Source organism: Bubalus bubalis, chromosome 12, assembly GCF_019923935.1.
Source record: "Bubalus bubalis isolate 160015118507 breed Murrah chromosome 12, NDDB_SH_1, whole genome shotgun sequence".
NCBI lineage: Eukaryota > Metazoa > Chordata > Mammalia > Artiodactyla > Bovidae > Bubalus > Bubalus bubalis.
Genome location: NC_059168.1, coordinates 24,196,370 through 24,266,618, shown reverse-complemented (window position 1 = coordinate 24,266,618; position 70,249 = coordinate 24,196,370). Strand labels below are relative to the sequence as shown.

The following is a 70,249-nucleotide window of genomic DNA, read 5'->3' as shown; positions in this document are numbered from 1 at the left end:
ATGGCGTCTGCAGAGCTCAGCTCTCAGTGCATCCGAATGTCCTGCACACCAGTAACCATACTCTACAGCTGGGGGCAAAGTGAGCAGGCAGTCGGTCTGCTCCCCTCAAGTCCAGATCACTAGACCTCAGATCACTTGCTGAGCAGGAAGAGGGGGCCCAGCCAGGGCAGGTGAAAGGACAGTGTGGCTGAGGTACCCAGAGGCTGGGGCCTGGGGATCTAGTGATCATCGTTTACATTCTTCCTTGATGTGGGGCCCACTCCTGTTGCTTGTGTCCTTACACACCGGAGGCCAGTGATTGAGAATAGGCGTGTGGGTTAGAAACAGTATAAACGTGTGTGTGTATGTGAAGCTTAGGGGTTAATATAGACACTCAAGTGTGAGGCTTATCGGCCTATATAGATGAGTATGGGTTAAGTTTTCATGTCTGTAGGGATGCGGGTCTAGCAGTGATGAACCTCTACCTGGCTCCCAAGGTTACTTACCCTCCCAGAAAAAGTCTTCAGGATCATTGGCAAGACATGGGTCTGGAGCAGAATTTATGGATTTGTTAGCTGATCCTAAAAAAGAGACAAGCGAGAGCTGGACCAGAGTCAGGGGCTATGGGAAGCCTCACTGTCCTTCTAATTGCGTCCAGCTCCCTGCTCACTGCAGCTCATGTTTCCACTGGGGTGCAGGGTGACAAGTCACTTGCCAGGTGACTGTTGGGGGAGCTGTTAGGTCCTGAGGGACTGGACTTTTCATTAAAAAAAAAGTTGACCCTACCTATTTTGGTTCTTTGGTTCTTTATCAGCAAGGAGGATCTGGGGGAGAAAAAAATAGGGCAAAAAAGCAAGAAGCAGGAATACTGGAGTAGTAGCTAGAGAGAGAGTATATGTGTGTGTGTGTGTGTGTGTGAGAGAGAGAGAGAGAGAGAGAGAGAGTTCACAGTTAGCCCTCAATGACCTCCAGCTTCCCTCTCCTGCACCCGTATAGTGGGGTCCTCTCCGTGTCAGGCCTGAGCCTGTTGCCCTCCGACAAGGGATCAGGATCAGGCTGGCCCTCATCAGGCCCTGCCCCACTCTCAGAAGCCTGTGCAGGTCTTCTCCCATCCTCTGGGCTGGGTTTGAGGCCGAGCTCCAGGAATGCCACTCCTCCTTGTGTCCTAGGCCGACAGCTTCAATTTGGCAACTTTGTTCTCTCTGGCCTCTCCGCATCACATCTAACTTTCGATGGGTGCTGGAATCTGTTGACAAGACTTTCCTGAGGCTGCCCGCCTGCTTGGGTTTCAGAGCCCCGCTCTGGAGTTGCTCATTGCTGTGGCCCACCCGTTGGTCAGGACTCCCTCTTCCCAAATGCTAGGAGGTCCTCCGCTCATCTCCCCCGTGGCCAACTGCTGCAGAGCTGCCACCTGTTGTGTGTCCCCACACCCTTCCACACTGCGTTCTGCCTGTCACCCTGGACGGCTGCCCGGCAGCTGCAGCTGAGGCCATCCTGCCAGCACCTTCCCCAGCCCACTGGGTGGTCTCGTCTGGTCCTGGCCCTCCCAGCCTGCCTCACCTGCCATGTACAGAGCCACATCTGACTGAATACAGGACTGGGGGAGGCTGGATGGACCCTGCCACACTGACCCACAGAGAGATGGTCAGCTTTCCTTAGGACCTCTTGGTGTGAGTCAGGTCTGGAACCCAGAGTAAAAGACAATAATAATAATAGTACATGAAGTGATTAACTCGATGACTCACCAACATTACTGTCGGTATGTATACCTCACAACTGCCCTAGAAGGTAAGTACTATTTTAGCCCCTTTTCACAGATGAAGAAACCAATGCTAAGTGATGTAAATGAATCCTTATAGAGGTCCCACAGGGCATCATTTATGGAGCTAGGATTCGGAACCAGGGTGCTTGACTTCAGCGCTCAAGTTCATATCCACTAGACCACAGTGACTCCTTGGTGACCCAGGAACTCCATCCAAAGGTCCCAGCTACATCTTCTATTGTCTCCAGTGACCTCTTCCTGGTCTGGGACCTCTCCCTAGTCTCCCATGACCTCTATCCAATGGGTAGAGGTTAAGGCCATAGTCTCAGTCAAGCCTTTGAGTACTTCCTGCTCTTTTTGAGAACCTTGAAATATCCTTATTCATGGCCACTTTCAGGAGTGAGCCACCAGAGTCACACACCCCTGCTCCCCACGTGTCCTCAGGTCCTTCATTCCCTGTGTCTCCTCCCTTGGGCTTCCTAAAGTTTCCAGGGAGAGTTACATGGTGGTAACGTTGTTCAACAAAGCTGGAGAGTGGAATATATGTGTACAGTTCATTGATGACTCTACCTTCTCAGAAGGGTCAGAGACTCTATGAAAACAAGAAGGAAAGGGAAGCAGGCCCTGGGGGTGGGAGTGGCAGGAATACATGAGGAAAAAGACAGAGGGACTTTCAGGACCTTCATGTTGGCCTTAGTCCTGTGCAGTAGCAGCTGTGGGTGAGGGAAAAGAAAGATGACTACTGGATTGAAAATGGATTCAGTTTCCAGCTGAATAGTTATATACTGTGGGTTTTTGCAGAGGATGGAGCTGGTGAAGGGTGGGAGTGGAGAGGGCTGGGTACAGGTAAGAACTGGGTAAGTTCACATTTCACACTGAGATAACACTTTGTGATTTCTGCCTCCCATTTAGTCTTGGAAACACGAGATCTAGAGAAAGTTATCAGGGCAGTTCTTTCCTTTTCCTACTAGCCCTCAATCATTGCTGAGTTTGGGATGAATGGCTTAGACATGAGAGGGGTATAGTTCCTAGGAATTCTAAGAAAATCCAGTAAGTAGTCTCCTTAGTCATGCTCTGCCTAGTTTGACGTCACATCATAAGTTCTCAAAAAAATATGTGCAACCCTATCCATGGGCCTCTTCTCTGCAAGGCTACTGCGGCCTGCCTGGGATGGTCTGAGCGCTGCCACTTACTCCTCCCTCCTCCCAGGTCCATTTCTGTTTGGAAGTACAGGATGGTTGTGAGTTTCTGCCATGTCATCCTGCTTTCCGGGTATACCAGGAAGAAAAGAGAAAAAGAGGGTATTTTTAGCTTTTAGGTTGTTAGAGCCCAAGAAAGCAGAAGGGAGAAGGAGAATAGATTGGAACAAAGAGAAGGCTTTCCCTCCTTGTCCAGCAGTGGAGATGAAGGTGGCAAAGTGATATGGAATCAGGACCTTTCCTTCAAGGGGCAACGATTGTCGGTAATTGCTTGCCGTATCTCTGGGAGGTTTTGGACCCTAGTGGGAAGATACTGATGCTTTTGGCCTCTTCCATCAGCCTCAGCTTCCCTTAGGAACTTGAGATCCCACAATCCCACTGGGCTCTACAAGTGATGATGGGAGCAGGCAATAGGGTTGTAGCTGCAAAATGGATCAGGCTTTCTGGGGTTCTAAGGGTAGTCTTGGTGTTCTACCTCAGCCATAACTTCCCAAAGCATCATTTACAGATTGGTCCAAATCATTCCACAGGGAAGTCTGCCTTTTGGTCTAGATGAGGAAGGGGCTGCTTCAAAGACCAAGGTGAGAAGGGGACTCTGCGGCGAGGAGAGCACTGTGAGGGCTGGTGGAGCCCAGGCGTGACCTCAGAGTTACACACGTGTGCCCCACATGCTGGGCCATGTGGGCTCTGCTTGTGCTCTGGAGCCTGCAGGGTCCTCCATGCTTGGAATAGTCCGGGTCTGCTGACTTGGCGAAATGGGGTGGGGGCTGGGCCACATCTGGAGGGGAGAGGGAAGGAGCCCCCAGTGACTGGGCTGTGGAGGGGCTTGCCCACTCCCCCAGCACCCCCAGCCCCCTTTCTTCAACCACAAGGGCAGTGTAATTCTCCTCACGTTAAAAGTAAACATCTGGCAGCATCTGCAGTTCCCAAATAAACCAAGAACTAATAGGAGGCGTTTGTAACCACAATAGGTCCCGGATGGTGAAGGAGGGAGCTGGTCTCTATGTCAAAGCCAAGCTGGCTACTTGGGGAGTCTCAGCTCATTTGTTTATTGATGAGTGGTTAATTGATTGATCAATGCATCAACTCCTAGATATTTCAGGTGCCGTTTGCCGTGGCCCCAGGGCCTCAGGACATCACATTAACCTTGTGGAGCCAGATAGTCCATGGTATAGCATGACTGGGAATGATGGTCAGTCCTGGAGCATCAGCTGCCCTTTGTTGCAAGTCCAGGTTCAAATATTCCAGAGAATAGTGAGACGATCTTTGTGGCAAAGCCAGTTGGGTCACTGCAGGGAAAAGGGTCATTTTCTAGAAGTGAAGGTTGCCTGGGCCCATTCCTCATTATTATTTTTTAACCTGACTGCACTGTGTGTGGGATCTTATTTCCCTAACCAGGAATTGAACCCACAACCCCTGCTTTGGAAGCATGGAGTCTTAACCACTGGGCCACCAGGGAAGTTCTGCCCCCTTCCTAAGACAGCAGAAGCAGATGCTAGTATAAAAGCAGGAATGATCCCTCTGTGTTTGGTCACGGTACCAAAGGAGCATCCAGGGATGAGAGAGAGAGGGAGACAGAGACAGTGAAGAAACAGCAGAAGAGAGGGCTACATCTTGAGGGCAGCTCTCTGAAACCAATAACTGGTGTCAGGGCAGTGATACTGGAAGAAAACAGAGATTAACACATTGACTGCTCAAATCTGATTGACAACAAGCTGGAAACGCAGCTCGAACCTGGCTGGTACATCTGACAATGCTGAAGGGGTCAAGGATGAAACCAGTCATATTCGAATAGCTTCAAGTCCATTCCTCACAGCCACACTAAATGTAAGCGACAGACGGCAATACAAATTAATATTAAAGATGTTGCCAACTTTCACATTCTGGTAGGAGAAATGCTTCCAGCTAGGGATAGATTCACAAGCCTTTTATACTTTGAGGACTAACATCTTCCATCAGCCTCATCAAACAGCCAGAAGTGACGCACGGCTCCCTGGGGAAGAGTCAACGGAAGAGCACGGTGGGAGGTGGGGTTTGGTGGCTGAGTGCTCAGAGATCAGGCAGTCGCTGTAACTTCAGAAATGGGTTTCATATTAGGGGTCTCAAACTGGCTGCCAGCTGGCTGAATCCAGCTTGTAGATATGTTCTGTTTAGCCCACAAATGCTTCTACTTTATTTTTGAATTTGGATTAGTGGCCAAAATGCACAAATCTGGGGACTCACGAAAAAAATCCCAATTTCCTTGAAATACCTATGCACTCAGGCCCAACGTCCCCAAATGGCATCAGCCACCAGACTTGCTTCCCTGCTGGATTTACATTCATGTGTGATATCAACTCCTATATTAAGCCATCAAACACCTTTTATGAATCAGCGTTAGTGGAGCTGACTTTTCAAAATTCTAATTTAAATGAAGGTTATGTAACAAAATGAGAGTGAGATTTTTGTCTCACTTCAGGTAAAAAGATCGAGCTACTCCATCAATCCACTGAAGCAGCGATCTACTTGAAATCATTTTTTAAAATTAATCAAGCAAGATGACAAAATAAAAAAGAGTTTAGAAAACTTTTAAAAAGTTGGTCTGTCATCTTGGCAAGATTGTGTATATTCACAACTATTTACAATAGTTGCGTGTGTTCCTTCCAGGCTTTTTTCACATGCATTTTTTGAAACTTACTACTTTACTTATTTATTTGGGGTCCTAGTTGCAGGGTGCGGACTCTCTAATTGAGGCGTATGGGCTTAGTTGCTCCATGATACGTGGGATCTTAGCTCGCCAATGAGGGATAGAACCCGAGTCCTCTGCATTGCAAGGCAGATTCTTAACCACTGAACCACTGGGGAAATCACCTCATGTGCATTTTTACATAGTTATATGCCTAGGTTTGGGGCTTCCCTGGTAGCTCAGCCGGTAAAGAATCTGTCTGCAATGCAGAGACCCTAGTTTGATTCCTGGATTGGGAAGATCCTCTGGAGAGGGGATAGGCTACCTGCTCCAGTATTCTTGGGCTTCTTTGGTGGCTCACATGGTAAAGAATCCACCTGCAATGCAGGAGACCTGGATTCGATCCCTGGGTTGGGAAGATTCCCTGGAGAAGGGAGTGGCAACCTACTCCAGTATTCTTGCCTGGAGAATGCAATGGACAGAGGAGCCTGGTGGGATACAGTCCCTGGGGTTGCAAAGAGTCGGACTTGACTGAGCAACTGAGCACAACACAGCACAGGCCTAGGTGCACATCTTCCTTTTTTCATTTAACACTATAATTTACATGTTTTATCATATTGCCGTATAACCAACCCTCACTTTTTCTTATTCTAAATAATGTTGCAAGGAATATTTGTGTGCATTTGAACCTCTCCCTATTTTGAATTGTTTGCTGGGAATATATTTTCAGAGATAGTATGAACTTGCACATGAAAGAGTTAACCTGTAAATTCCTAACCCAGAAGGACTCTCTATAAATCTCTGCATCTCAGCAAATTGTTGGAGAAGCTATAGGAAAAAAAAAAAAGGTCACTTCAGCATATGTGATAGGAGTGTGGGTAATTAAAACAGAAAAATTCAGCATGTGAAGTCCATTCCAGGAACAGCACTATCTAGAGACCCAAGTCAAATAGTACTAAATGTGCTAAGCAGAGGCCTATGTTTAAAGAAGAAACTCATTTGCTCTTAAGAACCGCAGAGCGCTGCATAGTTCAATGATGGAGTCAGAAAACTCCGCAGAGCATCAAAGCCTGGTTCAAAAAGATACGGGAGGCCAAGATACAAGACAAGCTGTCTTTCCCCATTAAAGCATCTCGGTGCCCCAAGTACAATAGTCGTTTCTTAGAACAATGGCTGCCTTTAAAATTTTTTATTGTCGGGAGAAAAAAAAATGACTAAACAAAACCAGAGCATTTAAAGGTAACCTATATCCTATAAACAACTGAAAAGGGTGGTGTAAACAAGGTGATATGTCAAAAAGTGAAATGTGATACAGATAACCTCACGACCATCTCCTGCACAAGTTCAGATGGATAACAGTGCCTTAAACCTCCAAGCAATGGGAAGCAAAGATACTGTGCTTTTTTTTTCCGTTCTATTTTTTAAAACTTTTGGCTGTACTGCCCGACATGTGGGATCTTAGATGGTGACTGCAGCCATGAAATTAAAAGACGCTTACTCCTTGGATGAAAAGTTATGACCAACCTAGATAGCATATTCAAAAGCAGAGACATTACTTTGCCAACAAAGGTCCGTCTAGTCAAGGCTATGGTTTTTCCTGTGGTCATGTATGGATGTGAGAGCTGGACTGTGAAGAAAGATGAGCACCAAAGAATTGATGCTTTTGAACTGTGGTGTTGGAGAAGACTCTTGAGAGTCCCTTGGACTGCAAGGAGATCCAACCAGTCCATTCTGAAGGAGATCAGCCCTGGGATTTCTTTGGAGGGAATGATGCTGAAGCTGAAACTCCAGTACTTTGGCCACCTCATGCGAAGAGTTGACTCATTGGAAAAGACTCTGATGCTGGGAGGGATTGGGGGCAGGAGGAGAAGGGGATGACAGAGGATGAGATGGCTGGATGGCATCACTGACTCGATGGACGTGAGTCTGAGTGAACTCCGGGAGTTGGTGATGGATAGAGAGGCCTGGCGTGCTGCAATTCATGGGGTCGCAAAGAGTCGGACACGACTGAGTGACTGAACTGAACTGAAACCTCCAAGCAATGGGAAGCAAAGCATACTGTGCTTTTTTTTTTTTTCATTCTATTTTTTTAAAACTTTTGGCTGTACTGCCCAACATGTGGGATCTTAGTTCCGGGACCAGGGATCAAACCTTTACCTTCTGCATTAGAAGCGCAGAGTCTTAACCACTGGACAACCAGGGAAGTCCCCATACTGTGTATTTTATTATTATTGTTATTTTTGGTGGCAGTGTCTTTCCTCAAATGGATGAGAAAATTGATTTTATGGAAGGGTGGGACAAAATGAGAGACTTTTCTTGAGACTGACCTCTGTGCTGAAGACCTGAAGAGCACCAGAAGGGCTTCTAGGAAACAGCCCACAAGTTTTGTTTCCATGCCAGGCCAGTCAGCAGAACCTCTCAGGGCTGGATTACGGAGCACTTGAGAAACTCCACCTCCTGTGGAAAGGCAGCCTGTCTTTGGTAAGGAGACATGGGGCCTCTCTAATCTACTAGAGCTCTTTGAAGGGCCAAAGAAGTGTATGGATAAGGGGGGAAACAGTAGACACACTCTATTTACACTTTCAAGAAGCCTCTGACAGGCTCTACACCAAAGCCTGTTGAGTCGCCATGGGACTGGGGGGGATGTCTGGTGACAAAAGGGAACTGACTTACAGATAAGAGACACAGAGTAAGGATAAGGTTTTCTCTGGGTGGGAAAGTGTTAACAGCGGGGCTCTTGGTAGGGAACTGATGCTCCTGGGGGACCAGGTTAACTTGCCCTTAGTAGTATGACATGTGAGCATCAAGCCCTTTGCTTTCACAAGCCACATGTGGAAACTGGTCTCTTTGCTCTAGAGTCCCAGCTCATATATTGTCGTGTTGAATGTATCCATCTTTGTGACATCTCTAGTGACAATGTGAACTCCTAAAAGGTAGGGGGTATGTTTGATATTTTAATATTCATTACAGTGACTAGCACCCAAGTCATATTTTGTGGCCTGATCCCTTGAGTGAAGAGTGAGTGTGCATTGAAATCCCCTGGCTTGCCTGAGACTCGAGCTCTTCTGTGTAGGCAAATATCAGCTAAAGGCTGTAAGCTGTGCTCAGATCAGGAGACTCTGCACGGTCCAAGATGTTCATCATGGGAAAGCATACATTGAATAAAATGTTAAGTGAAAAATAACTCAAATTGCACTTTGTTTTTATTAGGAATGGCACAGAGAGTATACATAAACGTATATTTTAGTTTAGAGAAAAGAATATAAAGTGTACTTTTGAGAGTGACAGAGTCAAAGCTTTCAGTGACAGCCTAAGTAAGGGTTTTGGGTCAACTCTAATTCAGTGCTTCTTAACCTATGTTTCATTATTGCACCCTCAGTTATCTCCCCCTGACAATACTCTTGTGGATACTTTTTGCTAAATGCTACCACCCCATGGAATTTTAACAGCACAGTTATATCTCCTGTCTGTTTGTGTGCTGTGGCCCTTTGGAGGGCCACAAACTATTGTGATATTTAAGATTTTGTTGTTGTTGTTGGCTAAATGTGGTGTTGGAGGAGACTCTTGAGAGTCCCTTGGACTGCAAGAAGATCCAACTAGTCCATCCTAAAGGCAATCAGTCCTGAATATCCATTGGAAGGACTGATGCTGAAGCTGAAACTCCAATACTTTGGACACCTGATGTGAAGAACTGACTCATTTGAAAAGACCTTGATTCTGGGAAAGATTGAAGGCGGGAGGAAAAGGGGACGACAGAGGATGAGATGGTTGGAGGGCATCACCGACTCAATGGACACGAGTCTGAGTAAACTGCGGGAGTTGGTGATGGACAGGGAGGCCTGGCGTGCTGAGTGACTGAACTGAACTGAAGTATAACGTATTTTTTTTCCATCTTTTTTTTTTTTTAATTGGGGTGTAATTGCTTTACGATGTTGTGTTAATTTCTGATGCACAGCAAAACGCATCAGTTACGCCTATACATATATCCACTCTTTCTCAGGTTTCCTTCCCAGTTAGGTCGCACAGTTAGTAGCGTCCCCTGTAGTACACAGTAGGTTCTCATTAGTTACCTATTGTTTATACAGTAGTGTATATATATCAGTCCCATTCTCCCAGTTCATCCCACTCCCCTTCCCCCACTTGGTAACCCAAGTTTGTTTTCTACATCTGTGACTCTATTTTGGCTTTGCAAATAAGTTCATCTGTACCATTTTTCTAGATTCTACATATAAGCAATAGTATACGATATCCGTCTTTCTCTTTCTGACTTACTTAATTCTGCATAACAGTCTCTAGGTCCATTCAGGTCTCTTTAAATTTCATTGTTTTGTTCCTTTTTATGGCTGACTAGTATTCCATTGGATATATTAATATGTACCATATGTAGGATTTTTTTCATCTCCCAAGAACCAAGTTTTGTCTTCTTGGGGATGATGGTGCCCCTGATGAGAATGTATGCTGAAGAGGACTCTTGGAAGGTTTGGGCCTGTTATTCAAAGAGAACAATAAAGAGCTGGATATCTTAGAATGGATTGGGGAGCAGAAAAGAAAAGTCTTCTCTTGCCCTCCCCCTCAAGCCAAACAGAAGCTCAAACAGGAAGTAGGACGCTGCCCTGGGTGTATTACTCTGGCCCTCCCAGTCAGCTCGCTCCCCTTCTCCCCGCTGCTGCATGACGATTACAGACCTCACATCAGGCTCCCTCTGGCTTCAAGGTGGGTTTGGTGATGGAGAACTGGGAAGGAGATGGAGGAGTAGGGGAGGAGAGGATGGAGAATGAGGGGAGACTGGGGGCCTCTTTGTGAGGTCATCCCGCCTGGTGGTGTTCTGTGGTCACTTGAGTCCTCCTGGGTTCTCCGGGGCTCTGATAGCAGGTACTACTCCTTCCCTTGAGTAGAGTCTGTAACAGCTCCATTGCTACTAGTTCCAGGTTATTGCACCATCCCCATGGGGTTCCTTTGTACCCACACATTTGTAAAAATATCCAATGTTCTTGGGGCTCTCTGTTTCCTGTTGGGACCCTGAATGATTGACATCAGGTGGGAGAGGGGAGGTCTTGTCACTGCAACTCAGGAGAGACTCCTAGAGCTGGAATAAGGCCAGGTGAGAGGCTGTGGGGGGCTGGGTAGGATGGGGCAGGAGGACAAGGGGTCACTGTCCTGAAAAACAAAGCTGAAAGGGGCCTTGATCTGGTTTCTGGAATGAGGTGGAAAATGAACTTCTCCCTACATGATCATCAAAGATCCACCAGGGCTTTAGAGGTGATTTTGAGAAGTATTCTGGTCCGTCTCCTTCACACAGTTGGGACGGATGGAGCTCTTTCCCCACTCAAGCGGGTAGCACTGGCTTAGATTCACAGAGAGGTGAACAAGGGAAATTAAAATGCTGCATGACAGGCCTCGAAGGAGTACTTTAAAAATGCCCAGGTCCGGGACTTCCTTGGTGGTCCAGTGGTTAAGAATCTGTGTTCCAATGCAGGAGACATGGGTTCCATCGCTGGTTAGGGAACTAGGATCCCACATGCCCTTAGATGGGCAATTAAGCCCATGCGCTACGAAGGGATGAGGCCAGAGAGGAGGACCAGGTCTCCTTAAATTACTCTTTGGGTTTCTCATCACAGGCAGAGCGTGAGTCTGGAAATTCTCAAGGGATGAGGCAAATCATTGATCTCTTGGGTTCACGGTGGCACTGCGCTCCTGGGCGAGACAGTGGTAGAGGGGAAGGATCACACAGTTTCAGGAGTGACCACCTAGGCTTGAATTCCAGATCCTCATCTCTCTGGGCCATCACTGGTCTCACAGGTGCCATGAGGATTAGACCAGAAAGTGCATGTAAAGGCAGCAGGGCCCCTCTTCCAGGCCAACTGAGTAGTCCCACATTCAAAGCCCACCAAGCTTCTTCCCAGCTCTTCACTGGCACCAAGGGGCAACCAAGCCTCCCAAACTCTGGCTTCCAGAAGCCACAGAGTGAAAGAAGCTGTTGTCATGGACAGGGGTGGGTGGGCACATTATCCTGAAGCCTCCTAATCCCATTTTCTGCTTTCATGTTAATCCTCTTCCCCCTCCTGTCTGCCATACACTCAGCATCCAGGGCACTGACCCGGGGAACCTGGCTCTACCTCCTCCAGCGCTCCCTGGTGGAGGTGCTGGAGGTGGAGGGTTGGGAGACAGTCCGGGAATGCCTGGGTCCACCCTAACTGACCTGGATCCTCTTGTAGGCCAGGCCATGGAAGAACATGGAGGGTTCAACACACTCATAACAGTAACAATGACAATAGTAGTCAGTGTTTCTTAAGCACTGTGTGCTGACCCTGGTTAAGAGTTTTCTGTATGTAATTTCATTCAAAGCCCGTAACACTGCTATGAAGTGGGTATCATAAATCTGAACTCTGCAGATAAGGAGATGGAGGCTTAGAGAGTCGTCACAGCCCAGACCACACAGTGAGCAAAGCGAAAGACTGGCCAGAGTTCATCCAGAGCCTCGTGGGGGCCTAGTGGCACCATGGGCCCTCTCATGTTTTTCCTACTCCTCCAGCCCTGGGGAAGACCCACCTCCTTCCTCTAGTACCAACACCTGAGGCTTCGTTGGACAAATGCATTTCTTCCATGCTCTGGATCTTGGTGTCACTGGCTGTGCAGAGAAGAGGAAAGAACATAGACTTCGGGGCGGAAAGCTATGGATCTGGCTTCTGCAGGAAAGGGACGAGATGTTCTCAGGAACTGAACTTCTTCCAGGCTCACAGGTGGCTACATGGAAACGGCCGTAGCGGGAGGGACGATTTGGTTGTCGGCTTTCACTCACTACCCTCTTCAACCCTAGCTGCAAACGCTGCTTTCTATTCTGCAGGACTGAGTCTGACCGTTTTTGCCCCCCAGACACGGGTTTGGAATTAAGGCTCACTCACTGAGGAAAAAGCTGTTTACTAAGCCTTTACCCACCTGCAGACGAGTCTTTTGGAAAAGGGTTTATTCCCTTTGACCTCCATTCGAGTCTGGCATCACTGAGTATGGGCTCCCTGACTCTAACTTCATTCTCCTCCCAGGACAGGCTTGGAAGGTTGGCCTAGGTTTGAATGCTCCCGAAATCCTTTGCAGCTGTGACCTGGGCTTCAGTTTTCAGGTCTCTAAAATTGGAATGATAACCGTGGCTTGCCGAGGCCAAAGCCTGCTCCTCCCCACAGGCCAGTGAACCCATCTGGGAACTTCTAGAAGCCCAGAAGGCAGTGGTGGGTTAATCTTCAGCCTTCTCTTTCCTCGGTTCCTGAGCCCTGTGGGCCTCTCTGCTGACTGTCACCAGGGTCTTTGTTTCCCTGTGGATGGCACAGACCCTGCAGACCTTGCTGCCCCAGCCCTGTGGCACCTCCTTGGGCCTAGCATGGTGGTATGGTTCACCCACCCTCAGAGCTCCACAGATTGGCGGGCAGTTGGAGAACAACAGAGGGCAGTGTAACCTCTAACACTGGCCGGCACAGGGCAGGCTACACGTGTGGCAGCGCATGAATTCAGCTGAGGAAAGGGGTATGGAGGCTGGTGGAAGCCGAACTCCTCCTTGGAGTGGTGGGGACTGAGGGTGATGAGTATGGGCAGGACCCAGCTTGGCTGATTCATGGTGTGAGGTTCTGCGCAGCCTCTGATGCTCCCTGCTCTCCACAGTCACCAAGCCTAAGTAAGCAGAGGCAGGAGGTAGGGTGTGTGGGTTGGGAGTGGTGGTGCTGAGGTACCACCTTGAGGGTCTGAGCGGCTCCATAATGAGGACTCCGGGACTAACATCAGCTCCTCAATTACTTAGAACTAAGGGGACAATCTGTGCATAAGAAATTATGCCAAGCACATTTGGTGAGAAGAAATCAGGTTCTGAGGTAAACTTCGGTTATTCTTCTTAAAGCCCTTAAAGGCTTGTGCACTTTGAGAATATTCTAGAAGTAGAATGGTGTACAGGCGAGAAGATATGGGATCTCAAATTAGAAGACTTGCATCCAGAGAATTCATTGGTGGTCCAGTGGTTCACACTCCATGTTTCCACAGCAGGAGGCACAGGTTCAGTTCCTGGTCAGGGAACTAAGATCCCACGGCTGCATGGTGCAGCCAAAAAATAAAGAAAAATTAAATCAAACAAAACAATCACACAGCTTTAAAAAATAATTACTATTAAAAAAAAAAAAAAGAAGATGACTTGTATCCATGCTGGGGCTCTCTCTGGTCTCAGTGTGATCTTAAACCTTTTCACTCTGGGCCTCCATGTACCTGGGGCTTGTCCTGTTAGACCCTCCCTCTCAAAACCCATGAAGAAGGGGCTGGGCTTTCCATGCTGTCTCCCCACCTTCCATATATTTATTTCTTGCTCAAAAAAAAAAAAAAAAAAAGAAAAGAAAAGAGAGGCTCTGAAAAAGAAAAGTGTGCATTACCATGTGGTGATAATGGCCAGGACCAACCCCTCCACCAAGGCAAAGCCAACCAGACTGGAGACTGCTCAGGATCCCCTGGCATGGCTGACATCCCACCATTAGGACATGAGTCCTTTGGGTAAAGGCTTTGTATATTAGAAGCCAATGGGTATTAAAATTTTAACTTTGTTAGGGGAAGGGGTTCCTCATGTCTTTGGTTAGGACAAGGATGTGGAGGACCAAGGAGGGAGATGGAAGCCATGGGAGTAGGGCTTGAAAACACATTTTGCAAACTTCAGTGTCTGCCATGGAGATTTCACTTCTTTGTCATACACCGCTCCTCCCCCAACTCCCAGACATACACCAGGGACAACTGAGCACAAGTAAGTCAGGCCAAGAAACTGTGCCTGGGGAGGTCAGTCCTTGCTGTGAAATGTCATTTTATTAATTGATTTTATTTTTTTTTACAAAAATAAACATTTTAATGAACAAGAAGTACAAAAGCTTCTGGATACACAAACTCCAGGAGGGGGGAGAGGCTGGTTTTGGCTGCTTTGAGGCTTTCACTGAAAGCAAATGAGGCAGAAAGGCCCCGGCCCCACCCCCACCCCAGGTCCTGGCTCAAACTGCTACCTGCTCCTCAACCCACGACTTGGCTCATACCTTGTGTGCTCCTGCCTGTGCCCTTGGGCTGGCTGGCAGGCGCCCCCTGTTGGGTTCCCAGAGGCAGCCGCCCTGGGGTACAGAATCGCCCACATCTTGGAGCATCCCTTCAAGTCTCCGCTCAGGAGCTTGGCTAAGAGAACGTGCTCCATGACCGATTGTCCCCTCGCAGCCCCTGCTGGGCCATGGCACATGCAGCAGCACCAGCAGCAGGGGCTCTGGCTACATTCTCACACTATAAACACAGTGATGGGGCTGCCCATGGAACTGTCCCCATTGAGGGGCAGAGCCCCCAGTGGGGAGACCAGCCTGAGCCCTACTGGCAGCCGAGACGGTGAGAGGGGCAGTCAGCTCCCTCCCCCCTGATTCCTGGCTCTGGAGCCAGCAGTCTCAGACCTAGACTGGTAAAGTCACATTTTTAACATTTGGCATTATTGCACGTTGTCCTGGTCACCTCGGTCTGTCTGGGCTGTCAGCTTGGTCTGCAGGGGTGCCCATGTGACATGCAGTGCTGCTAGGGCAAGTCACGGGCAAGCCCAGCTGGCGGGGATGATCAACGGAACCTCAGATGGCTCAGCCAGAGGCCCTCACATATGTGGTCTTGCTGGGATCAGGGACCACGTGGCTCCATCCTGTCTTGAAAAAGACCAGTTGCCGACCTGGAGGCAGAAGTGAGAGGTAACAGGACTGGATGCTTCTCTCTCTGGAGGCAGGGCCACTCTCTCTAACACAAGGACACTCATCTCATCCCCTCAGCCTCCTTGTCTTCTTATTGTTTCTGGCTTCTGATGGGGGGCCACCACTACCCGTCAGTCTCTTCTGGGGTCTGGTCACATCCCTCTGGATGTCCTTTCCCCCAGCTCACCTGTCCAGGTGGTCTGGTTGGTGACCACAAAGGCCTGGCACTGGGCATGGTTCTCACAGATGTCCACGGCCTCAGCCAGGTTGAACACGGAAAGGAGGCAGCCTCCATGGTGGTAGGATGGCCAGCATCGGTAGTCCTCCTGGGGGATAGTACTGTCGGGGAGGCGCTGGTACTCTGTGGGTTGGAGATGGAGCTCAAGTGAGAACTCTGTGTGGCCAGGGGTAAGGGCTGGGACCACTTGCCTTAAAGGGCTAGAAGACCCATTTCTTAGAGGTAGTCTAAAACCCAGCCCAGTCTTCCTAGCATGGAGATGCAGGCAGCTACCATGGTGGAACTGGGATGACCATTCAGGAAAGGCAAAGCTCAGGTTACCTTTTGGGAGATACACATCTCCCAAATCTAAGGGCACACAAGTGATTTAGACTGCATGTGATGGTGGGCACATGTGTGGGACGAATGCACACACACAGAGATACTGGTTGACCACGCTGGTTGCTGAGCTTAGAACATTTTAGACATTTAAAGCTGGGCTTCCCAAACTTCAGTGTGCATGTGAGTCTTCAGGAATCTTGTTAAAATGCAGGTTCTGATTCTGAAGGTCTGGGGTGGGGCCAGGGAACTGGCATTTCCAACCAGCTTCCGGAACTGCTGGTCTGCAGACCACACTTTGAGGAGCAAGAGCTTCCGGCTGCCCTTGGTCCCACTTCCTTCTGGCCTTGGGAGAGAGGTTAGGCCAGCTTCCTGGGTAGCGGGGGTCAGTCATGAGTTTTTGAAGTTCAGAGGCATGCAGATGAATGTAAAACACAAAGGATTACCATTTGGGAATCCACAAGTGTTTGGGGCAGAGGCTGGCGGAAGAATATGAAATCTTCCCATTTCACAGAAAGAGCCCCCAGAGGCTCTGAAAACTTCTCAATCCGGAAGCTGCTTCACTGCAGGCCTCCTGTTCATCAGAGTCTTTCCTGCTGCCTGGGGAGCCCCAGCTTCGGACTGATAATGCAGAAGCCCTGGGCCTTGGCCACCCCGCCTTCCTTCCTCCTTCTTCTACAGGGACTAGACCAAAGTCCAGGGCAGGCTGTGATTTATAGCCCCATAAACGGCGTCCTCAGGGACAGAGCCAGCCATTGTTCACCTCGTTAAACTTTATTTACAGGGCTAACGAGGGCTCCCCCACCCCTAACACTGGCCAGAGCTCCTTGAATACGGATGCTGCCCATCCCTCGCCCCCTGCCAACCATGCTAAACCCCAGGGCCTCAGCGGAGGGACCACGCAGCCTACAAGTCATGACTGGAATTCTCTCCCTGCTCCGGGGCTCCTTAACTGGTATCAGGTGGAGCCCTCTCCACCTCCAGCCGTCCTCCTAGCCCCAGAAGGGTGAGGAAGGAGAGAGAAGTGTAAACAGACTGTGTTCCAGCTGTGTAAGAGGAAATGAGTTAACTGCTTTCACACATTTCACCTATCATTTACTCCCCGGAAGAATTTTGTGAGGCAGGTAATACTGAACCCAATTCACAGATGAGGAAAGTGAGGCTCAAGGTGTAAATACCTTGCTGAAAGTACACACAATACAGAAGGAGCTTTGCAGCCACCCAGAGAAGGGGTGTTAGAGCCCAATCCCCGGTTCAAGGCAGAATTATAGTTATTCCCGGGCTTCCCTGGTGGCTCAGATGGTAAAGAATCTGCCTGCTATGCCGAAGACCAAGGTTTGATCCCTGGGTTGGGAGGATCCCCTGGAGAAGGAAATGGCAACTCACTCCAGGATTCATGTCTGGAGAATCATATGGACAGAGGAGCCTGGAGAGCTACAGTCCACAGGGTTGCAAGCAGTCGGATACGACTGAGCGACTAACACACACATACATAGTTGTTCTAGCTCAGTCAAAGGGAAGATCTCTGAGTGAAGGCCAAGCAGTCTCTCTGCATCACTCCAAGTGAGTCTCAAAGGAAGGTTGAGCCACTTCCCCAACTAGGGGGATCACTCTCCTCGAACTGCGCCCCACCTTCCCTGCCCCTGAATCCCTACAGGGGCCACTCACCGGCTTGGCTGCCCGCAGTGGAGTTCTGCAGATACTGCCCGCTCCGGTACAGGTGCAGCACCTTCTCCAGCTGGGCCAGGGTCTCGTCCACCCCCCAGGCAAGCTCTCCTGCAGAGTGCAGTGTGGCTCTAAGAGGGCGCCTGGGCTCCTACATCTCCCTCCCCACCCCCACCCACCCCAACTCTGGAGCCTGGGCCCTGATGACCGGAGGACTGGGGCGGGGGTTTGCCACAGAATCTACTTTGGGAAGTGATGTTTCTGGACTGTGTGCCACCCTGGGCCATTCTTGTTCCCACGCTTGCTGGAAATGCGGGGGACAAGGTGATGGGAGGCAGTGCTCACCTGTGGCGTTGACGATGCTGTCCAGCAGGGGCCGGAGTGAAGGCGGGGCACTATGGGGCAGGAGGTATGTGAAGAAAAACCTGGGGCCGAGAGAAATCAGGGGCTCAAGGTCCAGCCTGTGGGCACATAGCCTTCCTCTACCCCAACTTGGGACAGAACCCCAATCTTGCTAGGGAGCCTGATCCCTTGGGCTAACCATCTCACCCATACAGCACCAGAGGATGCCTAGGAGTCGATTCAGACTAAGGAGTCAATTCAGCATGTGCCCTGTTGGGGTCTGAGCAGATGCTAAGGCCACAAGTAACTTCACACCAAATTGAAGTCTGAGGTGTGTTTTCCCCATCCATCCTGGGAACTTGTCCACCCCTCAGCCCCACATTATCCCCCAGGTTGACCTGTGTCAGACCAACTTCCATGGCTTGGCTCTATGAGGAGCTTCCACTAGTGAAGGGCCTGGGGAGGAAGGGGCAGGGCCCTCCCACCAGCCCTAGGCTGAGTCTGATGCTATTTTAAGAAGCCTCCAGCTGCCACCCCCTAACCCGGATTCTCCTTGGAGCTGACTATTTTTAGCTTCATGGTCAGGAGCCTGCCTGTTCCCTTCTGGATGCAGGGGAGCCTTTCTCCGCCCCTGCCACTCCATTGGTCATGGCAGAGTCTCCGGCCTTGGCTGGTCTCTTGGACCCCGTGTGAGCTCCCCTCCCTGCCGTGCCCCCTGGGGCCTCTCGCTGGTCCTCCTGAGTGGGGGTGGAAGTCACCTGTAGGCATTGTAGAGGTTGCGTTTCTCATTCATGGCCTCGCACCAGCCCTGGGCAGAGCAAGGCAGGGTGAAGTTCCTGGCTGGGAACTCGAGTATGCAGTCAGCGTTGCCTGTGCACGGCGTCTCCTCCACACGGGCGTCATCCAGATCTGTCACCTTCAGCTCCCCGTCCACCAGCACAAACTGTCGGGGGCGGAAGTCCAGCAGAGTGACCGAGCCCAGCGGGGAGTGGGCCAGGTGGTGGAGAAGCCGGCCCAGGCTCAGGCAGATCTGAGGGGCAGACACCGGACTGCTCACTGCTTTCCTCCAGGGAGGGGAGCCTGGGGGCTCCAGGGTGCCCTCCTCTGAGGCTCTGGACTGAGCTGTGTGTGTGGGGGGGTGGGGGGTGGTTTGCCTTTCTTTTAAAGGCTCGAGTGTTCACTAAGGGCTGAGGCCTGGAACCTTACGGAGCAAACCAGTGATTTTCTACGACCCCATGGCTGGCCCGACCCTGAGGGTAACATGGAGAAAGTGGGGAAATGGGCAAGGGAAATTTGGGGACTCCTCTCTGAAGTTTCATCTCAGTGTGGGTTCTGTCTAGTGCATGCAAATAGAGGGCAGGCCAAGATGACCTTAAGATCTTTCTAGACCTAGGACACTGGCCCTCCTGCAGCCAGGCTGAGGGGGTATGTGTGTGTGTGTGGAACAGGAGTACAAAACCAGGATCCTCTCTGCCTTGGTTTTTTTTTTTTAACCCTTTGGCTGATGGCTGAGTCAACTTCGCAGCATCCTCCCTCCTTCCCTCCCTCAACTAAGGAGGAGTCCAAGCTGCTCTGGAGGGCTGACCTTCTAAGGGAGAACCATCCCAGCCAGGAACCCAAGGCCAACTGGCCCTCCTCCCTGCTCACTCGGAAGCGATCCTCCCAAGAAGTCTGCAGCAGCTGGATCATCTCCACAGGGGCGCCCAGCTCCGTGATGGTGGTCAGGGTGTCTGGGATGTCCTCACTGTCCTGGTAGCAGTAGCCATAGAGCTGAAAGAGGCCCAGTCGGGTCATGGGGTCACAGGGTGGGGACAGGAACGAGGAAGAGCTGGGTTGTCAGATGCCCCCACCCTCCCATCCCTAGGTCTCTGCTTCAGCTCAGGCCAGAAGAGAATAGCCACTCTGCCTGGGAAGCCTGTGCTCTAGCCCACTGTTCTAGCAGCCCCTTACCTCTGGCCACTCAGGTAAATGGGCAGGTCTGAGCACCATGTGATAACCATGTGCCAGGCACTGTGCTAAATGTTTTACATGCATAACTCAATTCTTAGAATAACCTAAAAGGGCATAGTTGGTACTATTAGTATCTCCAAATCCCATGTGAGGAAACCAACTCAGAGAGGTTAAATTAACGCCACAAAGTCACACAGTTAAGAAATGCAGGAGCTAGGATTTAAATATATGTCACTCTGATTCCACAACCTTGTTCTTTCCAAGAGTACCATTTGCTAACTGGCAAACCAACAAATGGTTATTGTACCTCCTCCCCTGTTCTAATGCTTGTCTTTGCTTCATCATTTCCACTTACAGGCACCTTCATTTTTCCTTTGCTCTGGTTTTTCTGTAGGGAAAGCAATCTTCCTGAAGATTTGTAACAAGTGTTGCATCAGTACAAAAAGAATCCAGGGCTCATACCCTTGGGTGTTCATTGCATAGTTGGTGGGGGTGGGGGAATGACCCATTATCAGCTGGGGTAGTAGTGAGTTCGTCACTGTTCTTTGAGGGCATGGTCTCAAGGGCCTTTCCACTCCATAGGATCTGGGGGAGGGGCTTTGTACAGCTCAGCTGGCCAGGGGCTTCTGGGAAACACAGCCTGACTTTGTCACCGACACCTAAACCAGGATCCATGGAGAGCCCTGCTTGTTCCCGCCTTTCCCACCTCGCTGCACATCAGCTAAGGGATCAGCCGGTGCTCAAAACACCCAGCACCCTGTGGGGCAGGAACACAAAGGCCAAGTTGTTGGGGCCAGAGTAGGAAGAGAGGAGATGGGGTGGGGGTGGGGTGGATACCAGCAGAGCCAAGCCCCTGGGCTAGATGTCCCTGCAGCTTTCACCCTTCTCGGTTCCACTCCCGGCCCCTACACTCTCCCTTCCATCCCAGTAGGGACCTTTTAGCCTCCCCATCCCTGGAGCCAGCCACCTCAGTCCTGCCGGCATGAGGAAAGGCACATCTCAGATCACTAGGGTGGTGACTTGGGGGATCGGGGGAAATCCCGGGTGCCCTCTTCTCCCCTCCTCTTCTTCCCTCCCCACCCCACATCAGCCCAGGGAGGCCCCAGATCCCAAAGGGGGCAGCGGTAGGGGGAGGTAAAAGGAGCAGCCCTAGAGCCTGGTTCTCATTTTCTTGCCCAGAGTCTGAGCCTTTGTGGGAAACTTCTGAAGGTTATTAAACACCCGGAGGTCGTTAAATGCGCTGTTAACGAGGTATTAATCAAACACCCCTCAGGAAAAAATAAAAAGACACCATTAACCCCCCTAGGAAGCGAGAGGCTGAGCATTTCAGTCGCATCTTTTGTTCCTCTGGGAGAAGAAATATACTCTGGCAGGGCCAGAATCAGGGCCCAGGCAGGCCTGGGGCCCCAGCTGAGGCTGGCGGCCCCAGAACGACAGAGGTGCAGGGGAGGGGAGACCCTTGTGCCCTTTGACCCTGGGCTATAGAGGCATCTATCACGTGAGGGAGTGTGTGTGTGCGTGTGTTGTGTGTGTGTCAGAGGTGGGCTGGGGAGGGGTCACAGAAGATGGATGGAGACATCCCGCCCGGGCAGTCCCAGAGACCACAGCAAGCTCTGAGAAGTGCCCAGTGGGACAAGCTGTCCTGGGCCTTTGCTGTTTGAACACCCACGGCGCCAACTCTGGGGCTGCCAGAGAGGGGGAGGGAGCCTCGGGGAGCGGGAAGCACTCTCTGGCTCCTCCCTGGTTCAGCAAACAGTCGAACAATTTTGAAATTTTAAATGATTAAGAGGTATTAAAACAACATTATTTCTAGTTCCCTGCACACCTGAATGGAAGCCTCCTGAGTAAGAAGACCCCCAAGTAGAAGACCCTCTTTGGAGGCAGAAGTGACACTGCTAAGAAGCCAGAGGGATACTGGCCTGGGGGTCTGGGGATGAGACCCTCCACCAAAGCCGTCCCTAAATTCACCCCAAGGTTCCTCCACCTCCCTGTAAGTAAGGGTAGCTTTTCACTTCTCCCCTCACAGAAAGGACCTGGGACCCTCCCACCCACTTGTGTCTTAAGGCAACTCACCCCAATCCCACCCTGTAAGAGTCACACAGCCAACCCAGTCTTGGTCTAGAGAGGGACTGAGTGAAAACCAGTTATAATTTTTTTCTTTGACACCTCCAGCATTGTGGTGGGGGCCTGACATTAAAGTGGAGGACCATTCTGTGATATACGAGGGGGTGGTTAGCTGATGCTCGTGTTGAAGTCTGAGTTGGGTAAGAGAGGGCGGGAGGAGTTCCTTAAGAGACAGGAGAGCACAGCAAACCTCCAATCTGCCGTAAGGGAGAGGGGTCTTGAGTCAATTAACACTCAATATCCTGCTAACATACTCAAGACCTTCCCCACTGCCTCGGAATCTGACTGACACCCCAGTTTCCGAAAAGTTCCCAGGAGCCCCCAGGAAGGGAAGAGAACTAGATCCTCCCAGTTAGAATAGCCACGTAACCAGCTGCTCATTCCCTGCAGCTCCAGAGTCAGCTATGCCACCAGGCAAGCCACCCACAGCTGCTGGCTCTGCCTGACCTGCAACCAGTTCAGAACCCAGGACCCAGTCGACACGTGTCTAATCAGGGCTGGGGTAGCCTGGGTGCCAGCAGTGATGTCAATAGCTCTCTGACTTCTCTCTACTATTCTGTGATGCCCAGACCTGGGGTCCATCTCACTCCTGAGGAAAGAAGGGAGGGACTCCTGGGTTTTTGCTCAATTCTCCCGGGTGCAGAAAGATTCATGTGAGTGGGCTGGGAGGTGGAAGGTGTGGGCATGGTTCCTCAGCTGGGGAGCCTGCACACACCCTGTGTTCACTGGGCCAGGAGCAGTCAGGGATTCCCCTCTCCGTCTGCTCAGACATGTGCCAAGGGAACAGTTTGTCTAATCCCAGGACTGACTCAAGGACGTAGGAGAGCTGGGGGAGAGGAGGAAGTGGGTGTGTTAGGGCAGTGCTGGGACTGTGAGACGCCCACTCCCTCAGTCTAGCCTGGAGGGGACAAGGTGGGGTCTCATCTTTCCTCTCTGCTCCCCAGTGAATGGGAGAGACAGAGTCCCATTTACTAGGAACCTGGGCATCTGGCCTTCTCAATCCTTCAGTCTCTTGGCCACATTTGCTCAGGTAATGTGACTCTCAGACCCTCAGGCCCTCAGCCTGTCCCCTGAGCATTGAGCTAGGACCCCAAAGGTTCCCCAAAGCCTACTTTGAGGCCCAGGGTCTCCTCAAGGAAGGGCTATGCATTTTGTGGCCTACTATCCAATCCCCTCCAGTTCTTCCAGTGGCTTCTGGGTGGGGTACCCGATATTCTTGGGGAATCAAACCTGGTCTTTTTCTAGCTCTTCCAACCCCATTTGCTGTGCCATCCCACCTTCAAAGTCAGATAAGTCACTGTTTGGAAGTTGAGAGAAGTGGGGTTCAGATTCCATCAAGAAAGTGAACAGATCACTGCAGCTGTGCCCCTAGCTCAGGGATGAGCTCTGTTCAGCGTCTTGGTTTGGGGTCATTTCCCTGGTGCTCAACACCCCAGCTCCAGCCAGAAGCAGGGTCCTAAGTCCAAACAGACTCCAATCCCCATCCCGAGTTTTGGAACCCTCTGTCCTGATCTGTTTTGGTGTGGAAGCTGAGGAACCCGGGAGTCTCTCCGGACGGCCACCCAGGAATGAGAAGCAGGGTGGTGTAGAGGGGAGCTGCCATGGACCGGGTTCTGTCCCCCAGTTTAACCTGGCACAGTCACTGGGGCTCCGCTTCTTTATGTGTAAAAACAAGGGTTCTCTTCTAGCCAGAGAGACCGGACCTGGGCACGTCCAGCCAGCACCCTCAGCCCCGCACCCGCACCCTCGTACCTGCAGCACGTTGGGATGCCGCAGCCGCTCCAGCAGCACCATCTCTTTGAGCAGCTTATGGGCCGCCAGTCGATAGCAGCCCCTCCGCGCCCCGAACTCGCGCACGCAGCTGCCCAGATCGTGGCCGCTGAAGTCCACCGCCTTGAGCGCCACCGCCGCGCCGCCAGGCAGGCGGACCCGGTACACGGCCTTGGTGTAGCCCGAGCCCAAGTACTGAGCGCCGGACACGTTGCGGAGCGCGGCGCAGCCCAGACGCGGGCCCGGACCAGGGGAGCCCGGGCCGGGAGCCGGGGGCCAGCCCGGAGCGCCGTCGGGCAGGGGCCGGGCCCGCGGGGGCCGGGGACGCTGCAGGCCCGGACCGCCCGGAGCCAGGTCCATAAGGCGCCGCCGCTCCGGCCGGCCAGCCCCGGGCCCGGGGCCCCCGCGGGAATAGCGCTGCACCTCCTCGTAGCGCGCTCGAATCTGCCGGGCCAGCTCCCCGCGGCCCCCGCGACGGCCCGGGCCCGGGGCTGGTGAGGGCCCCGGGGACTGGCCGGGCCGTGGAGGCTCCGAGCCCGGTGCGAAGAGCACGTTGAGGACCGAGCCCAGCAGGAAGGAGGCGCAGAAACCCGCGGCCACCGCCGCCCGCCGGCGCCGCATCGCTCCCCTCCCCCCGGCCGGCCGGCCCCGCGCGGCTCCCCGGCCGCGGCCCCGGGAGGCTCAGGCTCCGAGGCGGCTCCGCTCTGCGCTCCGCCGGCCCCCTGCCCAGCCCACGCGCATGGCCCCGGCGGCCCCGACCCCGGCCCCGGCCCCTCGCGGGCGGCACATCGGCCTGACACTTGCCTCCCTCTCGCCCTGCCCCCGCCGCTTATAAGGCCCGGAGCCGCCCCCGCCCCCGCCCCCTCCGCCTCCGCCTCCCAGCTCCCGGCCCGAGCCCGTCCTCGGCGCCGCCCCCTCCGGCCGGCCCGGCCTTCCCCGCTGACTGACAGCGGGACCTCCTCCCGCGGCCGTCCGGGCCTGAGAAGCGGCTCGGAGGCGGCTCCGGCCCTGCCCAGCCCGGGATCGCCGGCCGGGGGAGAAGGGGAGGCGGCGGCGGCGGCCCCGGAACGAGCCGAGGGGATCGGACCCAGAGCGAGGGCGGATAACGGGGCCGGGGCGGCCAGATAACGGGCCCGGGAGGCGGTCAACTGAGCCGGCGGGGCAGGATTGGGGAGCAAACGGAGGGGCGAGGCCGGCGGGTAACCGGTTCCGGAAGGGACGAGCAGCTGGGTCCGGGGTGCGCCCTCCCTGGGACCCGGGGCCGTGGGGCTGGCTGGGCGCGGGGAAGGGGCGTGGGGCCCGCCGCACGCGGGGGACGCTGCTTATCGCTTAGTCGCGGATTCGGGGGCCGGGAATGGGGAGGCGGGCGCTCAGGGGCTGGCACCTGCGAGCGCCCGTAGGACGGGAACTCTGGGATCCGAAGAAAAATCAGGAGATGCCCTCTTCCATGTCCCCTACCAAGTTTTTCTGATTTTCCTTGTTCCTAAAGCCCCACATCGAAACCCTACCCTGGGGATTCCTGCAGACAGACGTTAGCCGCGGATCACGAACTTTATTCGTGCTAGTAATTTGTACAAAGAGCACTTGTATCCACGGACATGCGTGGTCCTGATTGTCTCTGGAGCGTGTTGCATTAGTGTGCTGAAGGGGCCACTGTGTCCGAGGAAGGGAGTGTGTACCATGTGTGTAAGTAGGTGCTGACTCCAGCAGAACTTCTGGTCCCTCCTCCTCCCTCCCTGATTGCATCATTAGCGCTAATTGAGAAGCTTTCACACGCCAGCGCATTAGTTGTTTGGAGTGAGCTCCCCCCTCCTGAGAGAGATAAGCCGCCGCCCCTCCCCCTCGCAGTCCTCCGCTTCTTCAGCGCCCTGGAATCCTAGATGCCCGTCCACCTAGATCCCCCCACCCTTCTTGGGCACCTTCCTGTCCCCTGGTCCTTTCCTGGTTAATCGCTTTCTTCCTCTCAGTGTCAGAGATTAGCTCGAGAGGAGGCAGGAGGAGGTGGAGGGCCTAGAAAATCTTTCCTCCAGGAGGCTCAAGAGTTGTGAATGCAATCTCTGTGATGAGAAAGACAGAAATCTCTGGCCGGTTCTTTTGGACCTGGAAGGGCAGAGGACAGCTCTGAATCCTCAATCACCAGCCTGTGATCCCACTGTTGTAGGGGTATCCAGCCCTGACTCCTAGGGTCCCCTAAGAGTGGGAGATTTGGGGTCCAGTCTAACTTGGCAAGCATGGGAAGGGCAGAGTGAGAGAAGCCTCCATTCTCCTGAGGACCTTGGGTTTGGTAGAGTCTGGTCTGGTCCTGTTTAGCTGCTCTGCCCTGCCCCGGCCCTTGGCTGCTGGGTGTGGGGGAAGGCTCTGAGCAGATGCCCTCCCCAGCCCTCACACCAGATGTCTTTGGTCTAATTAACTGTTCTGGGAAAACCAACCTGGGTTTGTAAACAGAGCTACTGGCTAAAGTCAACAGGGAGCAGCAGCAAACAGCAGACATCCCCTCATGCTCCGCCACAGTCCAATCCCGCTCCCCACGGAAGGGAGGGGCCTTGCGGATCCTGAGGCCTCCTGGCCCGCATCTGAGTCAGGGAAGACCTCTCTTCCTCTGTGACACTGGTATGGACATTTCTTTACCCCAGTGGCTCAGACAGTAAAGAATCCGCCTACAACGCAGGAGACTGGGGTTTGAACCCTGGGTCGGGAAGATCCCCTGGAGAAGGGAATGGCAACCCACTCCAGTATTCTTGCCTGGAGAATCCCCATGGACAGAAGAGCCTGGCGGGCTACAGTCCATGGGGTCCCAAAGAGTCGGACAGGACTGAGCCACTAACACATTACTAGTCTTAGGGGCTCCTCTGCTGGGGAGGACTGGGGATTCTGGGAAGACAGAGTTGCCATCCCAGTGCTCTGCCTCCCTTCCAGAGAACTCTTGGGATCTATTAGTCCAACCTCCTGATCCATGGGGAAGCTATTATAGGGGGAATGTTCCTTAAAGAGCTTTCTTTGGGGCCTGCTGTGCTCTAGAATCTTGGAGAAACCTCCTAGGTAGGGCTTGGCATTGTTGAATCTCTAACTCAGAGTTGGTGAATATAACATGAACATTGTTAAGTTCGTTACACATCATGTAGGTATTATAATAACATGGTCTGAAATTAGATAATTATTCCTGTGATATCTTTGCCAAGCTTCAGTGTTTCTGTTATGGTTTGAAAGTTCAGTGCACACAGGGCCTGAGAAAAGGCCTGAATATACATACATACAATGCACACGCGTGAGCCCATGGACAGTGACCTCACACAGGAACAAAGGCATTTCAGCTCTCGTTCTCACACTCACTCGGTCTCCCTCGCTGGCTCTCAGACATACAGACATATACAATCTTTGATGGAAATAGGTTTTTGGCCTCTGAAAAAAAGAGGTTTAACGTTTTAAACAGATTAGTGTTTCTGAATTGGCAGTTTCTTGACTTCTTAACCAAATTGTGCTTGTTTGCTTTCTTTTTTTCTTTGCCACCCAAGGAGTAGAATCATCATTTCAAAGAACTGAAAAAGACCTAAAACTCTTGTTCAGGATCCAGATTTACTATCTGCCCTGCTCCGAAGACCTGGCAAGGCCAGTAGCCTGGGCCTCTCCGACCAGAGTCCTCAGGCCCACAGGCAGCTCAGAGCACTGGGTCCCTCCTCCAGCTCTTACTCAGGGCCACAGTGGTGGTGCTGTGTCTGCCTGTTCAAGAGCTCAGTGCTTCAAACACACCATGTTTTCCAGCCGCTCCCTCTACTTATCACACCCTCACCCCATCCAAAGACTAGCTTGGATAGCAATCCTTAGGGAGGAGGCAGATGGTCCAAACTCCAAAATACTAAATTTCTTTGGAAATGTCTTCAAAATACATGTCTTTCTGCATGCTTTGTCAGATTTTCTTAGGCTGCCAGGATAGGAATATCATCTTCTCCTCAGTCCTCTTTATTGTCTGCCTTCTCCCTCCAGGCCAGGTCTCAAATACGTCTTTTGGAATGTCACTCTGCAGCTCAGAAACCTGGAGGAGAAACTGAACTGGACCTTCAGGCCTTTGGGAGCTGGCTCCAGCCCTGCACCTGGCCCAGTTCCCCTCTTTGCATTTCCCCGCACAGAACCAGACCCCCTTGACCTGTTGCCTGCACTGGCTCCTGACTTGGGGCCGTCATTTGTGTTTTCCCCTGTGGCCCTCCCAGTTCCTTTTCCTGAAATGCTCACTTGTAGCCTTACCCACTGGCTTCCCCAGTGGCTCAGCGGTAAAGAATCTGCTTGCAATGCAAGAGACTCAGGAGACACGGGTTCGATCCCTGGGTCAGGAAGATCCCAGGGGGCAGGAGGGCATGGCAACTCACTCCAGTATTCTTGCGTGGAGAATCCCACGGATGGAAGAGCCTGGAGGGCTACAGTCCTTAGGGTCACAAAGATTCGGACACGACTGAAGCGACTGTAACACTCAGTCCTCAGCCTTTCCACATCTTTGCTAGCTGCTAGCTGGTTCATCAAGGTCTCCCAGAAAATAGTGAGTCACAGACACTGCTACCTCACTTGAGATACCTGGGTCCCTGGGACCTTGAAGGCCTATTCTTAGAGTTCTGTGAATTTATTTTCTTTAAAAGGAAATGTACAAAACACATTTCTCAGGTCTTGGAAACCTTGATGTAGACCAAAGAGTTTGGGGCTACAAGAAACCAAGAAGCCTGGGTTCAAATTTCATTAAATGAGTTACTTCGGGTGAATTAGTTAATCTCTCTGTGTGTTAATTTTCTCATGAAGAAAATGGAAGACAATACCAGTACCTACCATGTAAAGTTGTCAAGTGATGAAATGCAGAGACATTTGAAGTGCCTGGCACAGGCTAAGCCCTCAATATGAGTAATCTATAGCTAGTATTGGAGAAGGCAATGGCACCCCACTCCAGTACTCTTGCCTGGAAAATCCCATGGACAGAAGAGCCTGGTGGGCTGCGGTCCATGGGGTCGCTATGAGTCAGGCACGACTGAGCGACTTCACTTTCACTTTTCACTTTCATGCATTGGAGAAGGAAATGGCAACCCACTCCAGTGTTCTTGCCTGGAGAATCCCAGGGATGGGGGAGCCTGGCGGGCTGCCGTCTATGGGGTCGCACAGTGTCGGACACGACTGAAGCGACTTAGCAGCAGCATAGCTAGTATTAATGATAATATTGAACAAATAAACATCTGGGACAACATGTTAGACAACTAACCATAACTCTGCCTAGAGGGAGAAATGACTTTAGCTACTTTCCATCCTGGTTTCCACTGGCGAAATCTCTCAGCCTCCTGGGGCTCTCTCTGTGTCTGGAATTTTCACTTTTTCCCAAATCAGCAAACCAGCGGTCGATCAGAAGAGGCCTTGTTGCCCCCACTACCACCCTGCGGTGAGCTGCAGAGGGAGAAACACGAATCAAGGCCTGATTCTTGGTGCCACAGTGACCAAGCACAGGGAAAGCCTGGGTCTGTCCTCCCTGGGGCAGGAGCTGGGGGAGGGGACGGCCCAGAAATTGAGGAGGGGGGACGAAAGGGGTGGAGTCAGGCAGCCTGCGCCCCTACCCCCACTTCCCTCAGGTAGGAAGTGAAGCTGACGTTTCCAAAATATAAAAAACAGATGATGAGGGTCAGGTTTCCTACACACTGGAGAGCGGGAACCCCAAGGCAGAGTCCCCAAGAAATGATGTGAGACAGAGATGAGGGGCAGAGAGAGAAAGAGATTGGAGAGAAGAGAAGATAGATAAGGATGCAGAAAGACAGAAACAAAGACAAAACCCCTCCTGAATCCTGAGGATAGTCAGACAAAGACAGAGACAAGAGACAGAAAGCCATGGTTCAGGAGAGATGTTTCCACCCGTTTCTGGAAAAGAGCTTAGTTCCTCTCTGTGGGTCTCAAGATGGGAACGTGAGCCCTTTTGGCTCCATGACCCTGTTGGAGGATGAGGCCCTCCAGAACTCCAGAAACGAAAAGGCCCTCTGGGTTCAGAGCTCTCCTTCCCCAGGCCGGTCTCTGTCTGGACCTCCAGCTCTGTGGTTCCTGAGCCAGCCTCTCCTTCCTCCCTCCTCCCTCCTGCTTAGCCTCACCTATCAGCCCAGAGAGGTGCTCTATGACAGCTTCTCTCTGTTTTTCCTGGATGTCTGGACCATGTGTTCTCTTCCTTCACTGGTTCCATTGATTGGAGGATCTGGGGCTCGGTGGAGCTGAGGACAGACAAGATTGAGAGGCACCTGTTTAGAGCCTTAGCCTTGGAGCCAGGACGGAAGCAAGATTGTGTCTTATGTAGAGAATGGACTTATGGACACAGTGAGGGGAAGAGAGGGTGGGATGAATTGCGAGAGTAGCACTGATGTATATATATGACTCTGTAAAATAGACAGCTAGTGGGAAGCTGCTATAGGGAGCTGCTATAGGGAAGCTGCACCGGGAGCTCAGCCTAATGCTCTGTGACAACATAGAGGGGCGGGATGGGGCTGGGAGGGAGGCTCAAGCGGAAAGGGATGTATGTATGCTTATTTTCACATTGTTGTACAGCAGAAACCAACACAACGTGGTAAAGTAATCATCCTCCAATTAAAAAATTATTGTGTGACACAGAAAATTATGGGAATTTCAAATAGCAATGCTGCTGCTGCTGCTAAGTCGCTTCAATCGTGTCCAACTCTGTGCAACCCCATAGATGGCAACCCACCAGGCTCCCCCATCCCTGGGATTCTCCAGGCAAGAACACTGGAGTGGGTTGCCATTTCCTTCTCCAATGCATGAAAGTGAAAAGTGAAAGTGAAGTCGCTCAGTCGTGTCCGACTCCTAGCGACCTCATGGACTGCAGCCTACCAGGCTCTTCTGTCCATGGGATTTTCCAGGCAAGAGTACTGGAGTGGGGTACCATCACCTTCTCCGTCAAATAGCAATGTATATAAATAAATAAAATTTTATTGATATACAGTAAAGAAAAAAAAAAAAGTATTGTGTCGTAGACTTATTGGGGGAGGGAGAACAGTGAGGGCTCAACCCTAGGGTCTCTGTTCCCTGGGCAGATACAGAGGCAGGGAGAGGAATGAAGAGCTGGCCACTGGATCAATGGGTCATGGGTGGACTCTGGTGGGAGGGGTGATGGAGGGGAGGCCTTTGTCTTTGTCCAGAGGCCTTTGCAGGGGAGAGGGATGGGAACGGGAGCATAGGGGCCAGGTGATCCAGTCTAACAAATAACACCTTCTCTGACCAAGCCGAGTGCACCCTGAGCCAATGGGGCAGCTCTTCTCCCAGGCCATGTTAGATAGAAAGAGCCAGTTCTTTTCAAGCAGCCTCAGGGCGGTGGTTTGGAGAGTAGAGAAAAAAAGGAGAAAGAGGGGCTGTTGAGTTTGTGCATCTGGTTCTGGACCTCCAGAAGACTGACAACTCTCTTTGTCTTTCCCAGCTGCCCCCAGAGGCTGGCCTGGACCCAGGCCTAGGAAGAAAACTGTTCCTTACAGTTAAAAAGGCCTCTGCCCTGAGGATCTTACCATGTAATTGCAAAGATTCACATCAGGCCATCAGGGACGCAGGGGGCTGTGGAGGGTTTGGGCAGGGAAGAGCTGGCCCCCTGCCGGAGCCCTGATGGAGAGTTATCATGTTCTGAATGCCTGTTGTGTGCCAGGAACCATCTAACTTCTTAACACATACTGTGAGGTCTGTGTTACCACCCCCGTTTTATAGATGGGGGAATCAAGGCTCATGAAGTGAAGGAATCTGTCCAATGTCACACAAATCGCAAATGGCAGAGTGGACCACTGTGAAATCAGGAAGCAGCAACTGGAACCCTGCTTCAGATCTTCTCTCTGTTCTTTGCTGGTTGGGGAAGAAAAAAAAAAAAGAAATCCTGTCAAAGGGAGCAGCAGACAGGCAAGCAAATGCCACCAGTGGGAACCAAGATGGAAACGCATTAAGGTGATTTCTGCCTGCAAGCAACAATGTTTGGTCATAAAGATTTATTATTTTATTGTTCTTATTAATTATAATGATAGAGTATGCTCATTAAATGCCTTTCATCATCATTTAATCCACTTAATACCTCTTGGAGATAAATACTATTATTATCTCCAATTTTCAAGATGAGAAAATTGATGTATAGAGCAGTTAGGTAACTTGTGGCAGAGCGAGGATTTGGACACAGAAGCCTCTGACAGCAGAGCTGTTCACTCCCATCTTCCGTCCTGTGTCCGTTGTTTAGTTTATGGCCTGGGCTGGGCTTATTTCAGCTTTAAAAATCCCAAGGTCAGCCTTTCCAAGCTCAGTGCTGCAGATTGCTTCAAAGATGGTCATCTGATGATGTTTGAGGCTTTAAAGGACAGAAGTAGAGGGCAGAGAGGAGAGAAGGAGGGGGATCCTCTACCCACCCATAGGAAAAACCACAGACTCGGGGACCAAGAAGAAACCCCTATGAAGTGCTTTTCAGAGACCCCAGCAGACTCTGTAAATCAGGGGTCCCCACCCTCCAGGATCTAATGACTAATGATCTGAAGTGGAACTGATGTAATAATAGTAGAAATAAAGGGCACAATGAATGTAATGCGCTTGAATCATCCCGAAAGCATCACCCTACTCCACCCCAGTCCCTGGAAAAATTGTCTTCCATGAAACTTGTCCCTGGTGCCAAAGGGATTGGGGATCGCTGCTGTAAACCACCCTCTCCTCTTTCCTTCTGGGGGTTTATAAAGGGTTAACAAGACTCTTGGAGTCTGCACGGAATTAAAATAATTAGTTGAAAAATTCCAAAAAGCACAAAAAGGAAGTAAAAATTACACAAAATCCCTCCATTAAAAGAGATTATATATCATAAGATGTGAAAGCCACCTTGCCCGCCCCTCCAACCCCACCTGCAGCAGTAACCCTTCTGAAAGATGCTATGTGCAGACTCCCTAAGATGCCCTATGAATTCATCATCTCCTTCCTCCCACAGACTTCCCTTGATGGCTGTCTCATTTCTGCACCAGCAGGCTCCAAGACATCTCAGTCTCTTCCATGCTTCCAAACTCAAACTTAATCCTGTGCTTAAAAAAAAATCTCTTAGATTTGCCCCTTTATTTCTTCACTGACATCCTCCCCAGACCAGGCTCTTCCTCATACATCTGGTCTGTTGTCTGGGTCCCCTCGATGCTCTCCTCCCACCTCAAAGCATGTACAGGCACCAGATATCCCTGCCAAGAACACTGCTTCCAGCCCATCATTTTCCTGCTCTAAAATCGTTGATGATTCCCCAGCATTTGAAGGATAATTCAGCTTGGCATTTAGAGTCAGTCACAACCGACATCTTCTAGTCTTGTTTCCACAAGTACTTCCTGACGCTGTGCTTTCAGCCTGGCTGGTTGCTTCACTCATCTTAGAGCTTTCTCTGCTTTTCCTGCATGATGAGATCCTTTCCCCACCTATCTAAAGCTTGCCCATCCTTCAAGGCTTATTTCAAGATTTTCTTTTTCCAGAAAGCTTTCCCTCACTCCTTTAGTTCACATCTACTGCTCATTTCCCCCATGCCTGACCACAAGGGGCTGTGCATCATGGTTCAGAGAGCCCTGCTTGGAAGAGACCTTGGGGATGATCATCAAATAGTAGTTCTCAGCCTGGACCCCTCGGATCTTCAGGAGTCTGTAAACATATTGCGGAGGGGGAAACTATTGTCAATGTCTCATGATAAGTTTGTCCAGTCAAGGGCAACATAGACTTTCTTTGCTTGTGCCTAGAATTATATTATGCCTTGAGTCTCTTGTGCTGATGAGTGATACTGGTTGTTTATTAAGAAAAGTGGGAGCAAAATTAGGTTATGTAAATAGACCCTGATCACACCATCGTGGTTATCTGGGTCATGAAGACCTTTTCTATATAGTTCTTCTGTGTATTCTTGCCACCTCTTAATATCTTCTGCTTCAGTTAGGTCCATACCATTCCTGTCCTTTATTGTGCCCATCTTTGTATGAAATGTTCTCTTGGTATCTCTGATTTTCTTGAAGAGACTTAAAAAATAATCTGGGGTTTGTGAGGATGAATAAAAGGGATCCTTGATGGTGAAAAATTGGTTACTGATCCTGCCTATCTCCTGACCAAGGTAGGTCTCCCCGCTGATACTGGAATAGCCTAGGCACCCCCTCATGATGGACAAGCTCACTTTCTTATAGGGAGCCAAGACATTATTTGATCGTAGTAAATCTAAACCATCTCCCTCAGGACAACCCTTCAAATTTTGAAGATAACTTAAAACCTTCATTGGCTGCCAGCTTTTTATAGGCCAAAGACAAACTTTCTTTTGTGTTTTCGGAGGCCCCACATGCTATAGCCTTGCCCACCTGTCCCACTTCCCCCTTCACTGCCCTGCCTCCCTGTCTCTGCTGAGATCCATTTACCCTCCCCTGCTCCTCTCCCCTTGGAGAAGGCAATGGCACCCCACTCCAGTACTTTTGCCTGGAAAAATCCCATGGACGGAGGAGCCTGGAAGGCTGCAGTCCATGGGGTCGCTAGAGTCGGACACGACTGAGCGACTTCCCTTTCACTTTTCACTTTCATGCATTGGAGAAGGAAATGGCAACCCACTCCAGTGTTCTTGCCTGGAGAATCCCAGGGACGGGGGAGCCTGGTGGGCTGCCGTCTATGGGGTCGCACAGAGTCGGACACGACTGAAGCGACTTAGCAGCAGCAGCTCGTCTCCCCTATTTACTGTGCCTTCTGATTGAAATGCTTTTATCTCCCCTGTTTGCCTGGTTACTCTACTCATCCATAGAGCTCAGCTCTGAAAACACCTCCTCAAAAAAGCTTTCCCTGACCATCCCAGTACGGATTCTTGTATCCCTGTACCTATTCATTGCAACCCTCATCACAGCTGTAATTTTTCTCATTTGTGTCATTCGATTGAAACCAATCTACGCTGAACTATATACACTGTGAAAGCAGGACCTTGTTTGATTTCTTTTTCTGGTACGTGCCCATCACCTAGTACAGTGCCTCGGGCCATAGGCAATTAGTTAAATATTGATTGATATTGTTATTATTTATTTCACAAGGCTGTTAGAAACAGTAAATGTATGCAAAGTATTTTATAAGCTCCAAAGCAGGGCCTATCCCAGATCATGCTCCTCTGATTCCCTTGTTGTTTGATAGTGCTTCCCTTTGCACCTGCTGTTCCCTCTGCCTGGAAGGGTCTTCTATCAGACCCTCCCGTGGCTGCTTCTGTGTATATTCAAATCTTAGCTCAAATGTCATTCCATTGGAAAGATCTCCCCTGACCCCTCTCTACCACGTTATACTGTTCTGTTGGCAGAACATTTGTCATTGAAAATTATCTTGATATGTCTATCGTATTTTCCCTTTTTCTGTTGTCAGTCTCTCCCCTCTTTAGACTGTAAGCACCGTGAGATCAGGGTCTGTGTTTTGTGCACTGCTGTTTGCTCGAATTGCCTAGTAGTGGTAGCATCTTGCAGGTACCCAGGACTAAATAATTGTGGGTAGATTGAATTTGACATTCCAGTGAGCTTCTGCCAACTCAAGCTGAGCCCTTCTCCTCCTATGGTTTGGACATCATACCTCTTGTAATGTGCTTGTCCTCTGATGTTTTATTTTCAGGGATATCAGCCTCATGCCAGAAGCTAAATAACGAATGTCTCATCAGCGGAAAGAAATTCTCTCCTGTCTTAACCAAACTCAGCCTCTTTATCAGAAGCCTGGCTTCCTGCTTCCAACAACTGGGACCTGAACTACTTCCCAGGAATTTACCTGCCTTGTGTCTCTCCCTCAAGGCTCTACATTGTGACTTTTAAGGTGACAATCAGCTAATCCAATAACAGAATCTTGCTAATGTGCTAACAGGAGAGGGTGGAAAAAAAAAAAGGCTCCCAGCTCCCTCCCTTCTGACTCAGGTAACATCTGTGCATTTAACAGGGCCCTTCTGGAGACAATTAAATAAATGCTTTATTGAAACAATAAAATTAATAGGGGTCTCATGGAACTCAATGAAAGGTTTTTAAAAATTAGCTTCATTGTTTTTTAAGCTTCAAATTAAACTTTGCTAGGCAAGGGGGTGGGGCAGGGCCAAATTTTCATTAAAGCCGGTCTGTGCCCACGGGGCCACCCATTTGGGAGGGAGGGAGTCAAGATCCCAAGCCTGGGCATTCCCTATGGAAGGACCGCTGCTACTGTTTTGAGGGCCTGGCTCCAAAGGGTTCCCCACTGTAAGAGGCGAGGTTATTCTAAAACACCATTCTGGTTCCAGTCCTAGGACTCTGTGACCTCATTGATTGACCAGCCCTATGCTTCATGAGATTTGAGTGCCCTAGGTCAGGTGTCCCATCAAAGGAAATGTCATGATGACATTTGTCATGCCGAAAGAATGGAACAATGAAACTGGAGACACTCATTCTGGCAGGAAGTGGGTGGGACATTTGTCTGGTTCTGCATTTGTCTGGATCCAGGCCCATCCACCTCACCATGTTGCTTCACAACCCTTGCCCCAGCTGTGTAACCCGTGGTCTCCTGTTTCTCCCTAAGGACCATTTTCAGCCCCCAGAAAAGCCTGGGAACTCAGAGTCTGTCAAAGCAGAACCTGAGGCCAGAGATTTTGGGAAATCAGTGGGAAGTGCTGGTGGGGCTGGGAAGCAGGTGTGATATGGGACCAGGGGACTTTTAGATGAGGGATTTGCCTAGCTTGGAGGACGCTGGGATCCTTTACAGCATGATTCTTGTGGAAGATGAGGTTCTTTGTCCAGACCGATGGAGCTGGCATAAGACTGTCTTCAGGACTCCTCATTATTCCTATCAAGGTAGCACATTGATTCAAACCATCTGTGGGCTTGTGAGGTCTGATTAGACTTGGCATTTCCCACCCTGGGCTCCCGACTTACGCCCTATGTGAGTGTGAGGAGCAGGCTGGAGGTGTGGTTGAAGTCTGGGGTGGACCCTCTCCCTGAGCCTCAGCTTCCTTGCCCCCAATGATGCAGGCACATTTGGCTCCAGCTCCCCGACTCCCTGGGCTGCCATTAGGCATTGGGAGGGGTTCTGAGCTGAAAGGCAGAAGGCTTCTGCTCCCAGCCCTGCCTTTAACTAGTTGTATAACTTAGAGCAAGTTATTCAGTCTTTCTGGGACTCAGTTTTTTCACCTGCAAGGTGGGATAATGATACCTGCTGCGGTTGTTTTGAGGATCAAATGGGGCACAGGTGTGAATGGCTTTGAAGTGCATGAAAAAAAGATGGTATAAGTGATGTTGGTTTCATTAATGGCATTCCCTGTCTCAGGACACAAGGCTTTCCTGTCTTGGAATTGCCATCCTCTGAGTACTGAGTTCAGGGCATCTTTGGCGTCTGGGAGAATAAAACTTTGAGGGCCTTGTTTATTAACTCATCTGGTCCCTCACTTCACCTAAGGCTTCTACCCTGTTCCTTCCTCCAGCACCCCCTAGTCTCCCAGACTGGAGGTCTTGGAGATACCTTTGACTTTTCATACCCTTTTATCCCCTTGTATCTATTACATCAGCACATCTTCTTTCTTTGAAATCCATCCCTGACTCACCTTTTCTTTCGTGGTCCCATTGCCATTACCGTAGTCTAAGCCATCATTGCCTGGGTTTCCTTAGGAGCTCCTCAATGGGTTTTGCCTCCATGCTTTCCTGCACAGGGCTACCAGCTTCATCTCCTCATGGGCCACTGTTTTTTAGGTGACTCCCCTGCTGAAGAAAACTCAGTGACTCCCCAGTTATCTCATCAAGGCCTTGCCCTCTGTGTGCTCTCAAAGGCTTCCACTCCTCTGCTCCATTGGCTGTATGCAGCTTGATTACCCGTAGTTCCTCTGCACATACCCTTCCCCATGATCGGGTCTATTTGCTTATAGTCCTCCAAAGATGAGGTAGCCTTCCTACTTCTGTGCCTTTGCACAGACCATTTACCTTGCCTGGAGTGGGAATACCCTCTCCTAGCCACACCCAATCTTCATTATTCAGTTGAAGTCTCTAGTTCTGTCCCCAACCCCCACCCCAAATTTTTCTAAGGAGGTTGTCTTATGGGACCATCTCCTTGCTCTCTATCCTAAACTCTTCTTGCTTATATTGGCAGTACTGACTTCATGTCAACCATCTTTCATTTCTTGTCCCTTTGCTCGTTGAGGGCTGGAACCCTGTCCTCTATCTTTACTATAACATCTAATCAAAGTCTGGATGCCCTGTGAAATCTTGGTTGTTGGATGAACGAAGAGATCTGGTTTGGTGAGTAGAGACGGTATGGAGAATTTCTATTTTAAATAGAGATTTCCAGTCCCCTTCACTCCTCCCCCACCCCACTCAAGCTTTTCAGAATCCACCCCCTCCTATGTCTTCATCCATCAGTAATAAAGCAGGAACAATAGGGGGTTTCTTTCTAATTAAAGGGAGCAGTTAGTGTTTCCACTTCAAAGCCCTGAGAGAGAAGACTTTTGTTCATGGGCCTGGGAGCTCCGGAGCCTGGGTTGGGTGGGGAAGTGGATCTCCCCAGGCCCAGCCAAGCATTAAGCTCCTGAACCTGAGATCCCCCCATTTGCAGGCAGAGAAGCTCAAATTTAAAACAACAATGTAATTTGGTAACTTGGGCTCTGATAAAACAGTTGGGGGAATTTCTTCTCTCCTAGCGTCGAAAGCCAATGTTATTACAGGTGTGTGCTTGTCTCTCCCACAGCCTCCCCAGTCCTGTTGCCTCCCCAGTCCTGTTGCCCCACCACACACACAGCACACACACATGTACCACACCACACACTCACACGCATGTGGGACTTGCAGCATGGCGCTTCCTGAGTGGATGGCTCCTCTTACTCCCATTCACAGGGCACTCTGGCCTGGACGATCCCACACACCCAGCTCCTCTCATACATAGCATCTCTCCAATGCTGAGAAACAAGACACTCTGGTTGAGACTGTTCAGTCTCTATTCAGCTGCAAGTCAGTTTGGCAGAGAGGTGTTCTCTTCCTCTGACATCCAGCGGCCACAGTCTGGTCCTCTCTGCTGGTCCCAGGCTGATTCCCATCCCCTGATTATAAGCTGGTTCCTGCCTCTGATCACAGACTGAGACCCCAGAGTGGCCGCAAACTGACATGGACATGGTCAGAGACTGAAGCTCCAAAGCGGCCACAGAGTGTGTCCTAACAGCAGACCCAGTCAAGAGCGTAGAGTGGGTCTTTGGTCTAGCAAATCGTCTCACAAATACCACATCTCCCTGATAAGGGAGATGGGAAGGGAGCTTTTGACTCGGTTCTACTACTGAAACTCTGTAAAGCCCACATTATCCCTCCATCCTACCTGGAGCACCTAGTCTCTGCCATTTAGTGATGAACAAGGCTAAATACATAGATCCTATGCTCAAATGTCTCAGTGTTAGATAAGACACTATCTATTTTACGATCCTGTATTCAAGTTTCCCCTTCTTGATTTATTAGCTGGGTCACTTTGGACAAGTTACTTAACCTTTCTAAGTCTCAACTTCCTGACGGGTAATTAGGGATAATAATAATAATGACCTCCAGGGACAGTAAAAGGATTAAATGACGTGATCTATCAAGTGCAAACACAGTGCGTGGCACATAGAACATGCTCAATAAATAATAATGGCCATTCATTCTAGTGGGAAGGTAGACAAACACACCTAAAATTATAGAACAGCAGAAGATCTGTCCTAGTTCCATGTACCAGGTGAAGGAGGAACCAGGAGGAGACCCTGGGTCTGCTGGGGATGTCAGGGAGGCTTTTGTGGGGGTGGGACTTGGGAGTGGGGGTGGAGGTAGCCCTTGGATAGAGACTCGTGGGGGTGGAAGTTTGCTTGGCTGACCAAGCCTATTGGGTCCAAGTGGAGGAAAAGTCTGGGGTCAAGAATGGCATGTCCCTGTAGACTACGGGCAGAATGTTTTAAAGATTATGGGAAGGTACTATTCTCATGACTCATCAAGAACTGATGAAGGCAAGAACACTCTGAGCATCCAGGAATGTCTCAAAGGGCATCTGATGCTGATGGTGGATGGTGATGGTGGTATAGTGCTGAGATAGTGGTAAAACAGGGCCACAGTTAAGAAGTAGATGGCTAAGCTCTTCTGGCTGTACTCACCTTTCTGCTCTGACCTGGCCTTCTGTCTCCTTTCCTTTCCTGTTTTCACGCCCCACCCCCTTTCTTCATCCTCCTTCATGCCCCACCCCCTTCCTTCATCCTCCCCATCTGGGGACACAGAAAGACACCCTTGATCTTATCACTTGCCTTGCCCTCATCCCCCAAAGACCCCTGGGTCCCTGCACCAGTTTGGGTTGATCAGAGGGGGCTGTTTCCACACCGGTGAGGACGCCAGTATGGGGCATGGCTGCCCTGCTTCGGCCTTGCTTGTTCCCCTGATTATTTCTCTTTAATTGAGCGTAAAGAATGTGAGGAATGCAGAGGAGACCGCTTGAGGAGGGCTGCTTCGGCGGCCCCCTCGGGATCTGGGATTCTGAGCTCTGGATGGGAGCTCTGCAGATGGCCGCTGAGCCCCACGGAGTGTCTGTCCTTCCTGGTGCCAGCCCCCCAAATCCCCCGCCACCCTCCCCATCGTGGTGAGTCCAGTTCTTCAAACTTGGATCCATCCCTTCGCTCTTCTGGGTTTATTCTTCCTCCTTTTTTTGCACAGAGAATTTCACTTCTTTGTCAACCGGCCACAGTCTCCCCTCTACCTGGCAGTCTGCCTTAATTTAACTTGTCTGACATTGAGAATCCTTATCAGTCTATAATTCCAGGTGGAATTCTAAAAGCTATTTAGCCTCCTCTGGTGGAGGAGGGGAAAGCTATTAGCCTCCTCTTCTGGCCTTGCTGGGCTGTGCGAAGATGTGTGTCCAGGTGCGAAGTTGGATGCTTACCTATCAGGAAGGCATCCTGGTGAGTCACAGCTGGACTGTGGGTGGGAAGCACTGTATGAGTCTCCTCTGTCACTTTTCAGCTTTTCAGGTGGAGCGTGAGGTGGAGGAGAAAGCACAGGTCGAGGACTCAGACCTGGGTTGGAGTCCTGGCCCTACCCTGTTGTCTAGTGGCTATGTGACTTCAGGTGAATTGTCTTATCCTCTCTGAGGCTGTTTCCTCGTGTTTAAGAGGATGGTGGCATGTCTATATGTGTGGTGTTGTAAAAATGAAATTGGATGTGTTCAAGCATGTGAAGCACGTAGTAGGTGCTCAGGAAGTATTAGTTTGGCTCTTCTGAGGAGACTAGAAAAAGGGGATGGATTTTTCTGAAAAAGATTTCACTTCCTTTGGCAAGTGTGCTAGGGTGTCCCAAGAGATCACTGAAGGGACAGGGTGCTGAGGAGCCCAGTCCCAAAATTTCCACGCAGAGGCCAATGGGTCCTGTAATTGCAGATGAACGGGAAGCCAAAGAGAAATGCAGCATTGGGACGACTTGGGAATCCCCGTGCTGTGGCTCTGGCTCCTTAAGAACGGAGAGTGACAGCTGTCTTCCTCCACCTACCCTCCCAGGAGGCCTGACCCAGGCAATGGCTCATCCTGCAGCCAGAGGGTCTATTTAAAGAAAACTTCCTGCCTAGGAGAGATGTTCTGTGTTGAGATAGCTAATCTTCCCAGAATAGCTGAGCGTGGGCTGATCTCTTAATTTTCACAAACAGGACGCGGATGGGGTTTGGCGGGGGGTGGGGGGGGTGGTTGAGGTGGGTGCAGGCCAAGCTCACCCAGAGGTGGGGGCTGGGCAAGGTGGTTTTCCCTGGTTTCTTCCCACCCTGACTCCACAAGCTGCCTTCGGCCTCTCGAATCTTCTGTTCACTGGTTGGTGGCTCCCTGGAGGTGCTCTGTCAGCGTGGCAAGGCCTAGAAGGCACTGATTATATTCTGCAACTTCTGGAAAATTCCTGCCACTAGAGATTTTCAAACTTTTCTTGAGATGAACATTCATAACAAAGTGGGAAGTAAATGGACCTCGTGAGTGATGGTGTAGGGAGCTTTATCATTGGGGGTGTTTATGTGCAGGGACCCCTGAGCAGGGCTGTGGGCCCCTTCATCTTTATGGCGCCTGGAATGCTGGCTATTAGCGGGGCTTAGGACAGAGGCTGACCTGCCGGGCTGACACTGACATTGCCCTTCACTTCCCAGAGGCAGCGTTGCTGCCCTCCGTTCTGTGGCAGGAGGTGCCCCAGGGCCACCAGTGGAGAAGGGTCCCCATGAAGCTAATGCTGTGGCTTGATGCTGAGGCGGGGAAGGGCAGCAGGAGTCGGAGCAGAGTGTAGAATGAGGGGAATGAGACTTCGGGTGATGAGGGTGGAGTATTCATTTGCAGAATATATTTTCCTTGGGACCAGGCTGCGTCTTTTTGTGACGTCAGCCACTAGACCGCTCTCGCTCTCAGAGCTGCAGCCCTCCTGGAGCCGCTCTGTGCGTCGCCGTCCCCCAGCCCCCCAGCCCCCATCCCCATCTGGGTCTACATTCCTGTTCACAGTCACAGCAGTCCTGGCGGCGGCCATGGCTGAGCCACATCTGGGGCTCTGATGACCACGTCTGTATCCGCCTATCACAGAGCCAGTTATTTCTCTTCTGACTTTTATCTGCATCTGTGCAATCTGGAGGGGATCTGTGCATGGTGGGCTTCCAGCCCCAGGAGCTGTCAGTTTTGGGGGGGAGGGGGTGGTTGGGGAGGACTCCCCTGTCAGCAGGCCCAGAGGAGTTGCCCTGATGGGCTTCAATTGGAGGCAGTGGCTCCCACCTCTCAGCAGTCATGGATTCCAGGCAGAGACAGTTGGGGAGCAATCGCACCAGGGCCTCCCACCTCCTTCCCGGGCCCCCTCCCTCTTCTGGTCTGACTTGGCCTATGCCACCCGCCCCTCCTCCTCCAGGAGCTAATTATGCTTAGTATTGGTACCAAGTCCAGGTTACGATTCCCAAGTGACATTGGAGACTGTGGCAGGAGAAAGAGAACGTGTTTGCTGCATTTGAGAGGGAGAGGAGTGTAGGGGATGGAGGGAGAACAAGATCAGACTGGGCAAAGGTGTCTTCAGGGGTTTCCTGGCTATCTCAGAGGTCCCTGGACTGGTTTGGAAAGGCTCTAAGTAATGCCAACAGGGAACACTAGGGACAAGGGTTGTGTGATCAAGATGTTCCATGCTGACAGGCCAGGAGTGTCCAGGAAGGACATCTGGCTTTTAAGCCAGAGTACCTTGGGCCATAGACTGGGTGTCCCAACTGGCCTTTGATCTGGCTATTTTGTGGCCAGAATTCCCATTAGTTCTTGAGACTAATGGAGAGTGGTGGGGGGCCGGAAGCACACGGAGCATTTCTCGCTGTGGTCCTTCATGGTTAGACAGACACCCTCGCCATAAAAACCCGGACACTGGGATTTCCCTAGCAGTCCAGTGGTTAGGATGTCATGCTTCTGCCTCAGGGGGCATGGGGTTTGATCCTGGTTGGGGAACAAAGATTCTGCATGCTGCTTGGTGTGGCCAAAACAATAACAACAACAAAACCCTGGACACAAAGCCTAACCCAGGAAGGAACAGAGGACTCCAGAGAGCCAGTCCCTTCCCTCTGGTCTGGCCCAGACCTGCTGGTGTCCTGGGAACTTTGCAGGCCAGTGTCTACCTGAGCAAGGTCCTGTAGGATGAGGGAGGTGGACCGCCTATTGGCTTCCCTCACTGGACTACAGAAAAACATAGGTTTGGGGCAGAGAAAAGACATCAGAGAGGTCCTGAATGGGAGAGTGTGTGAGAGTATGAATGAGCCCATTCGTGAGTGTCTGTGTCAGGGATCAAACTTTTTGCTTAGAAGTCCATCACCCCTGCCCTGACCTGGGACTTTGCTCATTGTATTCTGGAAGAACCTTATGATTTAGAGCAGGGTTTTGCTTGGCGTGCTTTGCAGGATGAATCAGGATATTAGCCAAGCCTGAGTTAGAGCTGGTTGATTGGGAAGAGTACCCCTGAAGTGGTGGGGTGGTGGTGGGGTCTCAGTGGTTCTGTGGAGCTGGGAATTAACCAGGTCTGGAGTTGCTTTCCTACAGCAGAACTTCCCACCCATGCTGTGATCCTTGTATTACTCTGCCGTGGGTTTCCAGGCTCTGTGACCTCAGAACCAACTCTCACTCCATAGCTGAGCAGAAACCCCATCTGGATCTCATCTGATGGAAGTTGGTTAGCTTCTGAAACAGCCATAACCTTCCTCATGCAGAAAGAAGATATCCCAGTTGAGGCCCCACACTTGCCCTGTGAGATATTCTTGATGGGAGCAGTGATTCCAGTCACATCCAGGGCTGTTGGCACTCTACCTGAGTAACTAGCCTAATCTTTCTGAGCCTTGGTCTTCTCATCTGTTAAAAAAAAAAAAAAAAATCAGTAGTCATAGAAATGCCTAAGGCATAGGGTTGGTATTAATTAAACTCAGCAAGAACTAGAAAAAGCCTGTTCCAGTGCCTAACACCTCGTAAATGCTCCATGCATGTTAACTCTTACTGTTTGCTAATTCCCACCCCACAACAGACACCTCTGGGCCAGGCTTATGATTTACAAAGATCAGGATGAGAGTCTGGAGTTGGGGCTGCAATGAGGTTTTGGGTGAAGATTAAGAGATGGGGTTAAATTCAGCAGTTTTGAATAGTGTTTGAATTGAGACTGGCTTGGGGTTCCTGAGGGCTGGGTGTTAGCATTGAGTTTAGGGTTCGGATGACATTTGGGAGGGAAGTTGTTAGGAGAATTACAGTCTGGGATGGAATTGCCCTTGAGGATGCCTTTCTGTTAGGGGCAGAATGACTACCTCTGTCTACATCCCAGCATATACTCTGGAGTCACATTGGGGCTCTGCAAGTCTGGCTTCTGGGCGGGGAGGTACCCTGGCCTGCTTAAGCCTGGAGATTTTCCCAGGATGACCCCCACCCCTCAGGCTTTGGTGGAAAGAGCAGTGCACACTGTCAGGCCTTTTGTAGAGAGCCCTAGGAGGTCCAGGCGGGAGAGAATTTAGGGCCAGAGGATCTGGGTTGTGTTTTTGGGCAGTCCCATCCCTCCTACACAGCAACGCCCTATTCTCCTTTTTCCAGCCCTCTCACTCCTCACTGTAGCCCACATTCTCACCTGGCTGGCCTCTGATCCCAGCTCCCTTGCACATCTCACAAGGGAGCAGGCAGGGAGAAACCTTGGCCTCGCCTGGGTGCCCTTAAATCCCCCCGTCTCCCCCAAGCCTCCACCTTCTGGGGGAGGGTAAGACATAAAGATGGATCTTTCCACCAGCCCAATCCTCCTCCCTCTGGCCTTTCTCCCTCTCCCGCTCGGGGCTGGCAGAGGCCAAAGAAAATAGAGCTTCTCCAGCTCACTCTCACTCTCTCTCTCCCTCACTTCCTGCTCCAAAAAGATGGTTACTCCCTCCCCCACCCTGGCTCAGGACCTGGCCTTGGTGTCAAGTTTCTCCAGAGCTTCCAGAAGCAGAGGCCCTGCCTGGGCTCAGGCTGGACCCCTCACCTTTCCCCATTTCACCTCTTCTGTTTTTTTTCCTCCCTCAACCCAGGGTCCTGTGTACCAGTCTCCCCATAGTTAAATTTTCTTCTGTAGCTAGTGGAAAAGTCTTGTGGAAGGCAGGTTTCTTGGGGGTGTGGGGGGTATGTGGCATAAGAGTGGGGTCAAGGAGAACAGAGCTGCTGGGGACACTGTGGATTGGGTGAGAGAGTCCTCTGGACACAGGAATTGAATACATTTCCTTTTAGTAATATTGACCGAGTGGAGAAAAGCTCCTCCTGCAGCCCAGTATGAATGATGCCCCTGAAACTGTGTGGTGAGGGGGCCTTGGCCAGTGGGCAGCCATTATATCTTTCCCCAGAGGGTCAACACCCCCAGGTCCATTTGTGGACAACTGAGGAGACACGTCTTCCTCAGCATCTCCTGAATTTCAGATCCCTGCTCAATCCAGTTTTAAGTCCAGCTGTGGTGGTTTAGTTGCCAAGTTGCATCCGACTCTTGCAATCCCACAAACTGCGGCCCACCAGGCTCCTCTGTCCATGGGATTTCCCAGGCAAGAATACTGGAGTGGGTTGCCATTTTCTTCTCCAGGGCATCTTTCTGACCCAGGGATAGAACCCAGGGATAGAATCTGCATTGCAGGCAGATTCTTTACTGACTGAGCTATGAGGGAATCCTTTCGTAGTCCAGCTACCCTCCCCAAATTCCCTCGGAGGCATCTCAGCGTCTTTTCCTCTGCTCTGGCTAGAGCTTTGTTGAAGAGCCTCTCAGTTCCTAAGGGGGCTCTGGGGGTTCTGACGCCCTGGACTTCTCCCTGCCCCACGGACTGACTGTCTCTCTCCATAAGGAGGATTCTCTTCTGGCCCAGACCATTTTTCCTCTTCTCTTCTTCACCTGCTCTCCCCAGCTTCCCGACCCAGAGCTTGGGTGCCCTTGAAATTATTGTGCAATTGATTCAGAAACAGAAATTCAACAGATGGGCTCTGGGGTTGCCCTCCTTAGATTCGAATATTTGCTCCATTACTCACCTTGGGCAAGACACTGGCCACCTTCCTTGTGAAGTAGGGATGGTAACCATCTACCTCCTAGAGCTGTTGTGAGGAGTGAGGTCAAGCAGTAATGCATGTAAAGGACTGGATGTAGAGCTGGGCACATGGCATACATCTGGTAGGTGACAGCTCTTATTATTACACCTTGGCTTTTGATCACTCACCTGCACCTGAAGGCAATTCCAGAGACACGACTTGAAGGGTGGTAGAAGAATGAGGGTGTTACTCTCCGTCGGTAGGGGTCCTGGTTTGCTGACCACTATGTAATACAGAGGAGTCTGGTGGGCTGCAGTCCATGAGGTCGCTAAGAGTCAGACATGACTGAGCAACTTTACTTTGACTTTCACATTCATGCATTGGAGAAGGAAATGGCAACCCACTCCAGTATTCTTGCCTGGAGAATCCCAGGGACGGGGGAGCCTGGTGGGCTGCCGTCTATGGGGTCACACAGAGTCGGACACGACTGAAGCGACTTAGCAGCAGCAGCAGCAGCATGTAATACCTGTCCTGGCATTTAACACCAAGTTAGGTCTTTCCTTTCATCCCCTTCCCTTCCTCACTCCCTCTCTCTTTTCTGATCTTAACACTTATCAAGAATCTCCTCTGGACCAATACTTTGCTATGTACTAAGGATATCATAATAGATAAAGACAAACAGCCTGGAGTATGGTCTTAGAAGGTGGGGGAGACAAGCATATAAACCAGAAAAAACAACACTGTATCTTCATTGCTGTGGTAGAAGCATGTCCAGATGTGGTGGAGCATAAAAGGCTAAGTCAGTAAAGCTTCAAGGCTCAGGAAGGGTCCTGAGCACCTGGGGTTTTCAGGCGGAGGGAACAATTTAGCAATGAGTGACACAGAGGTGAGAAGTACAGTATTTTATTTGGGAATGCTTTCTCCAGGCTGGAGTTGAGGACCGGGAGTGTGAACACGGGGTCTGCGGAGAATATCTTTCTTCTGGAGAATGCTAGAAGAACAGTTTGGTTGCTCCTTCTAGAGTTCATCTAGGAAAGCACTTGCTGCAGCAATCTGAATGTCTCATTCTCCTTTCCTTCAAGTCTACTCAGCTGCCACTTTTCCAGGGAGGCCATCCTATTCTGAATGGTGACTTGGCCCTCCCCGCCTTTACAGTTCTGTCCCCTCATCCTTCAACTTGCTTTATTTTTCCATAGCACTGTTGCCATCTAACATTGCATATATTTTATTACTTTTACTTTTAACTTATTTTAATGGAGTTGATTTACAATATTGTGTTAATTTCTGCTATGTAGCAAAGTGACTCAGTTATACATACATATATATATATATATATACATTCTTTTTCATATTCTTTTCCACTATGGTTTACTCCAGGATATTGACTATAGTTCCCTGTGCTATACAGTAGGATCTTGTTGTTCATCTTAATTTTTGTTTTACTTTTCTCCCACTACAAGAATGCAAGCTCCATGAAGACAGGGATTTTTTAAAAAAATTTGAAGTGTAGTTGATTTTTACAGTGTTGGTGTACAAAGTGTTCAGTTATACATACATATATATATTATTTTCCATATTCTTTTCCATTGTGGCTTATTATAAGGTAGTGAATATAGTTGCCTGTGCTGTACAGCAGGACCTTGTTGTCTATCCATTCTATATATAATAGTTTGCACCTGCTAGTCCCAAACTCCTCATCTGACCCTTCCTCCTCACCTCTCCTTCTGGGCAACCACAGGTCTGTTTTCTTTTTCGAAGACAGGGATTTTTGTCCTTTTTATTCACTCCTGTATCCCTAGCGCCTGAACAGCTCGGGGAGGGTCCTCCTTCCTTGATTCACGCGTGAGACGTATTTGACTCTCTCTAAATGTGCCCAGTATGGTGCTGGTGAGCCACAGCCAATGACCCCCAGAAGGGTGAGCTGAAGCCTGCTGCTGCTGCTGCTAAGTTGCTTCAGTCGTGTCCGATTCTCTGAGACCCCATAGACGGCAGCCCACCAGGCTCCCCCGTCCCTGGGATTCTCCAGGCAAGAACACTGGAGTGGGTTGCCATTTCCTTCTCCAGTGCATGAAAGTGAAAAGTGCAAGTGAAGTCGCACAGTCATGTCCGACTCCTAGCGACCGCATGGACTGCAGCCCACCAGGCTCCTCCATCCATGGGATTTTCCAGGCAAGAGTACTGGAGTAGGGTGCCATTGCCTTCTCTGGAGCTGAAGTCTAATCATCATCATTTTCAGGTACTTGCTGCAGATTTTGGAATCCCATTCAAAACCTAATGCATTAGAATTTCCACAGGTGGATGCTGCATTTTAGCAAGGATGTTTGGTGATTTGATGAGCACTATAGATAGAAACCACATCTAGGCAATCTGGAATACACAGAACACGCCTCCTTCATCAATAGAAGACTGAAGTACCAGGAATCAATGCAGAGAGACCAATCAGGAGGCTGTAGTTATAGTCTAGCTCAGAGTCAAAAGTACTTTTGAATAGGGGTGAAAGCATTATTAGAGAAGTGGATGGATTCAGGGGATGTTCAGGAGCTGAAATCTTGAGATGAATTGCATATGGCAGATGAAGGAGAGGACGTGTCAAGAATGGGCTCTATGGTCCAGGTGCATAGATGAAGGTGCCATCATTCAGATGAGGAACCCTGGAATAAGACTTAATTTAGGAATAAGATTATAAGTTTAGTCTTACATGTATTGAATGTAAGGTGCTTTTGGCAATTGGGGAGGAAATGTCAAGTCAGCAGTTATTTGCCTAGGCCAGGGGATTTCCAAAGCCAGTCATCTGAAAACATGATGTTCAGGATGGAAGTAGTCAGCTTTCAGCTAAGCAAGAAAACTGAGATCAAAGGAGTTTATGTGCACTACCTCAGCATGTTTACCTGCCAAATTAAAAAAGTATGCAAACATATATATAGTTTCCATTGTGAGAGACAAATAAAGTAATGGAACCAAAAATAAAATTACATGTGCCCTGAACTTAATTATGCTAGGTTTAAAAAAAAAAAGGCAGGAACTATACAACTGTGAAATGCATGTGTAGCTCTTAGTGAAAGATTTAAATCTTGCTGACACCAATATGAAATGATGGGTTGTGATTCATAGGGAAGGTAATGTGATTTCTGCAGATGGGCTCTGACCTTGGGCGCCCCAGCTGGAGTGCAGAGAGTGGTTCTAATTGAATCAACACTGGGCTGGGTGGGGGTGGGGCAAAGAAACAAGCTCCACTAGGACTGTGGGAGGAACAATCTCAATGGAGTTAAACAGAAGGAAAAAACGGGTCAACAGGCAAAAAGTGGTTCACGCAGGAAAAAGGAGTTTAGAAAAGCAAGATGTGTCCGGCTTCTCCAGTATGGGCCCAGGGGAGGGAAATAGAAAATGTGAAGACTGGGAGCGGCCTAGTGACCAGAGGATGTTCATTGTTTTGCAGGGTAAGGGATATTTCACAGATGTCTCCTAAGCTAAAGGGAACTATCACCTTAACTGCCCTTTGTTTTTTAAATATTTATTTATTTGGCTGTGCTGGGTCTTAGTTGCAGTACGTGGGATCTTAGATCTTCATTGCAATATGTGGAATCTAGTTCCCTGGCCAGGGATTGAATAGGGACCTCCTAAAGTGGTGGGATTGCTGTCTTAGCCGCTGGACCACCAGGGAAGTCCCTGCCCTTTGTTTTGATTTTGGGCTGGCAGAGCAGTCTTCTGGTGCATACTTCTACTTAAATAAAGAACATTTTTTTTTAAGCACAGTAGAGAATATTGTTCTAAGCCCTTTAATACATTTTCTCATTTGATCTTTACAATAACTAATGCTTTTGGTCACTATTATTATCTGGATATTACAGACGATAGAATGGAGGTAGAGAGGCTAATTCATTTCCCCAACATCACAAAGATAGTAAATGAGAGCTGGGATTGGAACCTAGGCTGTTGGACCCTGAGGTCCCTGACTCTGAACCACTTCCTTGCCCTTAAATACCTAGTTGGTGATTTTGGTTGGGGATTTAAGTATTCTGATTCCCCATGAGGGAGTGAGGGGGTCAATCCCATATTAACTGAATAAATCAAAGCTCTAGTTTTCATAGCTCCTTCTGTGAATTTTGCTAATCTGAGTTTGCTACTGAGGGATCAGTAGAACAACTAGTTTCTGTCCTGAAACGCATGGGTCAGACCTGGAACGTGGTCTCTAACCTAATAGCTGTTTCTGGCAGCTCATCCAGTGCCTAACATGTGGATGGAGACTCTTTTGTTGAGGAACTGAATGGAGTGGGGGCATCGCCTGAGGGGCTCTGAGAGATCTCCAGGCAGCACCCTGGCTAATGGCCCCTAAACAAAAGGTGATACTATTTTTGACAATCTTCAGCAAATTTTCAGTACTGAGAATCTCTTTTCCTGTCAATTGCAAGCTCAGACTGGCTAACATTTATTAATACAACTCCATACTTGTGTTTGAAACATAACTATGGAAGAAAAAAAAAATCGACTCCCGGATGTAAATCGAACCAAAAATGCACATAGAATGTAGAGCAAGGCCAGGCCCTTCGGAGAAAAGTTTCCAAAAGCCTTCTTTCCCACTGCTACCCTCCCTCTTCCCCACCAAAGGTTTCAAATGGAAGGAAAGTGGATGTTTTACAAACTCTAAGTCTTGAATGGCTACAAATGTCTGTAATTTGGAGTCATTTTTTGGAGGCTATGTTTCTATACTGCCATCTGGAATGATAAACTTGTGGAAAAGAAAGGTTCTCCGCTTCAGTGTCTCCAAAATGCCATTTGAGCACTCGGGTGATGCCTGAAGGCAGCGTTAAACGCTCCTAAATCGTACAGAGTTCTTTACTATTTTAATATTATTGTTATTTTTCAACTTTTAAGGTTTTTTTTCTCTTTTTCTTTTTTGAATCCATGCCTCCTGCAATGGAAGCTTGGAGTCTTAACCACTAGACCGCCAGGGAAGTCCCAACTTTTAAGTTTTGAAATAATTATAGAGTCACAGGAAGTTGCAGAAACATGTACAAAGGCTCGTGTGTCTTTTACCCAGTTTCCCCAGAGACGAATCTTGGGTATTATTTTTAATTAAATAGAGAAAATTAAAAAGTGGCTCAAACCCTTCTGTGGCAAGCTTTCCAAAGACTGAATTTACACTTTAAAGGTCACATTGATTTCAACAAGGGAGGAAAACTTTTTTTTTTTTTTTGACCTGGTAAACTAATTTGAGGAGGTTTAAAATGCATTTGGACATTTTATTTCTTTTCTTTTAAAAATGTAGAAATTGGTCCATAGACACAGGTAAGTGAACATCCAGGCTCCTCTTACTTACAGCCATTTGTAATCTGAGCCCAGACCACTGCTCCAGCCTTATTTCCAACTCTTCCTCCATTGTTTTCAGTGTTCTCAATGCATCACATTAGCAATTAGAAAATGTCAGCTCCTGTAACAAAAAGTTTGTTTAAAAAGAACTCTGGAGTAGTCATTAAAATTTCAGTGATTTGGGACCAAATGAATTTGCAGGTATTTTCAGTAATATAAATAACTTTCATTTATGGCAACTAAGAAATTCATGGAGAAATTCATGAGAAGGGAAATGACTAACTTATTGTGTTTATATGCGTCACTTACTTCCTCTGCCCTGCCCTCTGATGAATGCAATAGAAGAGGAGAAAATTATTTTAGCCATTTAAGTCACATTTGTGTCTCCCATATTTTTGGAAAGAAATGACAAGCATTTGGCAGCTGAAACGCAATAGAGGACAGGGAAATTATTTTAGCCTTTTAAGTCACATTTGTGTTTCCCATATTTCTGGAAAAAAATGGCAAAGCATTTGCGAGCCCTTCTTTGGGATAAGGGACCTTTTATGCAAAGCTTTTTTCTTATCACGCTCTTTTGTCCATCTCTCTCATAAAATAATTTGCTAACTTGAAATCTCAAAATTTTCTTGAAACTTGCAACTGATTCTAAGAGAAGAATCAGTAGGATATCTGTAGAATTTACCCATGTTAATTCTAAGGACTCCTATTAGAGGTAAAACTATCACACAGATTGATTGTGATAGTTCATAATTTTCAGAAGAGAAATCTTAAATGCTTGTTTTAAAAAATCCATCAGTAATGAAATATGACCTTACTTTTTACAGAGAGTTTTGGAGAGTCTGACATCTAGTCCCTCAAAATCACAAGATACTTAAAAACCTCTAAGTGATTGGTAACTACCCAAATGCCCAGAATAGGTAAATTGTGGCTTATTCATAAAAGGAATATTATACAGCAATGTGAATGCAATTGTGTACTTGAAAAATTATAGATGACTCACAAATATAATGCTTAGCAAAAAGACCAGATGCTAAAGAGTACGTATGGGTTGATTACATTTATATAAAGTTTTAAAATAGGTAAAACTGATTAGCAGTGTTGAAAGTCAACTGTTGGTGCGTAGCATGTGGTAGGTATTAAGGGAATAGGAGAGGGATAGAAAAAAGGCTGAAGCTTCAATACTTTGGCCACCTGATACGAAGAGCTGACTCATTGGAAAAGACCCTGATGCTAGGAAAGATTAAGGGCAAAAGGAGAAAAGGGAGAAAAGGGAGAGAGAGGATGAGACAGCTGGATGGCATCACCGACCCAATGGACATGAATTTGAGCAAGCTCTGGGAGATGGTGAAGGACAGGGAAGCCTGGCGTGCTGCAGTCCATGAGGTGACAAGGAGTCAGATACAACTAAGTGACTGAACAGCAAGAGAGAAACCTGGGCTGCTGGGAATGTCCTGTTTCTTGATGTTGGCTACCTGGTGTGTTTGATTTGTGAAAATTGAGCAAGCTACATACTTAATGATTTTTTCACTTTCACCGGGTACAAGCCCATAAAATGTTAGAAAAAAAATGTACAGTGGGATTATGGTAGAGCCTGGGTCGCTGGCAGGCACCCCAGCATCCTTCACTCCAGACATGATGGCGGCCTCCATTCAATTCTGTCTCAGACAGGGTGGCGTATGGTGGGGAGGTGGGGCAGGCTCCATGGAGACAGCATAGATGGTCTCTAATTATACTTTTCCTTTTAGAAAAAGGAATTTTTTTTTCTTTTTCCAAAAGAAGGATTTTAAATGATAGTTCATGGAAGAACCTCCTTGATGTCATTGTACCCTTGGAATACTTTTCTCACCGACTAATACGTGTGACTACACCCCCACACACACATCCCCTAGCTCAGCATCACACTGCCTGATAGAGAGGGGCGGTGACAGCCAGAAGGCTTGGAGTATCACAAAACTGGCTTCAGACTTGAGCACTGCTTCTCGCCTCACCTGGGACCCTGAGCAGGGTCTGCTCGCTAGGCCTCAATTTCCACCTAGCAGGTTGACACTGAGAACTAGATAAGGCCTCGAAAGGGATATATATTGTCCCAGGACACTCCCTAACAGGTGAAAGGCATTTGAGGAGTCCTTCCTTACATTATCTCTAATTTTCCACCTGCACAGTAGATATTTTTATTTTGCAAATGAGGAAACAGCTCGCATGGAGCAAGATCACACCTACTGAGTGGCAGAGAGGACCTGAACTCCAAGTGCCTGACTTCTCTGATAGGTTGCCTCCGACTCTATGCCAACAGCTGCCCATTCTGCTGTGGCTCCAGGACCCCTGGGGATGAGCTCCCTGGATCTCTGATTATTTCGTTTTCTTATTTTCGTTCCTACATAGTAAGTGCTCCATAAAATGATAATTGTTAGTTATCAGGTAGGAGGAATAGGATGATTAATATGAACAGACAGCGTGTTCATATATAAGGATAATAACTTCTATTTCAAAGTGTAGATGTGAGACTCAAAATGTGGGCCAGAACTCCCACCACAGAGCCCAGTGCCCAGTAGGGGCAAAAATGTAAACCATTTGCTCCTCTTCTCACCAGCTGTCTCCATGTCCATCCAGCACTTGGGGCCTCCTTCGATCTCATTTTTAAGTTCCCCTAGACGGATCATGGCACGTGGCTGTCTGGCTCAGCAGGCAACCATGAGAGGGTCTTGCGAACACATGGGTAGAGGGGGCCTGAAGGCCTGACGACCTTGGGCGTACCCAGTGAGAGGCATAGCCCAGCTGGCTTACTCTGTCCACTGGAGCTTGTCTCTCTCTGCTCAGATATCCCAATAATCTGCCACTCACCCAGGCTGCTATAAACCTCCATGCCCCCATGGACTTCAATCTCTTTGTTCCTTGGCCAACAATCTAGACTCTAGCAGTCAGCTTCGCTGCCACGTTCTTCCTTACCCTCCTGTCTTCTCAGCCGACCCTTATCCTCTCTTTCCTCCTTCCAGCCTTCATCTTTTTTTCCAGCCCATTTAGCCCTCCGCCTGCCCTATCTCACCCAGTTCTAACCCAAACCCAACCCACTCCACCCCTGCCTAGCATGTCCTCTCCTCCCTCCCCGTCTGCCCTCACCCCCTGGGCTCTGGAGAGAGTCTCTCCCACCCAGATCTCTGGAGGACCACGCACGCCTCTGGCTGGAGGAGTGATTGCCAGCCATTCCATTCTGGTGAGAGCGGATGCTCCAGGCCAGCATGTGGGCTGTCCCGCTGGCCCTCAGGCCTGGGGATGCCCCTGTAGTGCCCTCCTGCCCGCCCTACTCCAGTCCCCGTGAGCGCCACGGGTTCCTGGGTATGGCCTGTCTCTGCTGTTGTTTATGTAATTCTTCCCTGCAGTAACAGGGTGTTTACTGTTGCACAAACACATTTTGGTTTAACGGCTGACAGTAAAACTGTCTGATAAAGTTTGATTTAGCGAAAGAAAGCAAAATAAATCTGGGGGCACGGAGAGCTGTTGGGAGGAGAGACTCCTAGGGCTTTGCAGAAGGGGCAAGAGAGCGAGGCCAGGGAGCTGGCTATACTTTCCTGGCCATTCTGTCTGCCTGTCTCCCAGGAACACCTCCACTCTGCAGAAAGCTGGGTTCCTGTTATATTAGTAAGCACCCAGACCAGGCACAGCATATGCTTGGACTTCCTCTGTTGTCTGCCCTTGTGAGTTGTCTTCATCCTTCAGTATCTGGTGTGATGTGTGCCTCCTCCAGGAAGTCTACCCTGATTGCTCCAGCTCAAACAGAGCTGGCAGTGTGGCCTGAGAGAAAGATCCTTGAGCTAGGAGACCTGAGGACTAGATGTTGACTCAGGGATTTTTTAGCAGTGTAGCCACAGGCAAGTCCTGTTGCTTGTAGGGATCTTGGTTCATTCAGCTGCAAAGGGGCATGAGCAGGATAAAATACAGAAAAGGGCTTGGTTCTTGATAAAGTCCCACCCACATGTAAGACCCTCCTATCTGGTTCTCCTCTGAAATCTCGTGAGGCATGTCTTGGCTGTGCACTCAACTCTACTTGGCTTGCAAAGTAAGTTAAGGTGAGCATCTGTCCTTCTCTTGTGGGATGATTCCAGCACTACCGCCTGTTGCCAGTAGCTCCTTGTTGGGCTGTCTCCTACCCCTGATTTGTCAGCATAGGGCTGCAGTGAGGTGGTAGGTACCCACAAAACATGTTTTTTGAACTTTTTATTGAAGTTGACCTATTGAAGCATGACATATTGGCAGAAAACAATACAAATCCTAAGAACACAGCTTGATGCCATTTCTCAGACTGTACACATTCATGTAATCAACACCCTGATCAAGAAATGGAACCTTTCCCCCACTCCCCAAATCCCTCCCAGCGACTCTTCCCGCCTGATACCTGCTCAAGGATAATCATTGCCTTGACTTCACCGTAGATCAGTCTCACTTGTTTTTGTACTTTATGTGGATGTATATAAATAAAGATAACATGCACTATTTTGTATCTGGCTACTTTCTGAAATTCATCTGTACTGTTGCGTGAAGTAGTAGTTCCCTCATTTTCCTTGCTGTGTCGTATTTCATTCTGTGAATAAACCATGATTATTTATCTATTCTGTTGTTGATTGGCCTTTAGGTAGTTTCTAGGTCATCTATATTATGAACTGTGTTGCCATGGACACTCTTGTACATATATTTTGGTGAACACATTTATGTTGGATGTATACCTAGGATGGAATTATTGGGTTAAAGGGTATGCATACCCGAAGGGAAGCTTTGGAAGATACTGCTGAACAGTTTTCAAAAGAGGATTTGCCAATTTATGTTGCACTCAACCTTTGGTATTATCTGTTTTTTTCATTTCAGCCACTCAGGCGGGTGCATACTCGTGTCTGTCTAATGGTTCTGTCGATATTTCTGATAACTAAGGAAGTGGAAACACATTTTCATATGGTTTTTGGTCATTTGTATATCATTTTTTGTGAAGTACTTGTTCAAGTCTTTTGCCCATATTTCTGCTGAGTCCTTTTTGTCTTTTTTAAGTTGATTTATAGAAGTTATATATATAGTCTGGATCTGAGTTCCTTGTCTTACGTGTACATTTCATATATTTCTATGAAATTTTCTCTCACACTGCGGATTGCTTCTCCAATCTCTTAATTCTGTCTCTTGAAGAACAGAAATTCTTCCTCTTAATAGAATCCAATTGATTTAAGTTTCTGGGAAATGTGCTTTGACTGGCTGAATCTAGCTTTTATCTTCCTGGCTGACTTCATTCTTTCCTTCTGAGTCATCCTGTTTCCCATGTCCGGTGTGGTGTTTTGGGGGAAATAAAAAGATGGTTTTCCAGGAAAACCCAGTTGTTCAGGTCCAAGCTGTTCACCTTGAAGCCTCTTTTCACTTGGAAGTGCTGCCTGAGAATTGCTGGTTCCCATGCTCAGGTACCTTCCAAGCCTTCCCCTTTTTCCAAGAATCCAGGTTAGTTTTGTGGACAAATCGTCCTTCTGTCACTTAAATCTGACTCTCTCACTCAAGAGAACCTAAAAGGCCAACAAGCAAATGAAGAGTTGTTCCAATCATTAATAATCAGAGAGATGTAAATTAAGGAAATAATGAGATATCACTTTACAACTATTGGACTGGCAGAAATTAAAGAGCTGCATAACACCAAGTGCTGGCTGGGATATGAGGCTCTACAAAGGTGATGCTCTCATTTGGAGGAACAAATCAGGGCAGCAAACAGGATTACTGAGTTAAAACTATTGACACCTGTGTATGGCAGACCTCCCACAGGCTCAGGAGGGGCATGGCAGGGCTGTGTGTCGCAGTATAGCACTGGGGATGGGGAGTATCTGGGTGGCATCCTTGGGGGAGTGGATGCGTAGGATGTGGTACAAACCATGGCATATTATGTAATAGTGGGAAGCAACAGATTGATGTACACTCGGGAGCATGCATGGATCTTTGAAACATAGTGCTGGGTAGAAAAAAACAGAAAGAGAGATACAGTGTGATATCATTTGTGTAAGTTAAAAATATGCACAAGAGAAATATAAGCATTTTGCAAAAGCAAAAAAGAACTAAGAGATTCATATGCACATTATAAGAGGATTGCCTGTTAAGAGGGATGGGGGTGGGGAATAGAAATAAAAGGGGATTTTAAAAAATCTGATACCTCACCTTCTTTTGCATCTTCTGGATCCATCTTTAAAAATTTCCTTCTTCATAATTTCTTCTTTTTCCCTTCCCAGAGGTCTCAGATCTCACTAGTCAATCTCCCTTTGCATCAGCTCCTCTGAGGCCATGTCTCTTAACTTATTAGTTAATGTTTACCAACATCCACATTCACTCTGAACGCACACCGCAGTGGCCCACATGCGATCCCATGGGGCAGGGGATTGTGGGAAACAGGAAGACTTGAGGGGGGACCCTGTCCTACTAGTCATGGTATCTGGCACCTGGGAGCTGCTCAGTCAATGTCTTTTGAATGAACCAAAGAAATTCTAGCTCTGCTGTATACCAACTGTGTCGGCCAGGGCACATACCTTCACCTCTGAGTTTTGATTTCCATTTCTGTCAAAATGGAGATAATCAGTAATTTCAAGCTCACAGGGTTATTGTGAGGCTTAGATGAGATCGTTGCTTTGGAAAGCACTTCATTAACTGGAAGGAGTTATCCGTGCAAAGGAAAAAGGGCAGAGAAAAGAATGTAGGAGGCTCAAATCCTAGCACTTCCGCATATTAGCTGTGGGACCCTGAATAAGGCAGCATCCCCTCATCTCAGGTTTTAAATTCCATAAAATGAGAAGCAAGAATGTCAACCTCATAGAGTTGTTATGAGGATGAATGGCAATATATATTTGGTATTTAAAAATAGGTGCTTAGAAAATGGGAGGTCTATATCTCCATTCATTAATCTAGTCAGTGAATTCTTGTTGAATGCCTACAATACGCCAGGTGAGGTTCTAGACACTGGGAGTGGAGAAGTGAACAAAACAGACAAAATCCCCAAATCCCTTTCCTTTGGTCTAGGGGAGAGGGGTCACATAAGAAACAAAATTAATAAGACATGTAGTATGCAAGTTGATACCAAAGCCAGAGGCGAAAACTAAGCCAGAAAGGGAAATAAGGGAGCAGCAGGGGATTGGTGGAAGGCATTTCCTTTTTATTTTGAGTGCTTGGGAAAACCCTAGCTGAGAAGGTGATGGTTTGAACAGAGACTTGTGGAAAGAGAGAAAGTAAGCCCTGGGGAAGTGCAAAGGCCTTGAGCATGCACATCTAATATGTTCAAGGCACAGCAAGGAGGTGAGGTGGGTGGGTGGGGGGATGGGTAAATGGGGATAGGAGTGGGGATGAGCTCAGAGACTAAAGGCCTCAATAAGGTTGATGGTAGAAGCCCCACTTAAACATGTTGTAAATTATACCTGGCTGTGCAGGGATATCTCAGGGGAGGAGGAAAGATGGAAAGAGCTGTGATTTTCAGGTGTGGAGGAGGAGCCAAGGTAGGTGTACTATTTTTCCAGGGCCACCTAACAAATTGCACCTGAACTTAGTAGCTTGAAAGGATTATCATTTAGTATCTCAGACTTGCTGCATGTCAGAAATTTAGGCACCGCTTAGGTCTCTCCGATGTCTACAGTCAAGGTGACCGGGCGGGCTGTAGTAATCTGAAGACTTGTTACCTGAGAGAGAGTCTGCTTCTACCCTCACTCCTGTGGTTGGGGACAGAGTTCAGCTCCTTCCAGGCTGCTGACAAGAGGTCTGTCTCAGGTGTCTGCCACATGGGCTTCTCCTAGTTCTGTCTCAGGCTGACCACTGGCTTCCTTCAGAGCCAGAGCACGCCCACGAAGGAAACCACAGTCTTTCCAAAACATAAACTTGGAAGTGGCATCTCATGACTTCTGCTTTGGTCTATTGGCTATAGAAATAGGAGACTACTTGGGAATGCCAGAGGAGCAGAACAGGTGGGAGGTCAGAGGTGAGGTTGCCTGCCACTGGGCACTGTGATGGTCAGCAGTGGCAGAATTGCCAAAGACTATAGCCGGATGAGAAGTTATTTGTCCAGATGCAACAGGGACATTTGAGAATTAATACTTTGTCAGTTCAATACAGTGCCACTACTTCCTTCAAGAACTAGGAGTAATTGAATAAGTAGGAAAGCTAGCTAGCTAGCTTGCTATCGTCTACGTGGTGCTCTGTGGTCCTCTTAACCTGGCTAATTAGGCCCTCTGGCCTCTCATTCTGAGGGTAGGTTTCGACTTGCAGGAGAAAAGGCATTGCTTGTGTGTGTGCCCGTATATCCAGGCTTATCTTCTGTGATGCCTGCATCTCAGGTCCTGCTCTTCCCTGAGGCTGGAGACCTCTGGGTTCACCTTTCCTCTGCTCCCTCCTCTGCACTTTGTCAGAGGTCACGTGGGAGGAAACAAGCCCCACGCGGTTTTAATCATTTTGCTATAAAAGCCGAGCTGCGCTCTGCTTTGATCCAGGCTGAGCTGCTGGGAGTCGGGCTGGCCTGTCCTCGGAGCAGCTCCGCGCACCGCTCCCACATCAGACGACAGCCGTAAAATGGAGCACAGCTCATTAATTCTCCCTCTTAACCAGGGCACCTGACAAGAAGTGACTTTGAAAACCCGGAGGACGGATGGGCGGGCCAGTGGGCGTCTCTGGGGCTACGCGAGGAACATCTGTTTCCAGGTCCCTGGCTGTTAAATTGACATCTTTTTATTTGAAACTTTTCTTTTATTTCCCAACTTCCTGCAATTGGCAAGGTCTCTGTGCCAGGGAGCAGACGGCGTGGCTTTGGGGGCTGTAGGAACTGCGTGGCTTTGCTGTCCTGCATGACAGGCTTGTGAGTGCCCGAGTGGGCAGCCTGGCACTCTGTCAATTATTGAACCTATGTTTGTGCAGAGAACATCAAACCCCATAAAAAAACGAAATGGCCTTGAAATTGAAAACCCCGTGAATGTCTGTGAGCCTCCATATGAGAAATATTAGCGTTTCAGAACTAGAAAATTCACTGGGAGCCTGGCATTTTCCGTCAAGGGTCTTCTCTTCTTGGGATCCAGCAATCTAGTTTCTTCAACAAGATCCAACCTCTGTGCCTGCAGCCTTTATCCTGGATACTGAGATAGCTATTAGTGACCAGAGACCCAGGGTTGACCTTTAAACTCGAACTGGCCAAGTTCACTAGCAAAGGCTAGGTAGACCCTTCTCAAGGTGACAGCTCTTAGGATAGGGGATTGGAAGTGGTCAGTGCATGATTCTGGTTATCTCTACTTTGTCCTGGGGGCCTTTGGGTCATCTTATATTCTTGGCAGTCTGATCCACATGCTTTATCCTTCATCCTTCAGGGTCCATTCTTGGCCATGTGGCTCCAGGTCAACAGGAACAGGTGCTTGAGAAACAGTGGCATTACTGAGTCCCAAGGGATCACCAGAAGATAATTGCATCTGGTTCTACACATATATCTAGTGTACACAAATGTGTGTGTGTGTGTACATGCATGTGTGGTGCCAGAATATGAGTTGAATGTTGGTATATCTGTGTGAAAGCTTAAGGGTACGGTGACGTCTGTGTGTTTCTGAAGCATGTGCCTGTGGAGTGAGTGAAGAGTACACAGCATATCTTTGTCGGAACATGTTTCTGTTTGTTAAGGTGCATAAGGAACTGCTGGGATGAGTGGCTGTGTGCTTTTGTGGATGTGTGTGAGAATGAGAATTTCCTCATTCTCATGCTTCCTGAAGGTGGTGGGGATGACCTTGTTGGTTCTGCTTTACCACTGGCTCTAACACTCGTGCCCCTTAATATCCAAGACCTTGGCTGTTTCCATCCCCAAACCTTTGAAAGTCCCATTAAGACGGTAGGCTCTTCAGTCAGGCTACCTGGCTTTGAATCCAGAAAGAATCTCTTTCTGGCCACATGAACTCGGGCAGGTTGCGTAACCTCTGCATGCTTCAGTTTCCTTGTCTGTAAAAGGAGAGTAAAATAGTGCCAGATTGGAGAATGCAGAATATCATTCAGGTAAAGCAATTTGAAACTCCCTGCATTTGGTTAGATGTCATCAGGATCACCCCTGGTCATGTCCATCACTCCCACTTTTTAATGCCGATTCTGTACTTCCATTATGCCTTGAGGGCCTTCCATTCTGTCCCATCTCCCTTCATCACGTTAGCAACATCTATCACCTCAGTTACTGCAGCCCTTTTGCCAATGCTGTTGTATACCACTTTTCTAATTCAGGCCACCAAACTAGGCAGTTCCCACTGGTAGAATATGACCCAGCCAAGATGGGTCACTTGAATGGCACAACCAGAATATTGATGCTCCTTGATGTCTCAACTATTTGGGTGGAGAACAAGAGCAGGTGAGTGCAGGTAGAAAGGGATTCATCGCAGTTGGCCCCTGCAGCAGACTTCCTTCTCTTTCTTTCCTCTTTCCCTTTTGGGCTTGGCTTAGGTGAGGAGGGAGGCCACAGGGCTATGCGTGTTGTCAGCTCACTACCAGCTTGGGAGTATCTAAGAATGAAAGTCAATGTCCTGGTCATTGTAGCTTTTCCGTTCCAATTTGAATATATTAAAATGCAACCTTCCAGCTGTGCAAATCCCCAGGCCATTGAAATAAAAGGTTTTAAACTTTAACCATTAAAGATTTAACTAGCCAATAAATCTAAGCATGCGGGGGGTTGTTACCAAACGTTTATTACATTGCTTTTAACTTAAGAGCAAATGCCAAGTGTGGACTTCCATGCAAAAGACATTTCCTTATGGTCAAAACTGATCTCAGCCCCCGACCAAAAAAAGCAAGAGATCACTGTCTCCAGAAGAGTCCACTCACTTACCTCTCGAATCCCTTTAGGAGTTAAATGGCTATGTCAATTTTACAAACCAATTTGATTGCTGCAAAAAAGGCCTATAAGAGCCTCTTGTTGCCACGGTCCGAACATGACTGACTAAATTAATCCAAAAGTCTACCTTCAGTTTGAGCATCTTGGCGCCAATTTTCCCAGAACCAGTTTTTATAAAGGCACAAAGGGGATATAGCTTTAGTGAAGAAAATCACAGGATCTTTCTCTTTTAGTATCTTCTGGGTGAGTTGGATAACCAGTGTCTTGGATCATAGTGCTTAGTCTGGCCATTTTTACCTTTCAGGCCTGCAGGAGATCTGTCTAGTAGTGAAATATGGCTTTTAATTTACACAAATGTAATCATACAGAACTTAACAATCATATTCACCCTGGGCTTAAAAAATGAAAAGAGGCCAGATAAATCTTGGCCATTAAAAAAAAAACAACAAAAAAAACAGAAAAAGATCTGACTTACATGTTGAGTTATACCAGCCAACGAGGGGACAGAGCCACATTCCAGATGTGCTATTTTCCTGCCCATTGACAGTTCTGCAGCCCACCCCAGCAGTAAAAAAGTCCTGAAGTGGATTTTTTTAATCTGGCTTCGACTCCTTTACGCCCAAGAGGCCTGCTGGGTGGGTCCTCTGGGTTTTATTTCTCGCAGAACAAACCAGGGAGCCCTGTTTGTGGGAAATACATAGTAAATCCTGGCCTTTGCTCACATAACTCCCCTCTGGAGCATTTTTCACATCCAAATAGGAGGTGAATAAAGTTGGTCAGCAGTTGTATTTCTTTTAAAGTGATTTTACTTTTAGCGGGAAGACTTTTAGCTTCATGAGGCTGTATCCTCTGCTCCCTAAGTTATAAGGCAGAGTGAAAAGACAATGGTGAAGGATGTGCTTTTCTCCAGCCAGTTCAAATTGTGGGGGACACTAACTAATTCCCCTCTATTCCATTGCAGTCGCCTAGAAGGAAGAGTGAATTCCAGGCACCCGGGGTGCAGAAGCACTTTCCCTGGAGGGGTCCTTCCCAGCAGTGTCTTTTGATGTGGGTGGGATAGGGAAGGGCTATGCTCTATATGTTTTAAATCTTTCTCCATGGAATGGGAACTGGAGGCACTGGAGAAATTATTTTCAAACCAGATGGGAGCAGAGGGGAAGCACTGGCTGATTTGCTGGGAATCTCTCTTGAGTCTGAGAGGCAAATCAATTCAGGAACTCGCAAGACTGTTTCCACCTCAGAAATGGGAAGAGCTGACACCATCCCTCAGGGCCCTGGGGGATGGGTTGTCTGCCTTCCAAGGCTTCTAAATATCAAGGATCAGCAACCCACATGGAAAGTAGGGGTCACATACCAGCCTCTCCCTGGGGCACTTTCAAATCGACACTGCTGTCCCTTCTGCCTTCTCTGATTTTCAAATCCCAGGCTGTTAAACCCAGAAGAGTGAGAAAGCTAGAGAGAACCTTCTTAACTGTTATTAGAATATTTTGCTTTCTGAATGATAAGCCATTTTGGAAGGAAGCTTTTTTTAAAAATTCCTCTTACCCGTGCAATTGTTCATGGCAGCCCTGTTTGGGCGAGTGTAATCTTGGTGCCGATGAAGAAGTAACCATACTTTCTCCCACTTAGAAGATACTCATCTCATTCATTCATTGGTCCATTCATATATTAACTCTTTCATTCATTTTAAAAATCTTGCCAGCTGCCTTCTGTGAGTCTCTGCCAGGTGTTTGGTTCAGAGCTACAGACAGAAGAGAACCCAATGCTCGAGGAGACAGTCAGCCAGAGCCCTCTGGGAAGAAGAAAGTGACCTTGACTCTGTCTCTAAGGATTCTGAGTGAGACCCTCCTCTGTGGGTATTCAAAACCCGGAGAGCCTTGCACACATAGAGGTTGAATCAGGCTTTTGTGGTCTCCCTTAAGGTCCTCGTGGTACTATTTCAGATATCTCCACCATTTATCATGCCCAGCTCCTGGTGTCCTCCACATTTAATTCCTGTTTCTAGAGAAGGCAGACAGTGTTGACTAAGCTTCCTGGCTCATTTCCTCATGCTCTGCTTCTACCAAGCCCACCCATTCACTCTCCCAACCGGGTGTCAAAGGGGATCCTTCCTATTTCCCTCTTCATCCCTTTGCTCCTACCTTCTCCACAAACCCGTGAACCATGAAATTCCTGTCTTCTGCCTCTGTTCAGTCTCTCTCCCCTGCCAGGACTTCTGAGTCTCTTCCCTGTGACCCTTCCCCTCCCTGTACCTTGGACCTGAGAAAGGGAATAGTTTGCATCCGCAGAGGCTGGGACCATTCCCCGTCCAGCCAAGACATTGCCCCACACACGTTTCTTTGCTTCTTCTTTATCCTTTTCCCTTCTGAAAATAGCCATTTTAAAAGGCTGAAATGGACTTCATGAGGTTTAAGGGGTTTATTAGTTTTAAAAACCACGCTCCCTGTTTGGAGGGAGGGGAAACAGCTGCCTTCTTTTCACATGACGTCAATCCACAGGCGTCTGTAATTTACATTTTTTTTTTTTAAACTCAAACGTTCAGAAATAATGGAAAGGCTGCTCGAAAAAAGCAGATGAAATAAAAACTGGGGGAAAATGTGTATTATACAAAAACCAGACCCGTGAGCCTGAGGCGAGACACCCCGATGACCTGGGGAGCTGATTAATGAGGCAAACCAAAGGCAGTCCAGGTGAGTGTGGGTGCCACGATTTCCTCACAGTCACCGACGCCCATGTGCTGGCATTTCATTTCCCACGCACGACTTCACGGATGGTTTTCATTCAGAAATTTTAGAACCACCGATGTTTCTGCCCTAGGAGGAAAGATTCTTGAGCTGTGGATGTTGGGCAGGTGGGGAGTGAAGGAAAGGAGTTGGGAACGTGCAGAATGGGAACTTCCTCAATCCTGGCTTCTATATGTCTTGGTTCTCAAAGGCAATCTTTCCTGATACAGCCTCATTCTAGTCAGTGCCTTCTTTAGTCCCTCCCCTCGTTCTCTGAGCAAAAGGAGACAAAGGTCACACAGAGAACTCTGCTCAATGTTATGCAGCAGCTTGGATGGGAGGGGAGTCTAGGGGAGAATGGATACATGTGTATGCATGGCTGAGTCCCTTTGCTGCTCACCTGAAACTATTCCAACGTTGTTAATCGACTGTATTCCAATATAAAATAAAAAATTGAGGACTTCCCGGGTGGTACAATGGATAGGAATCTGCCTGCCATGCAGGGGACACGAGCCTGATCCCTGGTCCGGGAAGATTCCACATGCCACTCAGCAGCTAAGCATGTGCACCCCAACTACTCAGGCGACATGCTGCAACTACCGAAACCCATGTGCCTGGAGTCCCCGTGCTCTGAAAGAAAAGAAGCCGCTGCTATGAGAAGCCCAAACAAAGAGTAGTCCCCACTCGTTGCATTGCTATTAGAGAAAACTTGCATGCAGCAAGACCCAGAGCAACAAAATAAATATATATAAAAAAAAGGTAAAAAGAAAAAAAAAGGAGATGAATGTCAGATGGTAAGACTAAGGTAAGATGTATTAAAGTTTTATTTTTGGACAGTTTTCATTAACCACTTCATTTTTTAAAAAGAGAAACAAACCCAACATCTAGTTACACATCAGATGTCAGTTTCCAAAATAACTTATCCTATTTTTGCCTAGATTTTCCCCTATGTATTATGTCTCTGAATGCTATTTCATTAATGTTCCTTTGGAGATCCAAGGAGACCAAGACAGACGTGGTCTTTGTTGCCTACTTTGGTGGGGGGCAGCAGGTTGGACAAAACCACCAGCTTAGGGCGACAAGACCTCTGATGGCAGAAGTACCAAGTATTCTAGTAGATCCTGCAGGAGTGGAGGAGCAGGACTGAGGGACTAGACTGCTTCCTGGAGGAACTGACGTTAGGTGCCTGGAAAGAAGCAGGACTTAGCCAGGCCAAAAGGCTCTGGAGGGGATTCTCGACAGAGGCGGATGAGATAGGTTGGGGTCTGGGACCCTTCGCAGCAGGGCTTGCACCTGGACAAACATCTCAAACATCTCCTCCAGCCATAGAGCACAAAGAAACTATAAGGGACTAAAAACAACCGCACGTGTGTGCAGTCCCGGTATTTATGAACAGCAAGATAAATACAAAAAGGCTGCAAACCACTTTTGCTGAGGTGCCAGGAACAAAAGCATGATACCATGCATGATCCCCGCACACAGCACCACCAAGGTGGTGGGCAGGCCACGTAAGCCACTCCTCCTGGCTGGACCTACAGATCTGCCCCGATCCTCACTCCATGTAAAGGACCAGCCTATGACCTCCTCATTGAGCGAGCAAAGGAATGTGTTACTCGTTTTCCCTCCTTCCTGAATTCCCTGTGTCTGGCTGTGTATCAATTTCTATTAATCAAAGAGTCCAAGGACCCAGGTCAGTAACAGGGAGACTGTATGACTGGCCCAGGGGCAGAGGATTTTGGTATGTAGACTCTGCTGTGTGGTGGGACTGCAACTGGCAGGAGATGGATCTGAGCGGGTATCAGGAACTCAACCATTCAGGCTCCTTCCAAGGAGCTTAGGTTTCATTCTGTGGGCAATGGGAATTGTTTGAAGGGTTTAAGCAGGAGGGTTTACATCTCTTTGAGTCATTTCCCTACAGTGACGGAAGTGGTTTTAGAGCTTGTTTAGTCCCACTCTGTTTTTCCAGATGATGAAGTTGGGGTCTGGAGAGAGACAGATCATGACTCCTCTTACTGCTGTTGCTATCAGTTGGTATTTATTGAGAGCTTATAGATACCAGCCCTGTGCTAAGTGCGTCTGCTCCCTCATCTTCACAACAACCCTCTGGGGGGACGGGGGTACTAGTAATATCCCCATTTACAGATGAGGAAACTGAGACCCACACAAATGAAGTAACGTGCTTAAGATCACTGGGCTAACACGTGTCAAAGCCAATATTCGAACAAGGTCTGATTCCACAATCTTAGCGGGACCCTCTACTCTTTCAAGGTTTCCTAATTAACATCAGGGCTGGAATTTAAGCCCATGACTCCTGATATACAGTCTGAACTAGAACGCTAACTGCTCATAGTATATACTAGGTCCACCTCCTTTCTTAAGAGGTGGACACATCTCCTGTCGTCTCTGCTTCTCTTGGCCCTGCTTTTGCTGACTCCGTGTACTTCTTTGCCATAGTGATGCCTCTGTATATGCCACGTGTGTATCCTATTTTTCGTTTATCTTCTCACATGTAGTTCGGGAAGATTGTGACAGTCGGAGTTAGACTAACACTTCCAAGGAGGACAAGAACTGAACTCAAGGAAGCTGGGGTGGGGAGAAATTCTGGGCTTTGGGTTAAACAGTTGTGTGGGATTCCCAGTGTCCTGGCCTAAGGACATTGGCTGCAGTGGCAGAGCTGGCCCCTTTCAGCCCTGCTTGGTGAGCTGGCCTGTCCTTGTTGAGATCCGCAGTCCCCCAGGATGTGGACCTCCCAGGGCTGGCCATGGTTGGGCCGGCTGTCCCCTCGGACTGTCACCTTCAGGTTCTACCTGGTCCGGGGCCGCCAAGTTGGTGAAGCCCTGGCCACTTGTCATTGCTTCCCAGCTAATGACCTCCTGGCCTGGCCACATCTTAGCTAATTTCTGCAATTAGGAAAGCTTGTTTTCAGGGGCTGAAACAGGAACTTTTCTGAATTAGCTTTTATGGTTCAGAGCCTTTAATTTGAGATTTAAAAAACATCATAGCTTGCCAAAACCAAATAAACTGCAGCTAATGAAATTCGCAGAAGTTCTCGGAGAATGCTTCTTACTGGGGCTCCTGCATGATTTATTGACAGCCGGTTGTAAAAACAATCTTATTAAAGGTCATAATGTTGGGTTAAAAAAAAAAGCCCTTTAATTTATAGCATAATTAGGCTTCCTCCAATAGCTCCGCTGCCAAGGCTGTCACTTAGGGCTCCGAGGAAGCACTTGGTGTTTTTCATTATATCACAGCGAAGGAGATCCCTGTTCCTGAAGGGCCCACTGACTTTCTCTTTATGGCCCTTTTATTGCTGCTAAAATAGTCAAAACAGGGGGTTGATTAGAGCCCACTGATGCCTACTGATTATGGGAACACCTCTTGTAGGGGGAGGGGGCAAAGATGGGAGGGGGCTCAGGACTTAGGACATGCCTTGGACAGAAAGGGATGGACTGTGAGACACGCCTGGGAAGTGTGACCAGGTTTCCTGGCTCTTCCCCCAGACACTTGTGGATTGAAGGCTGACCCCAGGTAGGCGGGGCTGGGGTGATAAGAGGCTCGGTGAAGGTGCTAATGCCTCGAGGAGGAGGACAATCCCAGGACAGGATGTGTGTGGGAATAAGAACCTTAAAATGCTAATGGGTCCCTAGGTGGAGAGCGGCGAAGAGTCCAGCAGAAGGTCTTGCCTGCAGCTGGCCTTGTGGAAGGAAGTGAGAGGACTCAGTATTGGTGTATTGTGGTGGGGGTCGGGGAGGAGGGTGGATCCCCATCTCCCCCCACTTACAGGAGTCCCAGGTGTTGTTTTCTGGAGCCAGCTCTCCAGGGATGTGCTGGTGCAGGGGAGGGATGGGCACCTGGGGGGTGTGGGAAGTCACAGCAAAGCATCAGGGATGTGTGATGACAGCCAGACCCCAACAGAGATGCCCTGCCCCCACCCCAATTCATCCCTCCCTCTCCCACCCGAGGAGCTGAGCACCGCAGGGAGGACGTGGCCCTAGATCCTAGTATTTTCTGAAGGGTTCCCTTAGATTTATGTCCCCCAATTTCAACTTCAACCTGAGGGAGAAAGAGAGGTCTGAAAGAGGATGACTTGTCCCTTGGACCAAAGACCTTAGTCATGGCTTCAAAGTTCATACAGTGCCAGACACTGTGTGGGAAGATGAGCTCACAGAAGTGAACTTAGGAAGTTTCCAGGCTGAGACAGAGATAAGCGAGAGACATTATATTGGGTTGGCCAGAAAGTTTGTTTGGATTTTTCTCTAACATTGTATGGAAAAACCCAAACTTTTTGGCTAACCCAATATAATTAATGGCATTATATGTGATAAATGTTAAAGCTGACTTTACACTGGGGGCTAAGGAGGATGCAGAGTGTGTGTGTGTGTGTCTTTATCAGTGACTGTGTGTATGAGAGTGTGAGTTATATGTATATGAGTGTGCCATCTGTGAGTGTATAAGTGTATGTTGATGTGATGTGAGCATGTGAGTGTGTGTGATTGAATGTATGTATGAGTGTGCAACTGTGTGTATGATGCTGTGGTATGGGAGTATACAGGTGTGTGTGCACACATGTGGGTCAGTGATATGTTGTAGGACTGGGCTGGGGGAACACTGGGGACTGTTGCAAAAGGTAGAAGTGCCCTGAGAAGGGATGGTATCTGCGTGTGCTGAGCATACTGGAGATGATCAATACACATTTACTGATTGAAGAGCAGTCTTCCCAGGAGGGCAGGAAATAGAATTGGGTAGGCTAGCATCAGCTGTGGCCTTGGTTTCTTTTCAGGAGGTTTTGTCCTCCTAGACAAACAAAGGGAACAGGAGTTTTGTTTTTCCATCTAGATGTTAGTAACTGAACCTACAGGGTAAAAGGATACGTTCTTGAAATAGTTAAATGCTAGTAACATCTTGCCTCTTTATGTGACCGTAAGTCAATAGGTTGAAGTTACTTTTAATTTGCTTCTACAAACTTTTTATTCTTTCTAAATATTCTTCATTTTTTTTTAAATCAGTAAAAATGTTTATTAAAAGGGATATGGCTTTTCCATGAACTTATGCTGAAAGGGTGTGAAAGCTGCTTGGGGTGCTGGCCCCTGGACCCCGGGATTACTTCAGACCACTCGCCCCCTGTCTGCCTGCCCCGACCTGAAGTTTCCTGTCGGCCTCCCCCGTTCCCGCCGTCCAGCCTCTGG

General features: G+C 48.9%; 1 protein-coding gene and 3 long non-coding RNA genes across 7 annotated transcripts; 1 reads left to right on the top strand and 3 right to left on the bottom strand.

Moving 5' to 3' along the window:
- Window positions 1–14,409: 14,409 nt before the first annotated feature.
- On the bottom strand, window positions 14,410–24,465 carry PKDCC (protein kinase domain containing, cytoplasmic). 4 transcript variants are annotated; one of them, XM_025260916.2, is made up of 7 exons: window positions 23,717–24,465; window positions 19,538–19,660; window positions 18,649–18,833; window positions 17,894–17,973; window positions 17,552–17,679; window positions 15,515–15,688; window positions 14,410–15,308 (listed from the first exon to the last, which is right to left on the bottom strand). In XM_025260916.2, exons 1-7 carry the CDS (start codon window positions 24,353–24,355, stop codon window positions 15,237–15,239), a joined length of 1,401 nt encoding a protein of 466 aa, XP_025116701.2. In that variant the 5' UTR covers window positions 24,356–24,465; the 3' UTR covers window positions 14,410–15,236. The 4 variants fall into 4 exon arrangements, with proteins under 4 accessions (XP_025116701.2, XP_025116699.2, XP_025116700.2 ...); XM_025260914.2 differs by having other exon boundaries at window positions 18,649–18,920; window positions 23,717–24,460; XM_025260915.2 differs by having other exon boundaries at window positions 17,552–17,659; window positions 18,649–18,920; window positions 23,717–24,454.
- On the top strand, window positions 21,197–23,792 carry LOC123328445. Its single transcript, XR_006543268.1, has 3 exons — window positions 21,197–21,338; window positions 21,654–21,830; window positions 23,653–23,792. It is a non-coding gene; the product is annotated as an uncharacterized LOC123328445 (long non-coding RNA).
- Window positions 24,466–29,080: 4,615 nt separating the features above from the next.
- On the bottom strand, window positions 29,081–37,750 carry LOC123328447. Its single transcript, XR_006543270.2, has 3 exons — window positions 37,275–37,750; window positions 29,836–29,952; window positions 29,081–29,146 (listed from the first exon to the last, which is right to left on the bottom strand). It is a non-coding gene; the product is annotated as an uncharacterized LOC123328447 (long non-coding RNA).
- LOC123328446 lies at window positions 36,325–36,912 on the bottom strand. The gene is made up of 2 exons (XR_006543269.2): window positions 36,610–36,912; window positions 36,325–36,520 (listed from the first exon to the last, which is right to left on the bottom strand). It is a non-coding gene; the product is annotated as an uncharacterized LOC123328446 (long non-coding RNA).
- Window positions 37,751–70,249: the final 32,499 nt, after the last annotated feature.

Coding starts and splice junctions, on each gene's coding strand:
- PKDCC (XM_025260914.2), bottom strand. CDS start 24,355: ATGCGGCGCCGGCGGGCGGCGGTGGCCGCGGGTTTCTGCGCCTCCTTC. Junction 15,689..17,551: donor CACTGCGGGCAGCCAAGCCG/GTGAGTGGCCCC, acceptor TCCAACCCACAG/AGTACCAGCGCCTCCCCGAC. Junction 15,309..15,514: donor CAACCAGACCACCTGGACAG/GTGAGCTGGGGG, acceptor TTCTGCCTCCAG/GTCGGCAACTGGTCTTTTTC.